The sequence below is a fragment of the Aegilops tauschii genome, chromosome 4, assembly GCF_002575655.3.
Source record: "Aegilops tauschii subsp. strangulata cultivar AL8/78 chromosome 4, Aet v6.0, whole genome shotgun sequence".
In the NCBI taxonomy this organism is placed as follows: domain Eukaryota; kingdom Viridiplantae; phylum Streptophyta; class Magnoliopsida; order Poales; family Poaceae; genus Aegilops; species Aegilops tauschii.
The window spans coordinates 13,818,423-13,890,278 of record NC_053038.3 but is presented as its reverse complement, the minus strand read 5'-3'; the positions used below and the strand labels follow the sequence as shown (position 1 = coordinate 13,890,278).

General features: G+C 46.7%; 3 protein-coding genes across 10 annotated transcripts; 1 reads left to right on the top strand and 2 right to left on the bottom strand.

Annotated features, from left to right (window-relative positions):
* Positions 1 to 22,199: 22,199 nt before the first annotated feature.
* LOC141021603 (uncharacterized) lies at positions 22,200 to 23,727 on the bottom strand. The gene is made up of 3 exons (XM_073497448.1): positions 23,650 to 23,727; positions 23,402 to 23,548; positions 22,200 to 22,880 (listed from the first exon to the last, which is right to left on the bottom strand). The coding sequence occupies exons 1-3, from the start codon at positions 23,725 to 23,727 to the stop codon at positions 22,200 to 22,202; spliced, it is 906 nt and encodes a 301-aa protein (XP_073353549.1).
* Positions 23,728 to 24,237: 510 nt separating this feature from the next.
* Positions 24,238 to 29,378, top strand: LOC141021163 (protein synthesis inhibitor I-like). 4 transcript variants are annotated; one of them, XR_012181198.1, is made up of 5 exons: positions 24,238 to 24,652; positions 27,648 to 27,745; positions 27,859 to 28,653; positions 28,801 to 28,972; positions 29,328 to 29,378. XR_012181198.1 is itself a non-coding variant. In XM_073496092.1 (4 exons), the coding sequence occupies exons 1-3, from the start codon at positions 24,512 to 24,514 to the stop codon at positions 28,643 to 28,645; spliced, it is 1,026 nt and encodes a 341-aa protein (XP_073352193.1). In that variant the 5' UTR covers positions 24,238 to 24,511; the 3' UTR covers positions 28,646 to 28,653; positions 28,801 to 29,378. The 4 variants fall into 4 exon arrangements, 2 of the variants coding, with proteins under 2 accessions (XP_073352193.1, XP_073352192.1); XM_073496092.1 differs by having other exon boundaries at positions 28,801 to 29,378; XR_012181197.1 differs by having other exon boundaries at positions 24,240 to 24,652; positions 27,859 to 28,972.
* Positions 28,960 to 52,310, bottom strand: LOC141021164 (uncharacterized). Of its 5 annotated transcripts, none has more exons than XR_012181200.1 (8): positions 51,886 to 52,310; positions 46,795 to 46,834; positions 33,299 to 34,648; positions 32,892 to 33,118; positions 30,363 to 30,712; positions 30,182 to 30,276; positions 29,826 to 30,107; positions 28,960 to 29,741 (listed from the first exon to the last, which is right to left on the bottom strand). XR_012181200.1 is itself a non-coding variant. In XM_073496093.1 (8 exons), exons 3-5 carry the CDS (start codon positions 33,323 to 33,325, stop codon positions 30,483 to 30,485), a joined length of 474 nt encoding a protein of 157 aa, XP_073352194.1. In that variant the 5' UTR covers positions 33,326 to 34,648; positions 46,795 to 46,834; positions 51,886 to 52,310; the 3' UTR covers positions 28,960 to 29,741; positions 29,826 to 30,107; positions 30,182 to 30,276; positions 30,363 to 30,482. The 5 variants fall into 5 exon arrangements, 2 of the variants coding, with proteins under 2 accessions (XP_073352194.1, XP_073352195.1); XR_012181199.1 differs by having other exon boundaries at positions 29,870 to 30,107; positions 33,309 to 34,648; XR_012181201.1 differs by having other exon boundaries at positions 29,826 to 30,276; positions 30,363 to 30,429; positions 30,516 to 30,712; positions 33,309 to 34,648.
* Positions 52,311 to 71,856: the final 19,546 nt, after the last annotated feature.

Below are 71,856 nucleotides of genomic sequence, written 5' to 3'. Positions count from 1 at the left end.
AGAAGCACTTAGTCTCGGATTTGGGTTCAACCTTAGGATTCTTCACTAGAGCAGCAAATGATTTGTTGTTTCATGAAGTTTCCCTTTTGCCCTTGCCCTTCTAGAAACTAACGGTTTTACTAACCATCAACAATTGATGCTCCTACTTGATTTCTACTTTCGTGGTGTCAAACATCGCGAGTTGCTCAAGGATCATCTATCTATCCCTGATATGTTATAGTTCATCACGAAGCTCTAATAGCTTGGTGGCAGTGACTATGGAGAACCATCACTATCTCATCTGGAAGATTAACTCCCACTCGATTCAAGCGATTGTGGCACTCAGACAATCTGAGCACATGCTCAACGATTGAGCTTTTCTCCCTTAGTCTGCAGGCTTAAGAAACTTGTCAGAGGTCTCATACCTCTTGATGTGGGCACTAGTCTGAAATCCCAATTTCAGTCTTCGGAACATCTCATATGTTCTGTGATGTTTCAAAACCGTCTTTGGTGCCACAATTCTAAACCGTTAGCATTACGCACTGAACTATCACGTAGTCATCAAAACGTGTATGTCAGATGTTTCGTAACATCTACAGACGACGATCGAGGTTCAGCACACTGAGCGGTGCATTAAGGACATAAGCCTTCTGTGCAGCAATGAGGACAATCCTCAGTTCACGGACCCAGTCCGCATAACTACTACCAACTTTCACCTAAATTTTCTCTAGGAACATATCTTAAACAGTAGAACTAAAGCGTAAGATATGACATAATTTGCAAAGACCTTTTGACTATGTTCATGATAATGAAGTTCATCTGATTATTTAATGAACTCCCACTCAGATAGACATCCCTCTAGTCATCGAAGTGATACATGATCCGAGTCAAACTAGGCCGTGTCCGATCATCACGTGAGACGGACTAGTCATCATCGGTGAACATCTCCATGTTGATCGTATCTACTATACGACTCATGTTCGACCTTTCGGTCTCTTGTGTTCCGAGGCCATGTCTGTACATGCTAGGCTCGTCAAGTTAACCTAAGTGTTTCACATGTGTTCCGAGGCCATGTCTGTACATGCTAGGCTCGTCAACACCCGTTGTATTCGAACGTTAGAATCTATCACACCCGATCATCACGTGGTGCTTCGAAACAACGAACCTTCGCAACGGTGCACAGTTAGGGGGAACACGTCTCTTGAAATTTTAGTGAGGGATCATCTTATTTATGCCACCGTCGTTCTAAGCAAATAAGATGTAAACATGACAAACATCACATGCAAATCATAAAGTGACGTGATATGGCCAATATCATCCTGCGCCTTTGATCTCCATCTTCGAGGCGCGGCATGATCACCTTCGTCACGAGCATGACACCATGATCTCCATCATCATGATCTCCATCATCGTGTCTTCATGAAGTTGTCTCGCCAACTATTACTTCTACTACAATGGCTAACGGTTAGCAATAAAGTAAACTAATTACATGGCGTTATTCATTGACACGCAGGTCATACAATAAATTAAGACAACTCCTATGGCTCCTGCCGGTTGTCATACTCATCGACATGCAAGTCGTGATTCCTATTACAAGAACATGATCAATCTCATACATCACATATATCATTCATCACATCCTTTTGGCCATATCACATCACATAGCATACCCTGCAAAAAACAAGTTAGACGTCCTCTAATTGTTGTTGCATGTTTTACGTGGCTGCTATGGGATTCTAGCAAGAACGTTTCTTACCTACGCAAAAGCCACAACGTGATATGCCAATTTCTATTTACCCTTCATAAGGACCCTTTTCATCGAATCCGATCCGACTAAAGTGGGAGAGACAGACACCCGCTAGCCACCTTATGCAACTAGTGCATGTCAGTCGGTGGAACCTGTCTCATGTAAGTGTACGTGTAAGGTCGGTCCGGACCGCTTCATCCCACGATGCCGCCGAATCAAGATAAGACTAGTAACGGCAAGTAAATTGACAAAATCGACGCCCACAACTACTTTGTGTTCTACTCGTGCATAGAAACTACGCATAGACCTAGCTCTGATACCACTGTTGGGTAACGTAGCGGAAATTTAAAATTTTCTACGCATCACCAAGATCAATCTATGGAGTATTCTAGCAACGAGGGGAAGGGGAGTGCATCTACATACCGTTGTAGATCGTGATGCGGAAGCGTTGCAAGAACGCGGATGAAGGAGTCGTACTCATAGCGATTCAGATCGCGGTTGATTCCGATCTAAGCGCCAAACCACGGCGCCTCCGCGTTCAACACACGTGCAGCCCGGTGACGTCTCCCACGCCTTGATCCAGCAAGGAGAGAGGGAGAGGTTGGGGAAGACTCCGTCCAGCAGCAGCACAACGGCATGGTGGTGATGGAGGAGTGTAGGACTCCAGCAGGGCTTCGCCAAGCACCGCAAGAGACGAGGAGGGAGAGGGGTAGGGCTGCGCTATGAGAGAGGAATTCTCATGTCTATGGCAGCCCCAAAACCCCCACTATATATAGGGGAAGGGGAGGGGCTGCGCCCCCATCTAGGGTTCCCCCCCCAAGGGGTGCGGCCAGCCCTAGATGGGACTTGGGGGGCGGCCAAGGGGGGAGAGAGGGGGGCGCACCACTAGGTGGGCCTTAGGCCCATCTGAGCCTAGGGTTTCCCCCTTCCCCCCTTCCTACGCCCTGGGCCCCTTGTGGGAGGCGCACCAGCCCACCTAGGGGCTGGTCCCTTCCCACACTTGGCCCACGCAGCCCTCTGGGGCCGGTGGCCCCACCTGGTGGACCCCCGGGACCCTCCCGGTGGTCCCGGTACGTTACCGATAGCACCCGAAACTTTTCCGGTGACCAAAATAGGACTTCCCATATACAAATCTTTACCTCCGGACCATTCCGGAACTCCTCGTGACGTCCGGGATCTCATCCGGGACTCCGAACAACATTCGGTAACCACGTATATCTATTCCCTATAACCCTAGCGTCATTGAACCTTAAGTGTGTAGACCCTACGGGTTCGGGAACCATGCAGACATGACCGAGACGTTCTCCGGCCAATAACCAACAGCGAGATCTGGATACCCATGTTGGCTCCCACATGTTCCACGATGATCTCATCGGATGAACCACGATGTCGGGGATTCAATCAATCCCGTATACAATTCCCTTTGTCAATCGGTATGTTACTTGCCCGAGATTCGATCGTCGGTATCCCGATACCTTGTTCAATCTCGTTACCGACAAGTCTCTTTACTCGTTCCGTAACACATCATCCCGTGATCAACTCCTTGGTCACATTCTGCACATTATGATGATGTCCTACCGAGTGGGCCCAGAGATACCTCTCCGTTTACACGGAGTGACAAATCCCAGTCTCGATTCGTGCCAACCCAACAGACACTTTCGGAGATACCTGTAGTGCACCTTTATAGCCACCCAGTTACGTTGTGACGTTTGGTACACCCAAAGCATTCCTACGGTATCCGGGAGTTGCACAATCTCATGGTCTAAGGAAATGATACTTGACATTAGAAAAGCTCTTAGCAAACAAACTACACGATCTTGTGCTAGGCTTAGGATTGGGTCTTGTCCATCACATCATTCTCCTAATGATGTGATCCCGTTATCAACGACATCCAATGTCCATGGTCAGGAAACCGTAACCATCTATTGATCAATGAGCTAGTCAACTAGACGCTTACTAGGGACATTGTGTTGTCTATGTATCCATACATGTATCTGAGTTTCCTATCAATACAATTCTAGCATGGATAATAAATGATTATCATGAACAAGGAAATATAATAATAACCAATTTATTATTGCCTCTAGGGCATATTTCCAACACTTTGGTCATCAAATCACATAAGTCATAATACAAATCGTCATCAAACGTTAAGCGTGCGGACCCTACGGGTTCGAGAACTATGTAGACATGACCGAAACACATCTCCGGTCAATAACCAATAGAGGAACCTGGATGCTCATATTGGCTCCTACATATTCTACGAAGATCTTTATCGATCAAACCACATAACAACATACGTTGTTCCCTTTGTCATCGGTATGTTACTTGCCCAAGATTCGATCGTCGGTATCCTCATACCTAGTTCAATCTCGTTACCGGCAAGTCTCTTTACTCGTTCCGTAATGTGTCATCCCGTAACTAACTCATTAGTCACATTGCTTGCAAGGCTTATAGTGATGTGCATTACCGAGAGGGGCCCAGAGATACCTCTCCAATACACGGAGTGACAAATCCTAATCTCGGTCTATGCCAACCCAAAAAACACCTTCGAAGACACCTGTAGAGCATCTTTATAATCACCCAATTACGTTGTGAAGTTTGATAGCACACAAGGTGTTCCTCCGGTATTCGGGAGTTGCATAATCTCATAGTCAGAGGAACATGTATAAGTCATGAAGAAAGCAATAGCAATAAACTAAACGATCATAGTGCTAAGCTAACGGATGGGTCTTGTTCATCACATCATTATTTAATGATGTGATCCCGTTCATTAAATGACAACACATGTCTATGGTCAGGAAACTTAACCATCTTTGATAAACGAGCTAGTCTAGTAGAGGCATACTAGGGACACTTTGTTTTCTCTATGTATTCACACATGTATCAAGTTTCCGGTTAATACAATTCTAGCATGAATAATAAACATTTATCATGATATAAGGAAATAAAATAATAACTTTATTATTGCCTCTAGGGCATATTTCCTTCAGTCTCCCACTTGCTCTAGAGTCAATAATCCAGTTCACATCGCCATGTGATTTAACACCAATAGTTCACATCACCATGTGATTAACACCCATAGTTCACATCGCTATGTGACCAACACCCAAAGGGTTTACTAGAGTCAGTAATCTAGTTCACATCGCCATGTGATTAACACCCAAAGAGTACTAAGGTGTGATCATGTTTTGTTTGTGAGAGAGGTTTAGTCAATGGGTCTGCCACATTCAGATCCGTATGTATTTTGCAAATTTCTATGCCTACAATGCTCTGCACGGAGCTACTCTAGCTAAATGCTCCCACTTTTAATATGTATCCAGATCGAAACTCAGAGTCAGATCAGTGTTAAAGCTTGCATCGACGTAACTCTTTACGACGAACTCTTTATCACCTCCATAACCTAGAAATATTTCCTTAGTCCTCTAAGGATAATTTTGACTGTTGTCCAGTGATCTACTCCTAGATCACTATTGTACTCCCTTGCCAAACTCAGGGCAGGGTATACAGTAGGTCTGGTATATAGCATGACATACTTTATGGAACCTATGGCTGAGGCATAGGGAATGACTTTCATTCTCTCTCTATCTTCTGCCATGGTCGGGCTTTGGGTCTTACTCAACTTCACACCTTGCAACACAGGCAAGAACTCCTTCTTTGATTATTCCATTTTTAACTACTTCAAAAACTTGTCAAGGTATGTACTCATTGAAAAAAACTTATCAAGCGTCTTGATCTATCTCTATAGATCTTGATGCTCAATATGTAAGCAGCTTCAATGAGGTCTTTCTTTGAAAAAACTTCGTTCAAACACTCCTTTATGCTTTCCAGAAAATCCTACATCATTTCTGATCAACAATATTTCATTCACATATACTTATCAGAAAGGCTGTAGTGCTCCCATTCACTTTCTTGTAAATACAGACTTCACCGCAAGTCTGTATAAAACTATATGCTTTGATCAACTCATCAAAGCATATATTCCAACTCCGAGATGCTTGCACCAATCCATAGATGGATCACTGGAGCTTGCACACTTTGTTAGCACCTTTAGGATCGACAAAACCTTCTGGTTGCATCATATACAACTCTTCTTTAAGAAATCCATTAAGGAATGCAGTTTTGACATTCATTTGCCAGATTCCATAAAATGTGGCAATTCCTAACATGATTCGGACAGACTTAAACATCGCTACAAGTGAGAAAATCTCATCGTAGTCAACACCTTGAACTTGTCGAAAACCTTTTGCGACAAGTCGAGCTTTGTAGATAGTAACACTACCATCACCGTCCATCTTCCTCTTGAAGATCCACACTTTGTTCTCATACATGGATCCCATCTCAGATTTCATGGCCTCAAGCCATTTTGCAGAATCTGGGCTCATCATCGCTTCCTCATAGTTCGTAGGTCCGTCATGGTCTAGTAACATGACCTCCAGAATAGGATTACCGTACCACTCTGGTGCGTACCGTACTCTGGTGGACCTACGAGGTTCGGTAGTAACTTGATCTAAAGCTTCATGATCATCATCATTAACTTCCTCACTAATTGGTGTAGGCATCACTGGAACTGATTTCTGTGATGAAGTACTTTCCAATTCGGGAGAAGGTTCAATTACCTCATCAAGTTCTACTTTCCTCCCACTCACTTCTTTCGAGAGAAACTCCTTCTCTAGAAAGGATCCATGCTTAGCAACAAATATCTTGCCTTCGGATCTGTGATAGAAGGTGTACCCAACAGTCTCCTTTGGGTATCCTATGAAGACGCACTTCTCCGATTTGGGTTCGATCTTATCAGGTTGAAACTTTTTCACAAAGCATTGTAACCTCAAACTTTAAGAAACGACAATTTAGGTTTCTTGCCAAAACACAGTTCATACGGTGTCGTCTCAACGGATTTAGATGGTGCCCTATTTGACGTGAATGCAGCTGTCTCTAATGCATAACCCCAAAACGATAGTGGTAAATCGGTAAGAGACATCATAGATCGCACTATATCTAATAAAGTACGGTTATGACGTTCGGACACACCATTACGAAGTGGTGTTCTAGGTGGCGTGAGTTGCGAAACTATTCCACATTGTTTCAAATGAAGACCAAACTCGTAACTCAAATATTCATCTCCACGATCAGATCGTAGAAACTTTATTTTCTTATTACGATGATTTTTCACTTCACTCTGAAATTCTTTAAACTTTTCAAATGTTTCAGACTTGTGTTTCATCAAGTAGATATATCCATATCTGCTCAAATCATCTGTGAAGGTCAGAAAATAACGATACCCGCCGGAGCCTCAATACTCATCGGATCGCATACATCAGTATGTATTATTTCCAATAAGTCAGTTGCTCTCTTCATTGTTCCGGAGAATGGAGTCTTAGTCATCTTGCCCATGAGGCATGGTTTGCAAGCATCAAGTGATTCATAATCAAGTGATTCCAAAAGCCCATCAGCATGGAGTTTCTTCATGCGCTTTATACCAATATGACCTAAACGGCAGTGCCACAAATATGTTGCACTATCATTATCAACTTTGCATCTTTTGGCATCAATATTATGAATATGTGTATTACTACGATCGAGATTCAATAAACCATTTACATTGGGTTTAAGACCATAGAAGGTTTTATTCATGTAAACAGAACAACAATTATTCTTTGACTTAAATGAATAACCATATTGCAATAAACAAGATCCAATCATATTCATGCTCAACACAAACACCAAATAACATTTATTTAGTTCCAATATTAATCCTGAAGGTAAAGGGAGTGTGCGATGGTGATCTTATCGACCTTGGAATCACTTCCAACACACATCATCACCTCGCCCTTAACTAGTCTCTGTTTATTTTGCAACTCCTGTTTTGAGTTACTACTCTTAGCAACTGAACCAGTATCAAATACCGAGGGATTGCTATAAACACTAGTAAAGTACACATCAATAACATGTATATCAAATATACCTTTGTTCACTTTGCCATCCTTCTTATCCGCCAAGTATCTAGGGCAGTTCCACTTCCAGTGACCATTTCCTTTGCAATAGAAGCACTCAATTTCACGCTTGGGTCTGGCTATGGGCTTCTTCATGGGAGTGGCAACTTGCTTGCAATTCTTCTTGAAGTTCCCTTTCTTCCTTGCCCTTTTACCTGAAACTAGTGGTCTTGTTAACCATCAACACTTGATGCTCTTTCTTGATTTCTACCTTCGCCGATTTAGCATCGCAAAGAGCCCGGGAATTACTTTCGTCATCCCTCGCATATTATAGTTCATCACGAAGTTCTAGTAACTTGGTGATAGTGACTAGAGAATTTTGTCAATTACTATATTATCTGGAAGATTAACTCCCACTTGATTCAAGCAATTGTAGTACCCAGACAATCTGAGCACATGCTTACTAGTTGAGCTATTCTCCTCCATCTTGTAGGCAAAGTACTGTTAGAGGTCTCATACCTCTCGACACGGGCATGAGTATGAAATACCAATTTCAACTCTTGGAACATTTATATGCTCTGTGGCGTTCAAAACATTTTTGAAGTCTCGGTTCTAAGCCGTAAAGCATGGTGCACTAAACTATCAAGTAGTCATCGTACCGAGCTTTGTCAAACGTTCATAACGTCTGCATCTGGTCCTGCAATAGGTCTGTCACCTAGCGGTGCATGAAGGACATAATTCTGTGCAGCAATGAGGATAATCCTCAGATCACGGACCAAGTCCGCATCATTGCTACTAACATCTTTCAACTTATTTTTCTCTAGGAACATACAAAAAATAAACGGGGAAGCTATACACGAGCTATTGATCTACAACATAGATATGCAAATACTATCAGGACTAAGTTCATGATAAATTAAAGTTCAATTAATCATATTACTTAAGAACTCCCACTTAGATAGATATCCCTCTAGTCATCTAAATGATCACGTGATCCAAATCAACTAAACCATGTCCGATCATCACGTGAGATGGAGTAGTTTTCAATGGTGAACATCACTATGTCGATCATATCTACTATATGCTTCACGCTCGACCTTTCGGTCTCAGTGTTCCGAGGCCATATCTGCATATGCTAGGCTCGTTAAGTTTAACCCGAGTATTCTTCGTGTGCAAAACTGGCTTGCACCCGTTGTATGTGAACATAGAGCTTATCACACCCGATCATCATGTGGTGTCTCAGCACGACAAATTGTCGCAACGGTGCATACCCAGGAAGAACACTTATACCTTGAAATTTAGTGAGGGATCATCTTATAATGCTACCACCGTACTAAGCAAAATAAGATGTATAAAGGATAAACATCACATGCAACCAATATAAGTGATATGATATGGCCATCATCATCTTGTGCCTTTGATCTCCATCTCCAAAGCACCGTCATGATCACCATCGTCACTGGCTTGACACCTTGATCTCCATCGAAGCATCGTTGTCGTCTCGCCAACTATTGCTTCTACGACCATCGCTACCGCTTAGTGATAAAGTAAAGCAATTACATGACGATTGCATTTCATACAATAAAGCGACAACCATAAGGCTCCTGCCAGTTGCCGATAACTTTTACAGAACATGATCATCTCATACAACAATTTATATGTCATCACGTCTTGACCATATCACGTCACAACATGCCCTACAAAAACAAGTTAGACGTCCTCTACTTTGTTGTCGCAAGTTTTACGTGGCTGCTACGGTCTTAGCAAGAACCGTTCTTACCTACGCATCAAAACCACAACGATTTTTTGGCAAGTGTGATGTTTTAACCTTCAGCAAGGACCGGACGTAGTCACACTCGATTCAACTAAAGTTGGAGAAACTGACACCCGCTAGCCACTTGTGTGCGAAGCACGTCGGTAGAACCAGTCTGATGAACGCGGTCATGTAATGTCGGTCTGGGCCGCTTCATCCAACAATATCGTTGAATCAAAGTATGACATGCTGGTAAGCAGTATGACTATTATCGTCCACAACTCTTTGTGTTCTACTCGTGCATATAACATCTACGCATAGACCTGGCTCGGATGCCATTGTTAGGGAACGTAGTATTTCAAAAAAATTTCTACGATCACGCAAGATCTATCTAGGAGAAGCATACAACGAGCGGGGAGAGTGTGTCCACGTACCCTCGTAGACCGAAAGCGGAAGCGTTTATCAACGCGGTTGATGTAGTCGAACATCTTCACGATCCGACCGATCCTAGCACCGAACGTACGGCACCTCCGTGTTCAGCACACGTTCAGCTCGATAACGTCCCTCGTACTCTTGATCCAGTTGAGGCCGAGGGAGAGTTCCGTCAGCATGACGGCATGGCGACGGTGATGATGAAGTTACCGGCGCAGGGCTTCGCCTAAGCACTACGACGATATGACCGAGGTGTGTAACTGTGGAGGGGGACACCGCACACGGCTAAGAGAAACTTTGATGTGCTATTGGGGTGCCCCTGGCCACTTATATAAAGGAGGGGAGGGAAGAGGTGGCCGGCCCAAGGGGGGCGCCCCAGGTGTGGGGAATCCTACTAGGACTCCCTAGTCCAAGTAGGATTCCCCTCCTCTTTCCTATTCCTAGTAGGAGAAGGAGGGAAGGAGGAAGAGGGGAGAAGGAAGGAGGGGGGCACCACCCCGTCCTAGTCCAATTCAGACCAGCCCATGGGGGGGTGGCCACCCCTTGAGGCCCTTCTCTCCTTTCCCGTATGGCCCATTAAGGCCCACTACTTCCCCCAACGAATTCCCGTAACTCTCCGGTACTCCGAAAAATACCCGAATCACTCGGAACCTTTTCGATGTCCGAATATAGCCTTCCAATATATCAATCTTTACCTCTCGACCATTTCGAGACTCCTCATCATGTCCGTGATCTCATCCGGGACTCCGAACTATCTTCGGTCATCAAATCACATAAGTCATAATACAAATCGTCATCAAACGTTAAGCGTGCGGACCCTACGGGTTCGACAACTATGTAGACATGACCGAGACACATCTCCGGTCAATAAACAATAGCGGAACCTGGATGCTCATATTGGCTCCTATATATTCTACGAAGATCTTTATCGGTCAAACCGCATAACAACATACGTTGTTCCCTTTGTCATCGGTATGTTACTTTCCCGAGATTCGATCGTCGGTATCCTCATACCTAGTTCAATCTCGTTACCGGCAAGTCTCTTTACTCGTTCCGTAATGCATCATCCCGTAACTCACTCATTAGTCACATTGCTTGCAACGCTTATAGTGATGTGCATTACCGAGAGGGGCCCAGAGATACCTCTCCGATACACGGAGTGACGAATCCTAATCTCGATCTATGCCAACCCAACAAACATCTTCGGAGACACCTGTAGAGCATCTTTATAATCACCTAGTTACGTTGTGACGTTTGATAGCACACAAGGTGTTCCTTCGGTATCCGGGAGTTGCATAATCTCATAGTTAGAGGAACATGTATAAGTCATGAAGAACGCAATAGCAATAAACTAAACGATCATAGTGCTAAGCTAACGGATGGGTCTTGTTCATCACATCATTATTTAATGATTTTATCCCGTTCATCAAATGACAACACATGTCTATGGTCAGAAAACTTAACCATCTTTGATTAACGAGCTAGTCTAGTGGAGTCATACTAGGGATACTTTCTTTTGTCTATGTATTCACACATGTATCAAGTTTCCGGTTAATACAATTCTAGCATGAATAATAAACATTTATCATGATATAAGGAAATAAAATAATAATTTTATTATTGCCTCTAGGGCATATTTCCTTCAGTCTTTGCATACTACACATGGACAATACTCACGAACCTTTTATAAGTTATTGTTCTGTTTTGGAGTGTCCATAAGCTATACGGTGCCGTGAGCATAACAATGATTTCTGCCTGTTACTGTGTTCAATGATCAATTGATCATGATCATTATATGCCGCAGATGCACAACACACTGTAGATAGAAATTACATATATCTGGGTTGGATCTTTGGAACATTTGGTTTGATCTAACTTAAATATATTTATTCTTTTACTTTCAGTTATTACTTTTCATCTAATATTATACCGTGTTGCTTCACAACTTCATCTCATCCGATGTTATATTACTGGTCTACTGCAATTCTTTTCTGATACTCTTGTAGGTCATACTTGGACTAATTGGTTTGTTTTACTGACTAAACTCACGTATACCTTCCACCTTCAAGGCTTGGACAAACCACTTAGTTCATCTAGCAGTTGATGTTAGATCATACTGGATGGAATATAAACACATTCATAGCATTTTAAGTTGTTAAAGCTTGTTTGGAATTTTCAGGTACCGGCGGCGGCGGCTACGATGGCGACGACGAACGGGACGCAGAACAATGGCTACAACAACATCTCGGCATCCACAAAGGCAGACTTGGTGAGCTCTGCTTTTTTCTCTTGTTAATTTCCGTTGTCCGTGCTTTGCATTGATTCCTTTTTGAACTGAAAAAACTCTAGTTTGGATTAGTTTGCAAAGTTTTCGTTGTATAAGTGTAGGCAAATTGGAAAGTTTCCATAATGTCGTTGCCTGATCCAAAACTCTGTTTCTGTACTGTAAGAGCTTATAGCCATGGTAATCTAAAAATATAAGAACATGCCACTGAACTGACACGTGTGCCATCTATAAACACAACCCGCTTTATTATGTTAGCTATAAAAAACCATGAAACCGTAAGGGAGGAGAGCAATGTCAACTGACCTATAATCATAAACGAGAAGAACAAATTCTCGGTTACATGTCTTCATGTTGGCTCTGCAACCTTTGGTCACCCGGCACCTGTTGATGTCTCTCCTTCTCTTTATGGTTGATAGCGTTGGTGGACATGGACACGAGAAACCATGGCAACATATGCGGCTTTCCTGATGATGATAATAGTATTCTGATTCTGAGCAACTTCCAAGTGGTGCTTACATGGAAGAGTATGTGTGAATAGATGGTGCTTACATGGAAGAATATGTGTGGATCGAAGGAAGGGTACCATTTTTATTGATTCTTCTCAGAGAAAACTGGTTGATAGATTGTTGATGAATATCTATGTTTTCAACTTCAATTTTTCATATAAGAATTTATAAAGCTCATCATCGTTGTCATGCTGATGGGTAAACAAGAACAGCAGCCTAATTAGCAATGCACCTGACCGCCTCAAGAGGCGCGCCCCAACCACTAGTATAAAGGCAAGTGGGAGAGAGAAAGAACCATCCCCCCCCCCCCCCCCCCCCCAAGAGAGAACGGCCGCGCCTATCTCCACCTTGCGAAAACCGCTCGTAGCTTCGTCCGACATCGCCATTGCCGGTGATCAGACTCGCAAGTTCAAGCAGAAGAAGAAAAAAACGCGTCCATGCCTGCCAAGATCCCAAAACTGTAGTATATACAAAACTAAAAGAAGAAGAAGAACCAACAACAAAAGAAAAAATAATAGAAGAAAACCAGAAGAAAAGCCGAATAAATAACAACATAAAAAGGATCAGAAATAAATAAAAAACTAAAACTAAAACTAAAAAACCAAATAGTTTTTGTTTTTGGTTTTTGTTCTAGTTGTGCTGCCTCTAGAGGGGCGGCCCGGGCGAACCCTAACCACCGCCCCTACCCCCCATCCACCCGCTTTCCTTGCCGCCGCCGGAGGAAGCCGGTGAGCGAAGCTCGTCTAGCAGACGGCGGCGGCGGGCTTGCCTCCTTCCTCCTCGAGAAGGCCTCTGGCTAGCGCGCAGCGGTGCCCCTAGGCACTATGTGGGGGGCGAGTCTGGGTGCTGGGGGGCGGCCCCAGGGATTCTCAGTGGGGTTATGCCACCATGGCTGCGCGGGCAGCATGGGGGTCGGCCGTGGCTTCCGGTGGCGACAGATTTGGGGTTCTCTTGCCCAGATCCGTTTGCTACGGCGGGTGGTGGCTCGGGGCGCTAACCGGCAGCCTCCAATGGCGTGGTTGGAGATGGTCGAAGGTGCGGGAGCGTGCTGGGGCTGGGCATGACCCGGATCAGGTGTCGTTGGCGTCTAGGGTCGGTTCTGTCCGGCGGCCGGCAGGGCTGCGGGCGGCGGCGCGTCACGGGAGCTAAGGATCCACCCCATGCTTGGTCTTCGGGATGTCTCACGTGGCGGTGGTGGTGGCTTGCTGTGGCGCGCGATGGAGGTGGTGCATGGTTGCGGCTTCGATCTGGGTAGGATGCGATGCCCTTCTGGATCTGGTTCGTGTGCTGGTGGCGGATGTTGTGCTATGAGATACGCTCTCCTCCCACTGCGGCGGGCGGCCCGAGAAGCCCCGGGCTTGGGGATTTGTGGTCTGGGGTCGGGAGAAATCCATGCTTTGCAATGTCCGAGGCTGACAATGGCGACGCCTACGGGCGCCGTTCCCTCCGTGGAGGCGTTGTCTTGGCCCCGATCCATCTCCCTCCCTCATGCTCGGGGGAAACCCTTGGTCTGACCTACGGACTAGACGATGGCAACGCCATAGTGTCATTCCCTCCTTGGAGGCATCGTCTTTTTGCTCGAGGTGTCCTAGTGGTGCGGCTCAAGTTGGTGTCGGCCATGGCTCTGAGTGTGAGTCTCCAAGGCGCAATGCACAGCGTCGTCGGCGCTCTCTCGACGATGCCCACCCTAGGTCTACCCAAGCCCTGACGACTTCCTCTTTGGCGCAAATGGATGGGGTACGTTGGTTTGTGCTGTCGTCGGGTGTTGGTCATGTTAGGTCTTTGACTTTGGTCGTGACGCTTCAGGCTTCAGGTGGACACGTGCTACCCACGATGCCCACATAAAAGCCAAAAAACATGTTCGTGGACACCTACGGAATTACCTCATTCTTATGTGGTACATGTAGGCTATTTTTTAGAAATGGAGGATGTACCTCCGGTCTCTGCATCGTTCATCTGAACGATGCATGCTGCCATATTATTAATTATTCACAAAAACCATACAAGGTGATACATCAATAAGCCTGAAGCCACCAACTTGGCAACGTTGTTGCTACTCCTATCCCGTTGATGAAGGTGTGCCGAATGTCCGGACCTAATATCAAAAAGATATCGCACCAAAACCTAACATCTAAGCCGGTTGTCCTATCCAAGCCACTACCTGGATTGGGACACACCGATTTGACACACTCCCAATAAACACCGCACGCTCAAGGGATGGTACATCTGGGCTATCCCAAGAAAACCACATTACCCGCGTAGCCCCGTGGCGCCCGTGAGGACCAGAGTGAGGCGACCAGCAGCCGGAGCGCCGCGGCTAGCTCCGCCCCCATGTGTCCTCCGTGCCGTCGCGAGTCCTAGTAAGAGCTTCGCCGGCGCCGCCTCTAGCGTGTACCTCCACGCGATCACCTGCGCCGATCGTACTGAGGTAGAAGTTCTTGGCGTACTCCTTGCAGATCTCGCCGCAGTGCATAGGCCTTCTAGAGCCCGCCGCTACGCACCTCCAGCTCCCTGACAACGGCGGGCGGCGCTGCCTGCTGTAGTCAGAGCTGCCGCTTGAGCAATGTCTTATGCTTCACCACCACGTTGTACACCTTCGGCTCCAACGAGACGACGGCGACGATGCGTCTTAGGCCGGGATGACTGTCGGGCTCACCTGGTACGCCATGCTACGGCCGCCCGCGCCGCTGGCCTCCCCCGGCTCGGAGTCGCCGAGGCAGGCGTACTTGAGCGAGCAGAGGACCCACTGCTGCCGTTGCGGAGCACAGGACGACGCTGTCCCGGCCGACGTCACCGGCGCCGAGACCGCCGGACGAGGCTGGTCAGAGCAGCACCATGGTAGTGGCCATCGATGCTAGAGCTTGCCGCCGCAGAGCAGATAAGAGGAAACAGAGTTCTCTGTTTCTTCCCCTGCAGGAGCATTCAGCGCAGGCATGTACTGTATGACGAAATGGATTCAGCAGGACCACGTGCTGTGTTCCTCCCGGCCATCCATGTCCTCTTCACCAATCAGTTGCACAGATATGTAAGCACAAAACAGCAGCGCCATGCTTCACTCACATCCGTATTCCATCCACATGAAGTTTTGAACGATTTAGTTGATGGCAATACTGATGTGTGAGAACTATTTGTTGCATCTGCATCTGTAGGTGGGTGATATCCACCATCCTGGGAACATTCACCGGTTTTGGCATGGGCATGATCGGCCCCGGCATCCGGCCAACTGTCAGCCAGCTGCCGATGAGGAACAGCGTAAGGCCGCCGTCGACGTCGAGAATCCGGCGGTGTTCCAGTGTAAACATATGTTGTTTAGAGTTAATTGCAAGAAACTACCACACTTCGGCACGTTGTTACGAGACAGTACCACTAGTCACATTTTTTGCAGTTCAGTACCAACTCAAAGCCTAAGTGTTGCAAAACGGTCTGACAGCCGTATAAGCACGTATTGACCACGTATCTGACCGACCGAGCCCACGTGTCAGGTGCCACGGTGGCCTACCCGCGCGCATCCGCTCGGTCACTCGTCCCAGCCGGCTCAGTCGCACCATGTAGGTGGGTCAGGTCGAACCCGTACGGGACGAACCCTAGTTTCCTCTCCCCTCTCCCTCGTCTCCCTCTCCCCTCTCAGGCGATGGCGGCGTCGACTCCCGGCGGCGGTGACGGTGCGGGCGGGTACGGAGACCTTCCCGGCCTCGGGAGCGATGACCACTTAGGTCTGGACGACGTCGACGGCTCCAGTTCGTACTACTCCAGCGCAGACGACGTGGATTTGGAGGAGGAGGCAGCGCTGTCCATGGAGGACAGGCTGAGGCTGGCAGAGATATGGGTGGCCAACCCTAGCAGTAGCCATCAGTGGACCAGTGGAGCAGCTGGCGGTGTGCTGTAAGTCCCTCTCTTCTCTCCTTCTTTCTGTATATTTCAAAACAGGGGGCTAGTGTTAGTTGCTCATGATGTTGTTTGTACTGTCAATTGTAGTTTGGATGATGCTGTTTGGGATGTTGGGATTCATTTTGATACACAACATAATCTGGATAGGAAGATATGCAACTCAGATGTGAGATTTCTGAACTTATATGCACTGATGCACACACAAGGTTATTCCTTCTCTGATGAACTGTACCACATGAAGAATTTAGGCAGTGGAGAGGAAAGAGAGCATGTGTTAGAATTGATTGACACAAACATCAAACTGCAGCAACTTAAGAAGGAATATGAGCATAGTTTAGTTCTGAATTTGCTAGTGAGGGCAACAACACCTTTTGTACGTCAAATAGAAGAAGATTTAGTGAGATCAAAGTACAGCAATGTCTGTCAGAGGAGAGAAGAAGATTTAGCAACTATATTGTATGAACCACCTTTAGTGTATGATCTCAGTGAGCCTGCAGTTCTTGCTGTTGATAAAGAAGGTGTTGTTTTTCATAGTCAGTGCACACAAGAGAGCAGAAATTTCAGTAAGGGGAAGCTGAAAGCTGTAATGGAGGAAGAGGCACTGCTAGAGGAGGGACATAATAATAGTGATGACTGTGAGGATGCATATGACAGTGATAACAATCCTTTCTGCATGGAGAAGTACAGGATATGTGAAGACACAGAGATAATTGAGGGGAATAAACTAGCAAAGCAAGAAGTTGAAGATCAATATTCAGATGGAAGATTCAGAAGAGGAACAAGTACATTATGAGGGTGACACTGAGGTTGAGGATTTGTTTGAGATGGAGGAGGAGGAGGAGCAGGAGAAGGACGATGAGGTCAATGTTGTTGCAACAGAAGAAGCAGCAATGCAAAAACCTGCAAAAAGGAGAAAGAAGCTGGTAGTTAGGAGAGGCCCTACTACTAGGTCATATTCAAGTGTGTTGGAGGAGGTGAAACCTGATTTCATTCCTTCATCAGATGAAGAAGATGATGGTTTGCTTTTTGAGGATGAAGATGATGGACATGAGCCACTGTCATTTGTTCTACCTAAAGGGAGGAAGAGTAGGGCCAAGAAAAGGAAACCAAGGATCTGGTACAATGACAAACTTGAGCAACCACATCAGCAGTTATGTCTGTACATGTGCTTTAAGGATCAGCAGCAATTCAGAGATGCTTTGTTGAGCTTGCACATCACACAGGCCAGAGACTTCAGGTATCACAGAAATTCAGACCAAAGGATCATTGCCTGTTGTAAGAAAGAGCACTGCCAGTTTTGCATAGTTGCTGCAGTTATCAAAGGGGGGAAGACTTTTGCTATTAAGAAAATAAGGCTGGAGCACACTTGCCCTGGCAGCACTGAGACATCAAGGATTAGTGCCAAGTGGCTTGCAAAGACCTATGAGTCACTGTTCAGGTCTGATCCAACCACAATGATTAACAACTGCAATGAGAAGTATGGTGTTGATGTGCCAAGGCACATGGCCTATAGGACCAAAAACCTTGTTGTAGAAGCTGTGCTAGGAAGCACAAGAAGCAGTATCCCAGACTTAGGGATTTGCTCAGACCATCATGGATACAAACCCTGGTAGTAGAGTTGTAGTTACAACAGTTACTCCAAAACCAACTACAAAAATACCACATCCAGAACCAATCTTTCATGCTATGTTCTTCTGCATAAATGGAGCAAGGGAGGGATTTCTCAATGGATGCAGACCATTCATTGGTTAGTTATGCCATTATCACTGCTGCTCAAATCATTGTTATTTGTACATCACAATCTTTTTAGTTCATTGTTAACTATGCCAATATAGTTTAGTAATGCTTTATAGTTCTTTTTAGTGACTGAAATATATAGTTTAGTAATGCTTTATAGTTATTTTTAGTGACTTAAATATATAGTTTAGTAGTGCTTTATAGAAGTTTAAATTGTTCTTTGGTTGCAACAACAGGTGTTGATGGATGCTTTATTAAGCTCACCACTGGTGCTCAAATCCTGGCTGCCACTAGAAAAGATGGGAATAATAATATTTTCCCACTTGCATTTGCTATTGTTCGACAAGAGGACACAGTTAACTAGTGTTGGTTTCTACACCAACTGAAGATATGTCTAGGAGGAGAAGTTGGGAAATTTGGGCGTTATACTATCATGTCTGATAGACAGAAGGTATGCATGCATCTTCCTGTTATGTTCTTGCTGTTATGTTCTGCATTAGCATGTTATGTTCTAGATGCAGTAGTACATCAGCTAAGTCTAGCATGCTATGTGAACAGGGGCTACTAAATGCAGTAAACCAAGTTTTTCCAAACTGCCATCAAAGATTTTGCCTTAGACACCTCTATGCAAATTTCCAGAATGCTGGGTTTAGGGGGGAAGATCTTAAAAAATGCATGGATAATGCCAGCTATGCTTATAACCAGCACAAGTTTAACATTGCCATGAATGACTTGAAAAATGAGAGTGAGGAAGCTTGGAAGTGGCTAAGTGGAATACCTAAGCACACATGGGCTAGGCATGCTTTTGACACTAACTGCAAGACAGACTTGGTTGTTAACAACCTGTCTGAGGTGTTCCACAAGTACATCCTAGATTTTAGGAAAAAACGTATTAGGACTATGATTGATGGTATTAAGGACAAGCAGATGGTGAGGTGGGATAATAACAGAGAGAGAGGAAAGGCATCTCTGTAGGAGATTACACCACATTATGCTGAGAAGCTTGAGGTGGAAAAGGAAAGGGCCAGATTCGGACACCGAAAGAGTTTCGGGGGTTACCGGATAAATACCGGAGTACCGGGGGTTACCGGAACCCCCTCCCCCCCGGAGCTTAATGGGCCTACATGGGCCTTAGTGGAAATAGAGGGCAGCAAGGGAGGTGTGGGCCCCCCCCCAAGGCCCAAACCGAATTGGTTTAGGGCAAAGGGGGCCGGCCCCCTCTCTCCTCCTCCTCCTCCTCTCCCTTTGCTCCCCCCTCTCCTACTCCTACTAGGAAAGGGAGGAGTCCTACTCCTAGTGGGAGTAGGACTCCCCCCCTTGGGCGCGCCTCTCCCCCTTGGCCGGCCACCTCCTCCCTCCCTCCTTTATATACGGAGGAGGGGGCACCCCATAGACACAACAATTGATCCCTTGGATCTCTTAGCCGTGTGCGGTGCCCCCCTCCACCATAATCCACCTCGATAATATCGTAGCGGTGCTTAGGCGAAGCCCTGCGTCGGTAGAACATCATCATCGTCACCACGCCGTCGTGCTGACGGAACTCTCCCTCATAGCTCGGCTGGATCGGAGTTCGAGGGACGTCATCGAGTTGAACGTGTGCTGAACTCGGAGGTGTCGTGCGTTCGGTACTTGATCGGTCGGATCGTGAAGACGTACGACTACATCAACCGCGTTGCGCTAACGCTTCCGCTTTTTGGTCTACGAGGGTACGTAGACAACACTCTTCCCTCTCGTTGCTATGCATCACCATGATCTGCATGTACGTAGGATTTTTTTTTTGAAATTACTACGTTCCCCAACAGCTACTCCACCTGCAAGATCAAGGAATGAAGCCACTCCACCTGCAAGATCAAGGAATGAAGATACTCCATCAGGATCATAGTAGCCACCAGCAAGGACTGCTACTGCAAGATCTGCTTCTGCAAGATCTGCTACTGCCAGATCTGCTAGAGGGTTAGCTAGTGCAAGATTTGCAAGGCCTTTCACTGCCCCAAGATTTGCTACTGGAGCTTCATCTTCCGGTCCTTCTACTTCTGGTGCTCCTTCAAGTGTCCTAGGGAATTATACTCGCTTGATGTAATTCTTTACTGCCAGTGGTAACCATTGAGTGATAGAATGATTCTGATGGTTGCATGTTGCAACTTTGGTCTGATGTGTACCAGAAAATGCTTATGGATTTTGCTTCTGAACTAAGTTGTTTGTGCTACAAAACCATGTATGTTCTGATGTAGTACTAAGTTGGGTCTGATGTGTACTAAGTCTCATCTGGTCATTTGTGAACATATCATGCTCCTGTCAACATATTATGCCTGCAATATTTGGTCATTTGGCATTATTCAAGAATTCAATGCTTTTTGTGTTATTGCAAAGATGCTCCTGTCAACATATCATGCACATAAATTTGGTCATTTGTCAAGAAACCATGCTCATGTCAATATTATTCAACATTTTAGATGAGTTTAGATCATGCTCAAACTGGATGATAATGCCATAATGGCCACATACTTCATTACTAGGATCAACATACCAAATCTTTTTTACAAAGACACCTAGCTAACACATTACTAGGATCAACATGACTAGGATAAACATTCAGTTCCAGCAACACCTGACCACAACCATTCAGTAAACCAAGGATCAACCTGACCACAACTTGCATCTTCAGTGCCAAAAGATCACTTGAGTCTAAACTACTGACCAGTACCACTAAACCTGACCACAACTACCACTAAACAAGCTTACTGCAGCAGCATCTTAGCTGTCACTAAACCTACCACAAAGACAAGAAAAAGAAAGACAACATTCTGATATTTCCCCTTCAGTGCATCTATCTCTGCATTTTTCTCATTGAGCTGGTCTTCCAAAGACATAGCCACCACCTCTCTTCCTCTTTGAGCTTCAGGCAGAGCCACAACTGCAGTGTCATCTTCAAACACAGCAACACTTGATTCACCTCTCAGCCTACACACTTCATCCCGCAAATCTCCGATCAAATCACTCAAAAACTTGGGCAGATGATCATGATGCCATTCAACAAAGCCACAACTACCATGCTGTACCAACAGAAATCAGGGTTTGAGAGGGGAGAAGATCTAATGAACAGAAAAATAGAACAAAAATGAAGCTCACCATGGCATCCACGCAGGCGTAGTACCTCCGCCTGGGTTCTGATGGCTCCATGAGATCCATCTCGGGGCCTTCCAACGCGGCCTGCACCAGCAGAGCTTCTCCGGCTCGTACGCCATCGGGCTCTCACGGTAGGGCACCGGCGACCTCGATTCGTCCCCTCTCCTTCCAGAGGCTCGACGGAAGCTGGGAGCCTGAGAATGACCCGAAGACCACGACATTGCCTTGGACGCAGCCGCCGCCGCTGCCGCCCCCTGCGAGATCGCCTCCGCCGCCGGCCCGCTCAGGAATCGCCTCCGCCGTCGCCTAACCCTAGTTTTTCCCCCAAATCCCCAATCCGTTTCCTGTTCGCCCCCACGCATTGCTGTTATAACCAGGGCCACCACTCAGAGCGTTTTTTGGCTATAGGACAGTGGCCACGTTAGCGTTTTTTTGGCTAAAACGTCACTAAGGTTTGATTTGGACCAGGATTCGTTAGTTTAGAGGTATAACTTGAGCCATCTAACAGCCATCAAAGCAACATATTTCATCAGAGGTATAACTTGAGCCATCTAAGAAAGCATTAGCTAAATAACGTAGCATAGTGGAGTTCAACATAACCATAGATTCTTACAGCCATAATTAATAGATTCTTACAACATTAGCTAAAGACCATAGCATAGTGGAGTTCAACATTGTTCACAACTACTACATCCATACATTACACTTCACTAAACCACCCTTCACAAAAGATTAGCAAAGCCTTCTATCAAAGCAACATATATCATGATAGGTATGCTCTACTTCATCTACCAGATCATCTTCATCTACCTCATTCCTTCAAGATGTCATGGATCAACTTCAACTTCTCTTTGCTCTTCTCAAGTGAATTGAACTGAACAGCTAGCTGGAGCTTTAACTCATCCCTGCATTTTATCAGATTCTCATGTCCCCTCTTGAGATCATACATGTGAAGGTTCAGCTGCACATTCTCTTCTGTGAGTTTTTTCACAGACTTGGTGAGCTCATCAACCTGAATCTTTAAATTGTTGTTGCCTTCAGTTAGCTTTTCCTTCTCTTTCAAATGATTCGTCTTCAGGTTCCTAATGACACTGCCTTGAGCTTCTAGCAGGTTCATCAGCACTTTATACTTCTCTTTCAGCTTCAAGTTCTCTGCCTCTTTCTTCTCCATCTCATTCTTCATGCCAGCCACAGCTGATGCACTGGCAACCTCAGCTCTCTTCTCCTTAGCTTGCACATAGCTCAAATCCAACACCCTGTCCTCCTGTGCACCGAGAAGTTGATGGACATCTTCAACTAGTTTGTCATAGTTGGCATCCAGATTCCTTTTCTCTTCTTTAAGGTGGTGGATAGTAAGTGAACTTTCCAGGTTATCCTTCCTCCTAGCATGCCTGCTGTCTTCAAACATTTCCCAAAGCTTCAACAATGCATTTTGCATTGTGGGAGGCCACTCTGGGTCAACCCACGCAAGAAAACCACAATTCTCACTTTCCTGTAATATAGTAAACATTTATATTGTTACTCTCTCAAGAATTACAATTATGAAAGGGCACTTTTAAAAAATCAACTAAGAGCATAAGAACTACAACCTATACATGTGGTCAACTAAAAAGTGCTACTTCTACTGCAACCTATACTGCCTCAATTAAAAATTAGCATTTACACTGCTAACTAAGCTGCTGGTCATATATACTACTACAAAAAAGTGGGCAATTTAACTAAACATGAATATACATGAGCACATGCCTACACAACATGTTGCAGTGAGCTTCAGTACTAATAAATAACTAAACTATGAGCATCTCCACTACCAACTAAGCTGCTGCCCATATATATTACTAACATCAGGTGGCATGTTTAACAAAGGTGAGCATCAAAGCTACTAACTTACTAATAAATAACTAAACAATGTGCTTCATCATCAGTAGGAGTACTCCATCAGTAGTACTAACTTACTAAACAGAGGCTACCAACTATATTACAGTGAACATAGAGAGAGAGCATGAATCTTACAGGCTGAGCACAAACTAGAAACCTCCTGCCCGTCTCAAATGATTCAAAAGCTACACGACGCTCAGTTGGCAGCCGATGCTCCACGCAGAGCCCTTCTGATGCCTTCTCCAAGCCATTGTAGTCTTGGTCTTCAATGCTAGCAGGAATCTACAGGAGCAAATCCCCAAATCAGAAAACCAGATCAGCAAATCCCCAAAATCCTTAAATCAGAAACCCTAACCCTAACTCACCCTAGCTCTACCACTGACCTGATAATGCATACCGTCTTCGGAGGAGGAGATCTGCAGGTTGGACAAGTCATCGCTGCTCTCATCCTCGAAGACCATGGCGCGGCGGCGATGGCGGACGCGGCGGTCTGCGCGGTGAGTGGCGGTGGATTGGAGCGACGAGGGCGATGGGGCGAGGAGAGGGACAGAGTGCGGTTGGCTCCGGTCCGACGAGCCCCGACCCAGCTACATGGTGCGAACGAGCCGGGCTGGAACGAGTGACCGAGCGGGTAGGCCACCGTGGCACCTGACACTTGGGCCGGTCGGTCAGATACGTGGTCAATACGGGCTTATACGACTGTCAGACCGTTTCGCAACACTTAGGCTCTGAGCTGGTACTGAACTGCAAAAAAAATGACTGATGGTACTGATTCGTCACGACGTGCCGAAGTGTGGTAGTTCCTTGCAATTAACTATGTTGTTTAGTTTGTAGCTATGTGCCGTTGGTTGATGCTTGGGAGTTTGGCGCTCCAGCGTAAACAACGTAAGCACAGGCTGCACAACACAGCGTAACGGTAGTGGAAGGAAGCGATGCGCTTTAGGCGGGTATCCCATTTGTCTCTCCGTGGATGTAGGATGTAGTATTATCGCTTATCCCACATACTCGTCTAAAACACGATTTGCCCTTTTATTTATTGCTCCACACAAAGGAATCCCCTCCTCACGCTGCTCTTGCTCGCCACCTGCCCGTGAGCACTGGGCCTGCGCCGCCACGATTTTCCCTTTTTATTTATTCCTCCACATTCCCCTCACGCTGCTCTTGCTCGCCACCTGCCCGTGAGCACTGGGCCTGCGCCGCCACTCTCTGCGCACTCCCGAGACGCTGCCGCTGCCCGCTGCTACGATGGACTGGGAAGAAGCGGCGACTTTGCAGGTGGAGGCCGTAGCGGCGGCGGCGGTTGATTTGTCGCCGGTGGAGGCCGTAGCGGCGGCGGAGGAGGTTGAGGCGGACACATCAGTCAACCGCAGCATCGTCAACAATCAGGTACCGATGCCTTCTCCCCCTTTTATGTATATATATATACTCCAGTGGAAGTAGATTCCAGCAGTCTTTTTTAGAATCTGAGCAGTTTTTTACTAGACTAGATCTTAATTAGAGGAGGATATGTCTAATCGATCTGTCGGTTAAGCGGTGACAAACAATAGCGGCGGCTGCTACGGATCAGCTGGATGATTTCCCCAGGAAATCATCCGGCTAGCCAGCCGTACGATTCAGGCGCGGTGGCCGTTCGATTCATGTGATGCAGCCAGTCTTCCTTTCCTTTCCCCGGGTCTACACACAACGCGACACCACATGAGCTTCAACGCTTCCGCCGTGGCACCGGCGCCGGCGGCCACCCAGCAGCGGATGCTGCGACCCCGACGAGACACGAGGCTGCGCACTACCTGTTGCATCTCTCGCCACGCGGCAGCACTCGTGCTGCAAAAAATCAGAGCGACGCCGGCCACCGTCCTTGCCATTGGTGCCTTGCAGCTCCGCCACCCCCACTCTGACCGTGGATGCTTTGCAGCACTGCCGCCGCTCCCGCAGCACTAGTGCCTCCACCACAGCACCGACGCCGCCGATGAGCGCTGCATCGCGCATCACTGGTTCCTCTTCGCAGCGACACACGTGTTGCATAGAACCGCCGACAGCACCGACGAGCGTTTTGCAGCACTGGAAGTTGCCGAGGAGCGCCGTGTCGCTGTGCCCGCTGCCGTCGATGAGCGCCGCATTGCCGGCAACACTGACGGGAGTTGCATCTGAACATTGCAACTACCCCTCTCCACGCTGCATTGAAGCTCCGCCGCCGCGCGTGCACCACCATGCGTGTTGCGTTGTCAGCTTCCGTCGCCGGCGAGATACACGGGTCGCAGCAGCAGGTGGTTTACGCGAGGGAGAACTCCGGCTCGACGCGCCAGCGGTCACACGCTGAAGCTCCATTGCAGCGTCCTCGGCAGCACGCAGTGCTCCATTACAACGCCGGCTGACGTCGATGAACGTTGCATCGCAGCACCGGTGGCCGCCGAGGAGCGCCACATCGCCGGCAGCACTGACGAGAGTAGCATCTGAACATTGCAACCCGCCCACGCTGCATTGAGACTCCGCCGCCGCGTGCACACCACCGTGCGTGTTTCGTTGTCAGATTCCGTTGCCGGCAAGATACGCGGGTCGCAGCACCAGGTGGTTCACGCGAGGGGAACTCCGGCTCGACGCGCCGTCCGTGGCATGCTGAAGCTCTATCGCGTCGCCCTCAGCACCACGCGATGCTCCATTGCAGCGCCGGCACGCGATCCTCTATCACAGCGCCGGCGGTCGCACGCTGAAGCTCTATCGCATCGCCCTCAGCAGCACGCGGTGCTCCATTGCAGCGCCGACACGCGATCCTCTATCGCAGCGCTGGCGGTCGCACGCTGAATCTCCATCGTAGCGCTGGCAGGCGCGCGAGGAAGCTCTATCACAGCAACCCGCGACGCTCGGTGATGCAACCGGCGATGTTGCATCAATTTCGCGGTCGGGATTTGGATGCGCGGGAGGGTGGTCGGCGTCTGAATCCTCTCTATATTCACGGTGGCGGGGAAAGTGGTGGTAGCGGCCGAGAGCTGTCTCCATATCCGGCGAGAGGTAAGGGGGTAAGAGCATCTCCAAAAGCCGCGCAACGCGCGACGCGTTAAAAGTCAGAATACAGCGCCGGGTGAGCCAGGTTTTGCGCGCGGCGGTGCGCTGGCTCCAGCGGTCGCCGCAAAATAAAGCGCGCCCGAGCCGCTCCAGCAGGCGCGCTATATTTTATAGAAATGCGTACATAGTTCAGTCTTCTCCTACAATACATAGTCCATAGTACATAGTTCTACTATACATAAATAAAACGAAAAACTACTACTACTCGTCATTCTCCGACTCGGACTCTGCCTCGGTGATGTCCTCCTCAGACGTTGGAGCGTAGGCGTCAAGGAACCGCTCGTCGCGGGAGTCCCAGGACTACGCATCTTCTAGCGCGATGTTGTATTTAGCGACCGCCTTTCGCGTTCGCTTGTCCTCGTGATAGGCGGCTCGCTCCTTCCTCCTCTCCTCCCTCCCCGCCCTCCTCTCGGTGAAGAACTGTTCCTCATTGATAATATCTTGCGGGAAGCGTTGCCTCCACAACGCCATGGCTTCCTCGTCCATCTCGGCCAGGCTAAGACAGCGCTCCCGCCTCCGGTTTTTGCGCCGATCCTCGTCGGTGATAAGCCGCGGGAAAGGAGCCAACTCATGTGCCCGCTCCGGCGTCGCCACGTCAGTGAAGTTCATGTCCCAACGGGACCGTCGGAGGCGCCACGCCGCAGCGTCGTACGCGCGGGCACCGTCCTGGGCGGTGTCGAAGGTTCCGAGGCCGAGGCGCACGCCACCGCCCAACCGGATCGAGGCGGAGTATGTGCCGGACGGACGCACGCGGACGCCGCGGTAACCCGAACCTCCCCGGCGGCGAGGCGGCATGATGGCGCGGTGGTGTCGTGTCGGCGGCGAGGAGAGAAAGCGCTAGAGGGAGCGAGAGAGAGTGGCAGAGGGCGCCGCAATTTATAGGCGCGCCGAACGCGGTGCGCCAAATCTAGCGTGCGGGCTGCCGCCTTTTCCCGCGCGCGCGCAATCGTTTCCCGCCACCGCTGGAGCGCGCGAAAACGTCCCGCACGTGCTAAAAGCCCAGTTTACCGCGAGCGCGTCTTTTGGCGCGGCTGTTGAAGATGCTTTAAATGGAGGAGAAAGATAAGTTGCGGGCGAGAAAAGTCGCGGAGAAAAGATATGACTGGGAGAGATATGGATGCGGTGTGTGTGGGACCGAGCAAATGACTCGGTAGATAATACTAAGAGTTTTCCTAAACAATAAATAGGCTTGTATCTCATGAGATTTACGACACTCAGTTTTAGTATCAACCCCGGCAGCGGCAAAAAATAAATATAAAAATATAAGTACGTACCAAAAGACAAGTACTCATAATCATCTTTGTCTTCATTTTTTGTGCAGAGACTCACTCCTATTGCAAAGCTTCTCATTACATTGGTAGGAGTTGTAATTGCATTTCAACCTGCTAGTGCTATCAAGATTCCTGAGAGTATTAATGGGTATGAACCTCTTTTTTTTGTTTTTATTTTCCTTATACTAAATGCATAAATACAAGTATACAGTATGCGAATATTTCATGGCCTTTAGTAATTAGTTCTTTTTTAATTGGCAGAGTGCCACTTATTGGGATGGAAGCGGATCTAGAGGACTATGCTAGGTTGGCTCGGGAAGGACGTCGAGTAGCCAAAATGCGCTCGCCATTTACCATGTCAAGGGAAGGTCTGCCTGTGCTTGAAAATCAGACTGGAGTTGCAAAACCACCGCCGGCCTGGTTATATAACAAGATTGTAAATGGCCATGATCAGGTGGTATTTCTGATTAGAAGCGATAACCTGTATATCGGTGGATACATAAATCCCCAAGGAATTATCCATTCATTCGCCGAATATTCAAGTATGCTCCCCGGATCCATTTCTCTAGGAATCGGTGGAAGTTATAGAGACCTAGTTGGTCGTAGGTCAAACCTTGCAAACCTTGATCTAGGCAAAAGGGCAATGAAGAGAGCTTTGAAGATTCTTTCTCGGTACAAACATGGAGTCAGCGACTTCTTTCAGATGACAACTTCACTGGCAAGGTACTCTGTAGTATTATGTGAGGCACAGAGGTTCACGGAGATTCATGAATCTTTACTTGATAAATGGAACTCAAGGACTGGATACTATATTCAGCGGCCTAAGGAGCTCTTAGTTAGCTGGGCTTCACTGTCGTGTGGTGTGCTGGAGAAGTGGAAACCCACCCTCAAATATGGTAAAACCTATTATTATGAGACATTGTGGAACTATGACAATGTACGGTTCAAACTTAGAACATCAAAAACAGGAGCTCCATATCTCTTGAGACTGCTGATAAAGGGCAAAAGATGCCAGGATAGCATAATGGGCTGGGGCCACCGCCCTTAGGTATGCAGGCAAGTATTTTTCTTTCGTTTTATTCATACCATGCAATTTACAATGCTGAATTGGATACTCTGCCCACCATTAGTACCATGAACTTTCCTGGGGTTTTAGATCCATGACAGCAGCCTTGAGCTGAATGTGCTTTTGTTGAACTACAGGTGTGGAGAAGGGCAAGATGGAGTGCAGTGATGGAGTGCTACCCCTCCTCTGGATCTGAAGCCTAATAAGGAATAAATAAAAAGCTACAACACATGGAGTTGACTTGGTTCCTAACTCCATGCTGAATAAATATTCTTCTGGGATGTTACCCTGCCAAGTTGTGTTGAACATGTATTAAAGCATAGGGGCACTTATATCTCCCCTAATAATAATAATTAAACCGGGTACTTGTCTCCCCAAACTCTGGTTTTTCAGTTGGTTCGGTTGGCATGGCACGGCTCGCCGATTTTTCATTCTGTCGATATATCCGATTACCTCTGTCATGTCCGATTACCTCTCATCCCATCGTCCGTATCAATAGGTTGCTGCACTTTGCTTCCTTCATCTGCGTTTTAGGAGCGTCTCCTTGCTGCGGGCATGTTGTTCTCTTACGACCCTGCGTTTTGCAGATGCTACAGAATCTACTCCTCTTTGCTCAGGCCTTCATACAGCGTCTTGTCCCTCGTGTTCATAGGCCTCCCTGCAGTCCTCATCTTCAGGGGTGCTCCCAATCACGAAGGAGGTTGCTGTGCCCTGACATCCTGTCGTGTGCGCTGTCAACAGTTACTGCCTGCTCAGCTACCTTGGTGGCTTGCTTATTGGTAGCACGGTCCTCGAGCCCAAGCCCATCCCTGGCATGCTCAAATGGCGTCATCACAACAATGGCTTGCTCGAACAGACTCATCAGTCTTTCATACGCTTCCACACTCACATCTTCGAGCTTAACCAGCTCTAGTGCCTTGACGTACATTCTTGTATGCCTGAATGTTAGCGCGGTGGCACAGAGCTGGTCTCCCTGGTAATGCTGAAGGTGATCTGGCAAAACATCCCTCACATCCCTTGTCCACCTTTTTACAATGTGCCTTTCTGGTATCTCTGTCATGCCACGATAGTCCATAATCTGTCTCATGCAAAACAAATAGTATAGGTTAGCTCCCAGGATTGGGCTAATGATCAGCTTCACAATTTCTGTACTTGTGCACACCTTAAGAACATGACAGCATAACATGCCCATATGTTCGAACATACCACATTCACATTCAGATTCTGCTCAATTGTCAATCATCTTCACCAGGAAAACAACCCTGCTCCATTTCTCCCTTCTTTTCAGGCCGAGTGTGTGTTGCCCTGTATAATTCATTGTTCTCAGCCTGTTCGACCCGATACCCACCCAACTAGTACAAAATTTGGCCGAATTGCTCGCCCGAGTGTACACCTTGCTGGCATGTATTTCAATTGACGAGTTCGTTTTGAGGACGTCGCCACCCTGAATGTGAAACGGTTTTTGTCAGCTCACTCATTCAAGACTAGACTCTTCGTCACAGAACAGTTTTAACTTACAATCTTGGTTCTTTTCTCCTCGTAGCTCTCATCGGACTGGCGATCAAACTACAACCTCATGTACACCCGCACCTGTTCTCATGCAAAGGTTTCCCCTAGACAAACCAACGAGAATATTTGTCAGCACGGTACATCTTAAATTCAGCTCAGCAACTTACATATCTTAGGCTGAACTCCCTACCGAGCGTCCACAAACAATTTCCTGCATTGTCTTCCACTTCTCAGGATTGAGCCGGCTCTTTCCATATCTGATACTCCATCCATCCCAAAATGTAAGATCATTTTTAACACTTTTACACTATCATATGACAAAAATGATAAAAAATGATCTTACATTTTGGGACGGAGTGAGTATCAATCTGTGCTCCCAGGAATACAAATTGTAGCAGTGGTATGCCTTTGTCAGTGAGTTGAAGGTGTTGCCCAGCTCCAGCTTGATCACTTCTTCGCCATCCCTCTCTGCAAATCCTCTTATCATTTTCTCCAGAGCACCCATTCTGCTAGCGCATGGCGCTCGCAACCACGCTAACTCTGTCCAGCAAAATAGAAAGAAGATTCAGTGCATAGACGGCGGACTCAGAAGTCAGAACCCTACACTTCTACTTCTCTGCTACCAGAACAACAAAAAAATCAGAGCACACAACACCTAATCACAGCATGCGAGCATTAGAGCATATCCACTCGATTTGGCCCCCCCAGGGGCGCTCAAATAGCGCCGCCTGGGGGCGCGCCGGCGAAAATCTCGGCGTCGGGGCGAGATGTTTCCCAACCGCCGACCCAAGGCCGGCCCCAGACGCCGTTTTTTTGTTTTTTTTCAAAAACAAAACTCGGCCACAGTTCAGCCAAACACGACGCAAATTCGAGCAAACTTGGCGAGTTCATTGACATATTTACAGGAACTTGTGAAAAACAAACTAATAAAGGAAACCTTCATGGCGAGGAGCACCGGCTCGACGACGCACGGCTCCTTCTTCGGCCTAACGAGCCGGGCAGAGGTGGGGAGGGCTCGTTGATGGCGATGCCGCCGCCGCGGGTGCGCCGACCGAGCGGCGTGTCTTGGGGCTCCGGCTTGACAGGGCGGAGAGCGGGTGAGCCGGAGGAGCGGGAGCGGGAGCCAGACAAGGAGGACTCCGGCTCCATGCGCCTCGGCGTCCACGAGCTGCCACACCGGAGGGAGAAGGTGGGGGCCGACGGGTACTCCAGCCGCGGCGTGTTGCCGCCCTCGATGTATTAGAGGACGGCCTCCAACGTGTGGCCTGGCACGCCCACCATCGGCGGCACCCTTCCGAGTTTTGGAGGCCGCGGGGTTCGATGCCGTTGGTGGCCTCGAGTTGCTCGGCGTGACGCCGCCTGAAGTACGGCTCCCACAGCGTGCTGTCAGAGGTGAACCTCGGCCCGTCCCTCGCCGACTGCGGCAGTGAGGCGTGGATGCGGGCGATCTCCACCCACGGGTCCGCCCCAGAGGGAGGCGGCGGCACTGGACCCTGCCGGCGCTCCTCCACGACACCCGCATGTCCGGCGGGGCCGGGTAGCCGGCCTCGTAGAGGAGGCGGGCCTCGTCCTCGCGCAGGGGTAGCGCTCGGCAATGGGGAAAAAGGAGGGACGCCAAGGAGAGAGGAGAGACGGGAGCGTCGGTGGTAGAGAGAGTGCAAGTGTGCGTCTCACCGGTGTGGGAGAGGTGGCTTTTATAGCCGCGGGCGGGCGGCGAGCGTGTGTCCGCCGTGTGTATGCGTGGCGGGAGAGGGCCGGACACGCATCGCCATGCCTTCGCTGCGGCACCCGTGAGGCATCAATGGAAGGCTGACCAGCGCGCCAGCCTCCCCGCGGGAAACCGAGGCGATGAGGACGATGCGGGCGCGGGGTCGCTGACTCGGCGGGCCCGCCGTTCTTTCGCCCCAAAACCGATTGCCCTGGCGCCCCCGGGCGCCCCCAGCGCGCTGGGTTCGGCCTGGGTCTGCCGACGCCAAATTCGGCCCTAACTGGCGAAAAATGGGCTTTTGGGGGGGGGGGGGGGCGCGGCTGCGCTTTCAGCGCCAACGATAAGAAAGGGCCTTGGGGGGCTTGCTGGGGGCGCCGCTGGAAATGCTCAGTATTTCGATACATCCCAAGCACACGACCCCATCAACAACAACACCCCTCCCCCCGGCTCTATTCCGTACGATGGTCATCCTTAAATCAATCTATATAATTCCTTACGGGGGCACAAGACAGGCATGACCGCATGAGCTTATTACTTTGTTTTCCAATCCCCACAAGCACAACAATAGGATAGCGGGTGCAGCAAAATCACTGAACTTTTTTTGGGCCATGCCTGCGCATTTGGTAATATTTGGGAAGGGGTATGGGAGTTTAGAGTAGGGAGTTGTATTAAGATTAAACATGGGATGAGACGTCTTATTCTTAATCCTCTGTTTGGCACACAATACAAATTATGTGTGAGATTTAAAGAGAAACAGTATTCCCTTATTTGTTTCATGGGAATTGATGAGTAACTAGACATGGGAAGTTAACGTAATTTATGATGAAGGGCTAAGATTGACTCACTAAAACAATTCCTTTCCAACTCCCACCCCCTCCCGTGTTAATAAAATGGTGGGAGTTGAAGCCTAAAGTCCCATGCCTATTCCCTTCTGAATTTCCAATCCCTCGATTCAAACAGTAGATTTGAAGTCTCGTACCCTTTCAATTTCCATTCCCTAAATGTAATTACCTCCAACCAAACACGCTGAAGATTCAGCCGGGTGGTCGCGGATATGGTTTGATCGCAGACTCGCCTGACTGACTAGACTGTTCGCATCGTTCCGGGCGGGGTCGCCGCCATTGAAGTACGCAGCCACAGACGACTCCCGCACGCCTACTGGACCGCCACTACCGGCCTCGCTCCCGTCGTTCAGATCCGAGCCAGCGGGGACAACCCCATCGATGAAGATTGGCAACCTGCCACAATGGGTCAGAGAAATCAGCGAGGCGGCGCCGAAGCTAACAAATCAAACACTACAAAACGCCGCCGGCACAGCCACACAGCAAGGGCCGGCACGGCCAGCCCGCAGCGCAAATACCATATAGGATTGGGGAGGGGAGGGGCGAGAGGAAGGGGCAAGGGGATGGGGTGCACACCGCCGCTCACCTGCACACCGGATCCATGGGTAATCGCCACCGGCGCTGCTAAGCATCGCCGTCCTCTCGATCTCCTTCTCCAGCCGCCGCCCTCCTCTCTGTTTTCTGCACTCGGAAACGCAAAAGCAGCCCGCTGTTGCGTGTTGTGGCCGAAAAATTTCTGGACCGTGGTACATGTATAAAGCGTTATTTTTTTTTGAGTAACGTATAAAGCGTACCTGTACCAGCGGTCCATGCGCACAGCCCCCTCCCTCCCCATTATCTCATCTTGGCTACCTTTACATACGGCTACTGCATTGCAAAACCAGAAGCTCATACTATAATGATGATGATTAGTTAACTAAAATCTGAAACTCTCTGGCCATTTTCTCTAGCTGATAGCAAGAATAATGAACAGCAAGCACTATACCCGATTAGTGTAGCGAATGCCTAATCAAGGTCCATCTGAATATAATTTAATTGTGTTTGATTTGGGCATGCATATAAGTTTGATATCCTGTTGCGGACAGTTGTTTCTCATTTGTTGTTGACCTGATCTAGATCCCTGAACTCTTGTGCTTTGAACCTGAACCTGAAGATTTTATAGCTGTTCAAAGCACTATAAGAAACCTGTTAATACATGACAGTTCATGTCCGTCACAGACCAGGCGAAAACTGTCATGCGTGGCCATGCATGACAGATTTGAATTCCGTCATGTATATCGCGTCATAATTTGACATCAAGTCGTCCATGACGGTTCTCGGCCGTCAAGGATTAGCCCGAGGCCCGCGCAGCCCAAACCAGGCCCTAACCTTCGTGACGGACGATGCCACGTAGGATTTCTGAATCATAAATTGGAATGACGTGGCTGCCTACATGGAAATTATTTTCGTCACGAAAATCATCATGGATTTAGGCACAATTTCAATTTAGTCCCATTATCTCTTTCTTTCCACCCAAGTTTCACCAACACATTTTTTAGCATAACTTGTTACACAGATCATAATGGCAACTTTCACCAAAGACAAGCATTTCCAAAATCGCGTACATACATATATCAATTAATATGCGTCCGCCCGCAGGTATCTACAACATTTGCAATTCACAATATTCTCCATGAAATAATAATTTACAACATATACAAAATATATCACACAACAAGATTAGGAAATAGTAGAATCCAGGTTACATAGACATAACATACAAACTATTAAGGTTTTTATTATAGGTCTTGCCGTCAGCCCTCCAAATGGCAATTATCACGTCATGACAGATTGTGATGGGCTGCACCGAGTAGTCCGCTACCCAATCATACCAAACATATTTACAAAACAACAGATATTGGTCGATACGGATAGATAACAAGAGAACTGCAAGAAAGTGAAAAATGGATTACATGCTGTCAAAAAATCGTAAATCTTATAGTGCCTACAAATGAGGATAACATAGTATCTACAACATATATGTTTCATTTATATCCAAATTAATTAAAACAGCCAAGTTACAGGTAAAAAATGAAGTGTTATGTACTTGTGCATACCATCCAAACAAGAAACAATTTATTTTTTTGCGCACTAGGCATGGGATTGATAGAAGAAGAGTACAAGCATGGGATTACAACGCTTACAAGGCCATGTGCGCACTAGGCATGGTGTACAAGCGAAGGAGCACAACAGATGGGGGTATGCTCAGCCCCGCGACCGAAAACTAGAGACTAAGCACCGGGGATAATGTTTTGCATTCCGGTGGCGCCCGCCTTGGTCCATAGTCGCGCCTCGTCCTTGATGGTGTCGGAGGTGAGGTTGATCGATGGTGTCGCTCCGTCAAAAATGCAAGCGTTGTGGTGCTTCCAAATCCACCAAGCTGAGAGGATGATGAGGGAGGATAGACCCTTGCGCATGGAAGCGGGCGCGAGGTCGAGAGAGGATTGCCACCATAACTGGAATGGTGTGCTGGGGTCAGGGAGGTTGATGGGCACACACGCCCAGCCGAGGATCTCGTGCCAAATTTGGCGAGAGAAAGAGCATCCGGCAAGAAGGTGGTGCATGGTCTCCTCCTCTTGGTCACACAGGGCGCAAGTGTCGTCGTGGGGCAATCCGCGGCGAGCCAGGCGTTCCGCGGTCCAGCAGCGGTCTTGCATGGCCAGCCAAAGGAAGAACTTGACGCGGAGAGGAGCCCAAGGTCGCCAGGTGAGCCGCCAGAAAGGGTCTTCACAAGCTTCGAAGAATAAGGCCTTGTAACAGGAACTTGCAGTATATGTAGCAGAAGAGGTCCATCGCCAGCGTAGCGTGTCCGGCTCGCTGGAGAGATTAGTGTGCCGCACCAAACACCATAGCTCGACGTGCTGCACCATGGCCGCCGGCCCAAGCGCGCCTCGGATATCCTGCACCCAAGAGCGCTGGTGTAGACCATCACACATGTAGCGCTCCTTCCGAAGGCGCCTTGGGACGAGAGCGAGAACGAGAGGGGCGATCTCGGCCACAGACCTGCCAGCGATCCAGTGGTCGGTCCAGAATCTGCAAGTATCTCCAGCTCCAAGCTGCCAAGTCGTGGAGGCTTTGAAAATTGCACTCGCGTTCGCGTCGTGGGGGATGTGAAGGTGGCTCCAGGGGCGAGTAGCGTCGGTACGTTGCAGCCATAGCCAACGAACACGAAGAGAGATGCCCGTACGCTGTATGCCTCGGATGCCGAGGCCACCGAGGGAGATAGGCCGGCATACACACTGCCAGTTGACGAGGCACTGACCACCGTTGGCCTTGTCTGATCCTGCCCATAAAAATCCGCGGATGATCCGGTTCACCTTCTTGATGGCAGTGCTGTTGAAGGCAATGGCCATGAGGAAGTGCGTGGGGATGGCACTTAGGACATGGTGCACAAGGGATAGGCGGTCTCCCTTGGATAGCATAGATGCCCGCCATGTGGAGAGCTTGCGCCCAAGCTTGTCAATGATCGGTTGCAAGCTCGTCGAAGAGGCCTTGCGGACTGAGAGGGGCAGCCCGAGGTAGGTGATGGGAATGTGAGTGACGGGACACTGCATCTCCGTGGCTATAGCAACAATGTGATCCTTGGTGCATTAGATAGGAGCGGCCGAACACTTGTCAAAGTTGGTTTGCAGCTGTGACGCCCGGATAATTAGGCTACAGTAATTCCCTGCTAATGGGGCCACATCACCACGATCACTGTTGTTATTCTCCCGATGATTCAATCCCGTTCAAATTCAAAATTCAAAATCAAGGCAAACGATAAAAGTTTTCAAACATTAAAACTAAAATGTTCAAATTGGAACAAATAAATCCTAAGTAATAATGGAGGAGAAACCACACTTTTATAAAATGTGTAAATACTCTAAAATGAGCAAAACAGCAGCTACATATAATTAAATGCTTTTTATAATATATAAAATATTAAACTAATTTATTTGGGAGCCCAAGTTATTGTGACATTAGAATAAGTAGTAACACTATTTTAGGAACTAATTTAGCATTTTATAAAACTATAGTAAATAGAAAGTGAGATAAAACAGTAAAAAGGAAATAGATAAAAGAAAACCAAACCAATAAAAAAAAAAGGACCCCCGGGCCAACCGACCCAACAGGTCGGCCCAGTCAGCCACCAGGCCAGCCCACCCCGTCGCCTTATCCCCGCACCCCCCCTGTGACCTAAAGCCACGTCCCCCACTCCCCCACCCACGACTCTTCCTCCCTCGCACGCTCCCTCCCCTTGTTTCCAGATCGGGCGCCCCTGGCACCGATCGATGCCGCCGCCTGCGCCCGACGTCCTCCCCGCCACCTCAGACTACGCCGGGAGCACCGCCTCCGCCGTCTTCGTCAACTACAAGGACGTATCGGAGCTCGGGACCTCTGCCTCGCGCCGATCGAGCCGTTCCCTTCCCCGGATCGCCGTCACCCGCCGCCGGACCTCGTCGCCTCGCCGCACGTCGTCCCCGTCGTCCTCACCACGCCCCGCTGCCTAAGACCCTACAACCCCGGTGAGGCCCCCCGGCCTCTCCTTCTCTCCCCGCGTCGTCGCCCGTTACCGCCCCATCTCCGTCGTGGCCGCCCCTGCCGCGCTGGCCGCTGCTGCTGCTCTCCAACGCCTCGCCCGTGCGGCCCCGCTTCGCCCTGCCGCCCGCTTCCCCCACTGCTGCCCACCTCGCTCGCCGCTGCCTCCCGCCGGAGCTCCACGCCGGCCGCCGCTGCTGCCGCTCCCCACGCTCGCCCGCGCCTCTGCTCGCGTTGATCTTACGAGGCCGGGCATGACCCAGAAAAGTGTGTCCGGCCAAATGGGATCGAGCGTGTTGGGTTATGTGGTGCACCCCTGCAGGGAAGTTTATCTATTCGAATAGCCGTGTCCCTCGGTAAAAGGACGACCCGGAGTTGTACCTTGACCTTATGACAACTAGAACCGGATACTGAATAAAATACACCCTTCCAAGTGCCAGATACAACCCGGTGATCGCTCTCTAACAGGGCGACGAGGAGGGGATCGCCGGGTAGGATTATGCTATGCGATGCTACTTGGAGGATTTCAATCTACTCTCTTCTACATGCTGCAAGACGGAGATGACCAGAAGCGTAGTCATCGACAGGACTAGCTACCCCCCTTTTATTCTGGCATTCTGCAGTTCAGTCCACTGATATGCCCCTTTACACATATACCCATGCATATGTAGTGTAGCTCCTTGCTTGCGAGTACTTTGGATGAGTACTCACGGTTGCTTCTCTCCCTCTTTTCCCCCTTTCCTTGCTATCTGGTTGTCGCAACCAGATGCTGGAGTCCAGGAGCCAGACGCCACCGTCGACGACGACACCTACGACACTGGAGGTGCCTACTACTACGTGCAGGCCGCTGACGATGACCAGGAGTAGTTAGGAGGATCCCAGGCAGGAGGCCTGCGCCTCGTTCGATCTGTATCCCAGTTTGTGCTAGCCTTCTTAAGGCAAACTTGTTTAACTTATGTCTGTACTCAGATATTGTTGCTTCCGCTGACTCGTCTATGATCGAGCACTTGTATTCGAGCCCTCGAGGCCCCTGGCTTGTATTATGATGCTTGTATGACTTATTTATGTTGTAGAGTTGTGTTGTGATATCCTCCCGTGAGTCCCTGATCTTGATCGTACACATTTGCGTGCATGATTAGTGTACGGTCAAATCGGGGGCGTCACAAGTTGGTATCAGAGCCGACTGCCTGTAGGAATCCCCCTTTCCAACTCCTTGGCCGAAGTCGAGTCTAGACATTGCAAAAACTTTTACTAACATGGCTGTGTGTCTTACGGGCCCACGTCGCCATTGGGTGGTATTAGGATCTTTTACTCCTTGTCTCTGGGACTCTGATCTCTCTTCTATTCGGGTTAAGTGAGTTTTGCTAAATCTAACATTAGGATCTCGTTATCGCTTTCACCCGGAGAGCCCCTTATTACTAATGATCGTCTGCTGCACGTGAAGACCCTGAAGATACTCTCCGCTGATAACCCAAGAACTTGTGTTCATCGCTTTTACAATTCCCTTTCATCGATGAACTCCTATGGATAACCACGTATACTCGCAATTCATACAATGTTTCCCAGTTGATCTTGTTACTACAAGATACCCCGTAATGCTCTCTGTTGTTCAAAGAATCCTTTGAGCTTACTGCTATGCTGTTCTTTGACACCTGAATACCCCTACGGATAATTCTCGCACTTACCGAGTATCCGCTCATCCCCAGTTGAATTCAAGTATATCACAAAAGTGTTCAGAATACCATTCGATCTTCCGAAAATCCTCAGGAGCCTATTGCTCTTGAAATTCTTGCTTGCTTGCATTATGGATAATCCCATAAGTCTCGTAATCTTATAGTCATTCCTTGTCATTATCATTTTGAGTCTGTTGATTCAAAATATTGCGAATGCTCACAATCCTCAATCAGATCCTAGAATTCTTCCTTCTGGCTCAAACGTCATTTTTAACATGAGCTGGATCTCGACCTATCAAATTGCCATCGATTGTACCCCTAAGCCTACTCACTTATCCATCCTTGATCAGAGCGTTGCTTCTGACCCCCTGATTTGGAAATCATAATTCTTTTTGCATTCGAACTTTGAGTTAGTCAGTTGTTTCTATAATCAGATCTCCTTGCATTCTTCTTCCTCTGGTTGAGTACCGATGCTCACATCAGATCCCTTGTGGACCATCGGTTCCTTTGTTGGATTTTATCCGACAGTGTCCTTCCTATTGAATAACCTTGTGAGTCTTTCCATGGGTATATAATGCCTTTGGTAAATTGTATCCTCTGTTTTCTCAACCATGCTCCGTTTTCGAGCTGGTGGTATTTACTGTTGAAGCTGGTGGTATATGATTCCACGATACCCTGACGGGTTGAACCTATGCCTTCCTTAATATGTGTGAACTCAGAAGTTTTCACGAGTCATACTCATCTGGTATTTCACGAGGTAAAACTTTCAACACTATGCCTTTATCAAAGCGAGGAGTGAATGGAAGGTTATACAGTGAAGAAGTGGGAGTCGACCTTGAACCTTTGTGTTCATGCCCATGGACACGATGTAGATCCTATCATGGAAGCTTCTTATAATAATAACTATTTCCCTGGTATAATATCATCTGGTATCGGTGAATTGATCCTTTGCGATCGTGGTTCCGACCATGTTCTCCTTTAAATACCATTTCCTATGCAAGTTTAAGTAATTGTCTTCTATAGAGCAATACCCCAATCCACCCTCTACTTTGATTTGTCGTCGAGTATTGCCCCCTGGTATCTCGAGACTATCACGGAACCGCATAACTTCTTATGAGTTCTTCATCAAGTACTACATTCTCACGGATTACTATTTTTCCTGGGTTTTGAGTGGTTAATCACTCGAGTACCCCGACAATTGAATCGAGTCCGCACTACGGTTCAACAACTTTTAGTAATGTTCCTTACTTACGAGTTTGTACCCGATCGCGTCATTCCTAGCCTGTTTGGCTATATCATTATCTTGATGATTTTAACTGTGCTACCTGGTCCTTATTCCCGGAGCACCACTTCGACGATGAGCTAAGCTTACGTCGATTTTCCTCGTCATATCGTTTCACCTCGAACAACAAACTTGACCCCGAGTTTGTGTGCTACCCGTGGTTCCAATAACCTTTCGCTTTCATCATTCCTTTGACTTGATGTCATCGTCGATCGATTACATCTCCATGAAACCTCTCGACAAAATTTGTCATGATCATCATCAACATTCTGAGTTCCTCCAGGATATCAATTGAATTCATGATGAGAAATACCATCCTTGCCCCTCGATGATTTGTGTTATCATCGGCAACATTCTTGCTTTCCCTTCAATACAAACTTGTTCATGTTTTGTGTTGTACCTTGAGATCCTTATTATCCAACTTATGTTATGTTCTACCTTGGAGTATTGCTATCTCTTATGTCAAGGATATTGTGAGAATTTCTCCACCTCTTGAGAATTCTTGATATAGTAATACTTCTCGCCATCTCCATTTGCTTTCTGATCCCCGTGTTGTTTCTAACCTGAATACCGACAATTGAACTAGGATGCGTGAATTCAAAACTTCTAGCAATCCTATTGCTTTGGAGCTAATGGTCGATAGTTCATGCTTAGACTATTGGTTAATGAATCATCATTCGAACATTGATCGTGCTACCTAGCCCATATTTCGGGTGCACCGTCAACCAATGTTCAATCGTGTATGTTTCCTCGAGCATACCTCATTATATCATTTGAACTGACAAAAGTTATCTCCTTGTTCACATAAGTGTGGAAATCCCTCTTTTTGGAAATCTCGAGGAATTGTCGCTGAGTCAATCAGTCACCTCCTCACCTCCCCTTGATTTAATGATGAACTCTTGTTTCGGAACTTGGTTTCATAGTTCATTTCCCGAGAATCTTACAATGTCATCTCGACAATTCGTGTTGCACCTTTCTTCTCAGGCATCCCGAGTCTGAGTTATCCTGACACCAATCAGATCTGAATCTCGGTCAGATATGATGGTTGGAACATATTTCCAAGAGTTGTCACATTGGTCTATTCATGACCCGGTAAGGTGATGTCATGCCTAACACACCTGGCCAGAGGACCTATTGTTATAGGTTTTCCCTTTTAGCAAGGTTAGCTGTTCTTCCATGAGGAAATTGTAAGACTTATTCTATAAGTTGTTCCTGATGGGTCCTTTTTGTTTCCTAAGTCTGATCCTCACCTGTTGACCATGTCAATGCTACCTCGAAGCATGTCTATGGTACTCCGATTTTCAACAGGAACATTTGAAGCCCAATGCTAAATGTTTCCTGCTCAATTATCCAAACACCGTTGTATGGGTAATGTCATGAAATTTCTCTCCCCTACCTAAAGAGTTTTCTACATTATATCCTGTCATGAATATCATGCTCAGCTTGTCCTTGGGAAGGATATACCCTTGAAATATGTGTTTAAACACATTTTCCTTTCCATTCTTCTGTTTAATCTGATAATCATATTTTCCTTTCCATTGTTTGGTTTAACCTTTCTGGTGATCTATATGATCTAAGCAGTAATATTCTCCTGCTTATGTAAACACCTCGGTGTACAACTCTGTCAGTAAGACCCTGTTACTATTGTTGGTGACATTTCGGTAACCACCGATGGATGAGAATTTTGCCTAATGGTCCGCCTCATTTCAACGGGCAGGGAAATGGTTCTCTTCGTCCCTCGCCCTTGGTACCGACGATGTTGCTGACATATAACTGACAGGTTAACCTCTGACATGCCTTGCTATCATGATCGTGCAAGATGTCACCGCCCTTCCTACTTTTAACCCACATGGTGGGCCCATAACCCACAGTTCCACAGGATCGAAACCTGACTCTCCTGAAAACACCCCTGTTCCCATGGTTGTTCCTCGCGCGTGGCCTTGTATGTAATTCATGAGCCACCTTCCGAGAGATCATCAATTCTGGCATCAGACAAAATACTTATTTCCGTTGCTTTGAACCCCTTTCACGCCCTGTAACAGGCATAGAATGATTGCCTGCCCGCTCGAAACTTTCCATGACACCTCCTCACGTTGCTCTTGATATTTTCTTAAGTTTCAGTTCGAGAGTTACTTACCGCCACCTTCCCCGATGTTAGCTACCAGATAGTCAACCTTGCAGAGGTCCGTTCTCCCGGAATACCCACCCTTTATTCTTTCGTAAGTACGATGGAAATCCCGAAGGAATGATGACGACTTCATCATGATGACCTGAAGCGGAGAAATGAAGACCTCAACGTAATGGATCGACCTCTTCGAGAAGAGCAACCAAGACCGAGAAGAATCGTTAGAATTTCGTAACCAGGACTTTCCCCCTTACACCCCTCTTAAATCTCGGGACGAGATTTCATGTAGTGGAGGAGAATTGTGACGCCCGGATAATTAGGCTACAGTAATTCCCTGCTAATGGGGCCACATCACCACGATCACTGTTGTTATTCTCCCGATGATTCAATCCCGTTCAAATTCAAAATTCAAAATCAAGGCAAACGATAAAAGTTTTCAAACATTAAAACTAAAATGTTCAAATTGGAACAAATAAATCCTAAGTAATAATGGAGGAGAAACCACACTTTTATAAAATGTGTAAATACTCTAAAATGAGCAAAACAGCAGCTAAAACCAATAATTAAATGCTTTTTATAATATATAAATATTAAACTAATTTATTTGGGAGCCCAAGTTATTGTGACATTAGAATAAGTAGTAACACTATTTTAGGAACTAATTTAGCATTTTATAAAACTATAGTAAATAGAAAGTGAGATAAAACAGTAAAAAGGAAATAGATAAAAGAAAACCAAACCAATAAATAAATAAAAAGAAAGACCCCCGGGCCAACCGACCCAACAGGTCGGCCCAGTCAGCCACCAGGCCAGCCCACCCCGTCGCCTTATCCCCGCACCCCCCCTGTGACCTAAAGCCACGTCCCCCACTCCCCCCCCCACGACTCTTCCTCCCTCGCACGCTCCCTCCCCTTGTTTCCAGATCGGGCGCCCCTGGCACCGATCGATGCCGCCGCCCGCGCCCGACGTCCTCCCCGCCACCTCAGACTACGCCGGGAGCACCGCCTCCGCCGTCTTCGTCAACTACAAGGACGCATCGGAGCTCGAGACCTCTGCCTCACGCCGATCGAGCCGTTCCCTTCCCCGGATCGCCGTCACCCGCCGCCGGACCTCGTCGCCTCGCCGCACGTCGTCCCCGTCGTCCTCACCACGCCCCGCTGCCTAAGACCCTACAACCCCGGTGAGGCCCCCCGGCCTCTCCTTCTCTCCCCGCGTCGTCGCCCGTTACCGCCCCATCTCCGTCGTGGCCGCCCCTGCCGCGCTGCCCGCTGCTGCTGCTCTCCAACGCCTCGCCCGTGCGGCCCCGCTTCGCCCTACCGCCCGCTTCCCCCACTGCTGCCCACCTCGCTCGCCTCTGCCTCCCGCCGCTGCTGCCGCTCCCCACGTTCTCCCGCGCCTCTGCTCGCGCCCCCCCGTCGCCCGGGCAAGCTACGGCCTCGGGCACGCGCACCACACCCGGGCGCCCGCTAACGCCGAACCCACTTCCCCCCTGGCCCCATGACATGTGGGGACCAGCCCCTGGAACATTAAAAAATAAAAATAAAAATATTAATTAATTAAAGACTTAATTAACTTAATTCAGCCTAATTAACCTAATCACTTAATTAAATTAACTAATCATGTTTAGTTAACCTAAGTCAATGACAACCGGGACCCACGCGTCAGTTTGACCAAGTCAACTGACTGTTGACTGCTGACATCACCCTGATGTCATGCTGACGTCATAATGACATTTCCTAATTAATTTAAGTCTGTTAATTCTAAAATGAATTAAAAACTTTGAAAATTAATATAAAATAATCCGTAACTCGGATGAAAATACTTTCTACATGAAAGTTGCTCAGAACGACGAGACGAATCCGGATACGCAGCCCGTTCGTCCGCCACACATCCCTAGCATAGCAAACTCGCAACTTTCCGCCTCCGTTTCATCTGTCCGAAAATGCGAAACATCGGGAATACTTTCCCGGATGTTTCCCCCCTTCGTCGGTATCACCGCCTACCGCGTTAGGGCACACCTAGCACCGCGCATTGTCTTGTCATGCACCGCCATGCTTATGTTTGCATTGTATTTACTGCTTCTTCCCCCTCTTCCCTCCGGTAGACTACAAGACCGACGCTGCTGCTGCCCAGTTCGACTACGGAGTTGACGATCCCTCCTACTTGCCAGAGCAACCAGGCAAGCCCCCCCCTTGATCACCAGATATCGCCTAGTCTTCTCTATACTGCTTGCATTAGAGTAGTGTAGCATGTTACTGCTTTCCGTTAATCCTATCCTGATGCATAGCCTGACATTGTTGCTACAGTTGTTACCCTTACCTGCTATCCTACTGCTTAGTATAGGATGCTAGTGTTCCATCAGTGGCCCTACACTCTTGTCCGTCTGCCATGCTATACTACTGGGCCGTGATCACTTCGGGAGGTGATCACGGGTATATACTATATACATTATATACATGACACATGTGGTGATTAAAGTCGGGTCGGCTCGGTGAGTACCCGCAAGTGATTCTGATGAGGGGGCTGAAAGGACAGGTGGCTCCACCCCGGTAGAGGTGGGCCTGGGTTCCTGACGGCCCCCGACTGTTACTTGTGGCGGAGCAACAGGGCAGGTTGAGACCGCCTAGGTGAGAGGTGGGCCTGGCCCTGGTCGGCGTTCGCGGATACTTAACACGCTTAACAAGATCTTGGTATTTGATCTGAGTCTGGCCATTTGGTCTATACGCACTAACCATCTACGCGGGAGTAGTTATGGGTATCCCGGCGTCGTGGTATCAGCCGAAGCCTTCGTGACGTCAGCGACTGAGTGGCGCGCGCCGGATTGGACTGGAACGCCACTAGGCTAGGTCTGCTTCCGGTCGCGTACGCAACGTGCAGGTGTGCATAGGGCGATGGGCCCAGACCCCTGCGCGCATAGGGTTAGACCGGCGTGCTGACCTCTCTGTTGTGCTTAGGTGGGGCTGCGACGCGTTGATCTTACGAGGCCGGGCATGACCCAGAAAAGTGTGTCCGGCCAAATGGGATCGAGCGTGTTGGGTTATGTGGTGCACCCCTGCAGGGAAGTTTATCTATTCGAATAGCCGTGTCCCTCGGTAAAAGGACGACCCGGAGTTGTACCTTGACCTTATGACAACTAGAACCGGATACTGAATAAAATACACCCTTCCAAGTGCCAGATACAACCCGGTGATCGCTCTCTAACAGGGCGACGAGGAGGGGATCGCCGGGTAGGATTATGCTATGCGATGCTACTTGGAGGATTTCAATCTACTCTCTTCTACATGCTGCAAGACGGAGATGACCAGAAGCGTAGTCATCGACAGGACTAGCTACCCCCCTTTTATTCTGGCATTCTGCAGTTCAGTCCACTGATATGCCCCTTTACACATATACCCATGCATATGTAGTGTAGCTCCTTGCTTGCGAGTACTTGGATGAGTACTCACGGTTGCTTCTCTTTCCCCCTTTCCTTGCTATCTGGTTGTCGCAACCAGATGCTGGAGTCCAGGAGCCAGACGCCACCGTCGACGACGACACCTACGACACTGGAGGTGCCTACTACTACGTGCAGGCCGCTGACGACGACCAGAAGTAGTTAGGAGGATCCCAGGCAGGAGGCCTGCGCCTCGTTCGATCTGTATCCCAGTTTGTGCTAGCCTTCTTAAGGCAAACTTGTTTAACTTATGTCTGTACTCAGATATTGTTGCTTCCACTGACTCGTCTATGATCGAGCACTTGTATTCGAGCCCTCGAGGCCCCTGGCTTGTATTATGATGCTTGTATGACTTATTTATGTTGTAGAGTTGTGTTGTGATATCCTCCCGTGAGTCCCTGATCTTGATCGTACACATTTGCGTGCATGATTAGTGTACGGTCAAATCGGGGGCGTCACAGCAGCCCAGAAGCGAGGGCAAAGACGTGGAGGAGCCTGCGAACCGTGGCGAGGTCGTGAGAGTCCGGATGGCAGAAGATGACCACATCGTCGGCATAAAGGGATATGCTCGAAGCTGCGTGACGGGTGGTCAAGCGATGAAGGAGGCCCAGCTGAACCGCACGTAGCAGCATGGAGTTCAGCACGTCGATGACCAAGGTGAAGAGCATGGGTGAGACCGGATCGCCTTGACGGAGGCCGTGAGCGTGGTCGATCGGAGGCCCTGGGTGGCCATTGATGAGAACTCTCGTGGAGGCCGTGGAAAGGAGCATGGAGATCCACTCGCGCCAACGAACAAGAAACAAAAATGAAGTGTTGATACTTGACAGTTAAAGCTTAGATAAAAAAAAGTGAAAATAAATCAAAAAGCTACGAAGGAGACAGTACTGGACCTATATAAGAATGTAAAATTTTAGCCCAAGGATACAGTTATCAAGAATCCAGCTGAAGAATTAGTATTTGAAAGGAACAATAATATATTCACAAATGGAGATGCAAAATTACCAGCAGCGGTGAGTTGACACGTTTCTCAGCAACCAGGACACTGCAATCCATAGCAGAAGGATTACATGCAGACCAGAATAAGAACACCAACTTTTCAACATTAAAGGTTACAAAAAGTAAGACATCAAGTTTCATCAGGAATACCACTAGGGGAAAACTCATATGACTGGAAATTATGAATTAGTTCTCCAACAAGAGATTATGTTTGGAATATCTGTCATTTGGTGCAGAAAAAATAAAACTACATTATGTGTGTGTACATCTAAATCCCAAAGATGCAGATTGTTACAATATTTCATTATTTTATTGTTTCAATCATGTCTAATGGAGCAGCTTGTTCAATGGTAATCTTGTGCCTCTCCCTCTCACTCAGGGAGCAGCTTATTCAGTGGGGTAAACTCGTATGCTTAGCTTTCTTCCATCTACAAAAGCTGAAAGGGAGAAGGAGAATCACACAAGTTAACCACCGAAAAAGCTGCTCCGTGAGTGAGAGGGAGAGGCACAAGATTTACCACTGAATAAGCTGCTCCATCAGGTTTATGCACTTGGTCCCCATCAGGTTTCAAAAATATATATAATTGTAGTTTATGCACCGGTCCTTCCATTAACTTAAAACTATTTTTTTTCATGCATCCTTTTCTAATGCATAACTCCGCCTATGTTGTCTCAACATAGCCGGTCCCAAGCCCGGGTAAAGGAGGAGGGTTGTGATAGGCTTGGCGAGCCAACGTAAAAACTCAGCCACTCTTATGGAGATGAAACCCAATAGATTTTCGTTGGGGCGTAACCCTCTCAGCGACGCGCCACATCGGAACCCGGGTGTGGTGGAAAATGGGCAAGGGCCGGGCCGTTACCCCCCAGGTGGCGCGCCGTATCTTGATCTGGATACGGTGGCAAGTGAGTGAGGATCGGGTCGTCGCATCCTTAGTGGCGCGCTACATCGGCGCCCGGATGTAGTGGAAAATGAGCAAGGGTCTTCGCATTTGACTCGACGAGTGCAAAGGGTAAGGAAGCTAGCCGAGCCTAGGAGGATTCGCTTAGGTAGCTGGAATGTAGGGTCTCTGATAGGGAAGCTCCGGGAGCTAGTTGATGCAGCGGTGAGGAGAGGTGTTGATATCCTTTGCGTCCAAGAAACCAAATGGAGAGGACAGAAGGCGAAGGAGGTGGAGGATACCGGCTTCAAGCTATGGTACACGGGGACGGCTGCAAACAGAAGTGGCGTAGGCATCTTGATCAACAAGAGCCTCAAGTATGGAGTGGTAGACGTCAAGAGACGTGGGGACCGGATTATCTTGGTCAAGCTGGTAGTTGAGGACTTGCTTCTCAATGTTATCAGCGCGTATGCCCCGCAAGTAGGCCACAATGAAAACACCAAGAGGGAGTTCTGGGAAGGCCTGGAAGACATGGTTAGGAGTGTACCGATTGGTGAGAAGCTCTTCATAGGAGGAGACCTCAATGGCCACGTGGGTACATCTAACACAGGTTTTGAAGGGGCGCATGGGGGCTTTGGCTATGGCATCAGGAATCAAGAAGGGGAAGATGTCTTAAGTTTTGCTCTAGCCTACAACATGATTGTAGCTAACACCCTCTTTAAAAAGAGAGAATCACATCTGGTGACTTTTAGTAGTGGCCAACACTCTAGCCAGATTGATTTCATCCTCTCGAGAAGAGAAGATAGGCGTGCGTGCCTAGACTGTAAGGTGATACCTGGAGAGAGTGTTGTACCCCAGTATAAGCTGGTGGTTGCTGACTTCCGCTTTCGGATTCGTGTCCAGCGGGATAAGCGTGCCAAAGTCGCTAGAACGAAGTGGTGGAAGCTCAAGGGGGAGGTAGCTCAGGCGTTCAAGGAGAGGGTCATTAAGGAGGGCCCTTGGGAGGAAGGAGGGGATGCGGACAATGTGTGGATGAAGATGGCGACTTGCATTCGTAAGGTGGCCTCAGAGGAGTTTGCAGTGTCTAGGGGAAGGAGAAGCGAAGATAAGGATACCTGGTGGTGGAATGATGATGTCCAGAAGGCGATTAAAGAGAAGAAAGATTGCTTCAGACGCTTATACCTGGATAGGAGTGCAGACAACATAGAGAAGTACAAGATGGCGAAGAAGGCCGCAAAGCGAGCTGTTGGTGAAGCAAGGGGTCGGGCGTATGAGGACCTCTACCAACGGTTAGGCACGAAGGAAGGCGAAAGAGACACCTATAAGATGGCCAAGATCCGAGAGAGGAAGACGAGGGATATTGGCCAAGTCAAATGCATCAAGGACGGAGCAGGCCAACTCTTGGTGAAGGACGAGGAGATTAAGCATAGATGGCGTGAGTACTTCGACAAGCTGTTCAATGGGGAGAATGAGAGTTCTACCATTGAATTGGACGGCTCCTTTGATGAGACCAGCATGCGTTTTGTGCGGCGAATCCAGGAGTCTGAGGTCAAGGAGGCCTTAAAAAGGATGAAGGGAGGCAAGGCGATGGGCCCGGATTGTATCCCCATTGAGGAGTGGAAAGGTCTCGGGGACATAGCGATAGTATGGCTAACCAAGCTTTTCAACCTCATCTTTCGGGCAAACAAGATGCCAGAAGAATGGAGACGGACTATATTAGTACCAATCTTCAAGAACAAGGGGGATGTTCAGAGTTGTTCTAATTACCGTGGAATTAAGCTGATGAGCCATACAATGAAGCTATGGGAGAGAGTCATTGAGCACCGCTTAAGAAGAATGACAAGCGTGACCAAAAATCAGTTTGGTTTCATGCCTAGGAGGTCGACCATGGAAGCCATTTTCTTGGTACGACAACTTATGGAGAGAGATAGGGAGCAAACGAAGGACTTGCATATGGTGTTCATTGACTTGGAGAAGGCCTATGATAAGATACCGCGGAATGTCATGTGGTGGGCCTTGGAGAAACACAAAGTCCCAACAAAGTACATTACCCTCATCAAGGACATGTACGATAATGTTGTGACAAGTGTTCGAACAAGTGATGTCGACACTGATGACTTCCCGATTAAGATAGGACTGCATCAGGGGTCAGCTTTGAGCCCTTATCTTTTTTGCATTGGTGATGGATGAGGTCACAAGGGATATACAAGGAGATATCGCATGGTGTATGCTCTTTGCGGATGATGTGGTGCTAGTTGACAATAGTCGGACGGGGGTAAATAGGAAGTTAGAGTTATGGAGACAAACCTTGGAATCGAAAGGGTTTAGGCTTAGGACTAAAACCGAGTACATGATGTGCGGTTTCAGTACTACTAGGTCTGAGGAGGAGGAGGTTAGCATTGATGGCCAGGTGATACCTCAGAAGGACACCTTTCGGTATTTGGGGTCAATGTTGCAGGAGGATGGGGGTATTGATGAAGATGTGAACCATCATATCAAAGCCGGATGGATTAAGTGGCGCCAAGCTTCTGGCATTCTCTGTGACAAGAGAGTGCCACAAAAGCTAAAAGGCAAGTTCTACAGGACGGCGGTTCGACCCGCAATGTTGTATGACGCTGAGTGTTGGCCGACTAAAAGGCGACATGTTCAACAGTTAGGTGTGGCGGAGATGCGTATGTTGAGATGGATGTGTGGCCACACGAGAAGGATCGAGTCTGGAATGAGGATATACAAGATAGAGTTGGGGTAGCACCAATTGAAGAGAAGCTTGTCCAACATCGTCTGAGATGGTTTGGGCATATTCAGCGTAGGCCTTCAGAAGCTCCAGTGCATAACGGGCGGCTAAGGCGTGCGGAGAATGTCAAGAGAGGGCGGGGTAGACCGAATTTGACATGGGAGGAGTCCGTTAAGAGAGACCTGAAGGATTGGAGTATCACCAAAAGAGCTAGCTATGGACAGGGGTGCGTGGAAGCTTGCTATCCATGTGCCAGAGCCATGAGTTGGTTGCGAGATCTTATGGGTTTCACCTCTAGCCTACCCAACTTGTTTGGGACTAAAGGCTTTGTTGTTATTGTTGTCCTTTTCTAATGCATACATATAGAGACAAACTTAACTGAACTCGTCTCTCTCTCTGAACAAACTGAAATTCTCAAGTACACGTACATTCCGTGAGATACTGAAATTCTCAAGTACACATACATTCAGTGAGATACTGAAATTCTCTATTACACGTACATTCAGGACATGGTCTAGTTCATTGATTAGAAAGCAAGAAGACTTGCACACATAGTAGAAGTTCATAAGTTCAGCCAACTAACTTGTACATACTTAGTTCAAGCAGGACATGGTCTGATTCATTACATTACAAAGCAATAACCTATGCAAAAAAGAAGTAAACAAAGTAAAATTAGGTACTGCAAGCCTCACCATTTAAAAAGATGTTCATCACAGAAATGCATTACATATTTTGTTTAAAACCAGTCTATGAATGCAGAATAAATGCAGGGGATTGGTTTCTCAATAGAGAGGCAAGATTGAATTGGCAGCAGTACCTAATTTTGTTTCTAGTTAATAATTAGCAGCAATAAGCTCATTAAGATCTATGATAAGCCAAACAACCAGCACTAGTTGGAATAAAAAAACAAAGATCTTACCCTGCTATTGAGAAACTGATAAAAACAAACAAGCCAGCTAGAAATTTCCGCAAAAAAAAGCCAGCTAGAAATGGAGCAATCATGTAGATTCAATCTGGAGCAAAATATTCACTTCCACGCAAGAACTAGCACTTCAAAAGCTTCAGCAATAATCACACATCGATAGGAGGACATTAATCTCTTGCTGTTCCGAGGACTAAGATATAAGATAGCTAAAGAAAATGAAGATGGAAAATCTGTCTATTCTTTTAGATTCGTAAGAAAACTTTGTAGCAATGTAAATTCTAGTAACATGCAACTGGCTGCCCTGGTCAAAATCTTCACACCTAGTCATAGCAATATTATTTTCTTTCTTCCAACTGAAAAATAATTCATGATCTGAAAAATCGAACATAGAAGAGGCTATCTCAAGATATGAAGTGCTAAGCAACATCATGGACAAAAATTACAGAGAGGACAACCTAGTTGAGACAAGGTCCCTCGTGTACGACCTAGTTGGGACAACCTCGTCGGCATGCACAAAAAAATTTGTGGAACAGAGGGGATGGGGAGAAGCAAAGCCTCACCAGATCTTGAGGAGGAGCATGAGGAAGAGGTGTCGGCGAGATCCAGGAGGACGCCATTGGCACACGGGCATCGCCAAGATCCCAAGGTCAGCTCGCCGTAGGACGTCGCCATCCTCCCGCATCTGCTACCGCTCGGGGCCCTTCTCTTGTGCCGCACGTTTCGTCCTCCCCTGACCGGCCAAGGACGTGGTGGTCATCGTCGTGGTAGTTGACGATGCAGTGGTTTTCCAGATCTAGAAAGAGGTAATAGATGTCAGGGAATAGAGTGGCGGCAGTTGACGGTGCGGTGGTCATCGTCCTGCCTCTAGGAGAGAAGAGGGAGGGCCGGCGGTGAACTTTGGGAAGAGGGAGGCGATGAGATCTTGGGTGGCGGCGCTGTGTGGGGAACGATGGGGAAGCAGGAGGGGGCTGTGCAGGAGGGAGAGAGGAGGGGGCGGGGAGGAGGGTTAGGGTTAGGCTTTTATACGGGCAAATGTCAGGCGGGCTGTAGCGGGCTTTGGCGGGCTTGCGGGACAGTGCACTTGGCCTGTCCATGACAATTTCTGAAAACGTCACCCGAAATGTCAGGCGGGCTGTAGCGGGCTTTGGCGGGCTGTAGCTTGGAGGACTTTGTGAGCATTTGAACATGTTCATTCGGAAGTTTTGGTGGGGGAGTAAAAACGGACAACGCAAACCCCATTGGGTGTCTTGGAAGGCTATGACGCAGCCTAAAGCAATGGGAGGTTTGGGCTTCAAAGATTTCGAGCTATTTAACTTAGCAATGTTGGCACGGCCTGGCGCCTGTTACAAGAGCCGGAGTCTTTGAGTGCTCGTATTCTGAAAATTGTTTACCACCCCAATACTACCATTCTTCAAGCCAACCTGGGGAACCATCCTAGCCCAGTCTGGAGGGCTATCATTGAAGGGCGTGACACTTTGAAACAAGGGCTGATCAGACGCATTGGCGACGGTGCAACGACCAACATTTGGGAAGATAACTGGCTCCCACGGGAGGAGATGATGAGGCCTTATGGCTGCATTGCAGCAATTCCACCTGCGGTTGTGTCTGACCTAATCGATCCGACCTCAGCCACTTGGAATAAGGAGTTGCTAGAAGCCACGTTTATGCAATTTGATGTGAAGGTTATCTTGAGCATCCCCCTATGCACAATGAACATGCAAGATTTTTGGTGCTGGGCTCACGAGAAGAGTGGCAGTTTTTCGGTCAGATCGGCGTACCGAATGCTAGTGTCAACACGGCAAAGGCGAGAGGCATGGCTGGATGGTACATCGGGGTCGTCGACTACCCACTTAGAGGAGGGAGCATGGAAAACTTTATGGAGGACAGAGGTACTAGCTAAATTTCGTATGTTCTTATGGAGACTCTCAAAGCACTCGCTACCAACAGAGGACGTCCGTGCTCATCGACACATGTCGACTTCGAGTTCATGCGGGATATGTGGCGCGCCGGATTCATGGCGGCACTCCCCCCTTGAGTGTACAGTATCCAGATGTACTTGGGCTCTCATCGATGAGGATCTGGGAAGCAAGCTAGCAGTGAACACTGAACCGAGTGCAAAGAATTGGCTTTTCTCGCTACTAGAAACACTATCGCATGATCAGTTTGTGCTAACTGCAGTTACCCTTTGGGCAATCTGGACTTCTAGGAGGAAAGCCATCCACGAAGCTATATTCCAATCTCCACATGCAATACAATCTTTCATCTCTCGATTTATTGCAGACTTGAACATCGTGCGGTCGAAACAACCAACACAGCGGAGATTGGCCAATGTGCAACCAGGAACCACTAATCGACCAAGAGCTCCTGCGGCAAATTATGCTATGATTCACGTGGACGCGGGCGTACGCGCCCAAAGAGGTGGGTCGGCAGCAGCGGTCTGCAGGGATAGCCACGACAACTTTTTGGGAAGCTCAGCGCTAGTTGTGTATGGAGTCAGTGACCCAGCGACGTTGGAGGCGATAGCCTGCCGGGAAGCTTTATTTCTTGCTGAAGATCTTCATCTCCAAAGATTCATCATCTCTTTCGACTGCAAGCAGGTGGTGGAAGACATCATGAAGGGCAGCAATGGTCACCACGGAGCAATCATTCATGAGATAAAATCTAGATCAACCCCCTTTCTTTGTAACTTTATTTTTGAAAGTCGTAGTGTTAATGTCGAAGCTCATAGGTTAGCAAAATTTGCTAGAAACCTAGCTCCGGGTCGTCATGTTTGGCTTGGCCAGCCACATGATCCAGTTTGTATCCCACCTTCTGTGGAATTTGATCAATAAAGTGGCTTCATTCCTAAAAAAACAGATTTCTTGTAGTGAAGGAAGAGATGCTGAAATGGAACCTCCATCAGTGTACTTGGCCTGTGACTACTGTAGTGTGGGTGCTTGTGTATTTAGTGTCCTTTGAATGTCCAGTGCTGGGTCCTTTCAATGTCCACTGATGGGATGCACACACTTCTATGAGTAGCGAACTCATAATTTGTAGTATCGCTGATGGTTCAAATAACAGAAAATTAAGATTATGGCAATACAAAGGAAACATAAAAATCTGTTTTATTATCATCCCAGGTTTCACAAAATTCAAACATACATCATTTCCATGCGAGGTTACATATTTTAGGTGCTAGCGAACTGTTGAAAGAAACTCGAATGTTTGAGAAACACTACTCATATCAAGCTCTATCACTTGCATATCCATGTGCTACCCACACTGCATTTTGTTTTTTGAAATGGTCGCCTCCTACCTAGCACCGCCTAGGAACTTCTCAGGCGGCAGAGTTCGGCTGCCAACAAGGTCGTCTCACACCCCCTCTTCTTCTCTCATTGGTTCGATTCAATTTTGATGCTCCGTGTCTAATTTGTTTCCTCACACATGTCGTCATCTTCGTCAAGTTGCATATCTCTTATGTATAGTTTCAACTACATTGAAGTTTTGCATCCATTTTCATTGCATCACTTATCACAAGATCTACCCAATAAATCCTTGTATAGTGACGAGCATCTACAAAACAATGATGTTCGTAAGGATTTGGTCTACGAACAGGGATGTATACAAGCAGTGCTTATCTTGGAACAACCAAAAGACAAACATTTAGGAATGTTTGACAACGGTGAAGCACAGAAAAATACCTAGCAAAAACAAGCAAGAGGGCTAATGGAGATTATTTACAAGGGCCACATGAGCTATTTTCTAATGCTTAATTTGCAACTCGGTATCAGGTGAGCGTCGAATAACATCAATGCATCACTGCAATTTTCTATGTCATCTTAATTTAGCCACATGAATCTACCTTATGTTTATCTTTGCATAGTGCGTATATATTTTAGGCTAGTGCATCCCGTTTAAATGAAGTAAGCTAGGTAAGTAGGATTGAGTATTTGTAGATCTCAGGCACCAGACTACCAAACACTTGATTATTCAAGCACAACATTACTACCTAAAAGATTAGTAGTCAGTTCAGTGGTGAAGAATTACCAAGTAGTTAGAGTTTTTCTTGTTTGAGTACAACAAAAGTAGTTTATTCTTTCGAGGAAAGAGGTTAATACTGGCTCCAAATAATTAATATGGTCCATGTTGTATAAAGGAGTTTTTTATTTTTTGAGGAAGATGTACTACACTAATTTAATGTATATTATTCGATACATGAGTATTTTCCATATTGGTAATAAAATAATTGTTCACATATGCTTGTCACTGTCACATTTTCTTGGCATGTTTTCCAACACCACCCCTATTGAGTGTATGCCTATACCCATCAAACTAACTCTTTACTTTCATGGCTTTGTTGTTTTTTCAAGTATTCTAGCTATCAGATGTTCCATTAGTCAAATCATCATCTTGTGCAGTGATGTTCCATTAGCTACTAATTGATGATACAACAATGATTTTGAGGTATACTGTGGGTAAATCGCCCATGTACCTTTGTGTGAAGTTTGTTGAAATGATTTTGGGACTACGGCGCAGATAATACTTCCCTATTAAGGCTCGCAGTATACCCCTCCACACTGCTCTGTCAAGTTTTCTTCTTGAAAGACTATTGTCATATGATCTCCCGATACGTCTCTTTCCAATTTGCAAACTGTACAATAATTTATAATTACTACTGTACTCTTATTATTCCCTCTGATTGGATTTTAATATTGTGGCTCACTTATCCATAGTTGAATATTAGGGTTTTGCAAAGTTATGATTGGCGTTAGCTTCTTGTCTTTGTTGGTATTTTCCTTGCACCAGTTGTTGTCCTTATTCCTTACCGCTTTGTTCTGTAATGGCTGATCTTTTACCCCAACTTATGCTTTCAGCTCTCCTTTACTTTCTCTCGGAAGGAAATATGCCCTAGAGGCAATAATAAAGTTATTATTTTCTATTTCCTTATTTCATGATAAATGTTTATTATTCATGATAGAATTGTATTAACCGGAAACTTGATACATGTGTGGATACGTAGAAAAAATACCATGTCCCTAGTAAGACACTACTAGACTAGCTCGTTGATCAAAGATGGTTAAGTTTGCTAATCATAGACATGTGTTGTCATTTGATAAATGGGATCACATCATTAGGAGAATGATGTGATGGACAAGACCCATTCGTTAGCTTACATTATGATCGTTCAGTTTTATTGCTATTGCTCTCTTCATGTCAAATACATATTCCTTCGACTATGAAATTATGCAACTCCCGGATACCAGAGGAATGCCTTGTGTGCTATCAAACGTCACAACATAACTGGGTGATTATAAAGATGCTCTACAGGTATCTCTGAAGGTGTTTGTTGGGTTGCCATAGATCAAGATTAGGATTTGTCACTCCGAGTATCGGAGAGGTATCTCTGGGCCCTCTCGGTAATACACATCATAAGAAGCCTTGCAAGCAAAGTGATTAATGAGTTAGTTGCAAGATGATGTATTACGGAACGAGTAAAGAGACTTGCCGGTAATGAGATTGAACTAGGTATGAAGATACTGACGATCGAATCTCGGGCAAGTAACATACCGATGACAAAGGGAATAACGTATGTTGTCATAACGGTTCGACCGATAAAGATCTTCATAGAATATGTGGGAGACAATATGAGCATCCAGGTTCCGCTACTGGTTATTGACCGGAGAGGTGTCTCGGGCATGTCTACATAGTTCTCGAACCCGTAGGGTCTGCACGCTGAACGTTCGATGATGATATAGTATTATATGAGTTATGTGATTTGGTGACCGAATGTTGTTCGAAGTCCCGGATGAGATCACGGACATGACGAGGAGTCTCAAAATGGTCGAGAGGTAAAGATTGATATATAAGACGATGATATTCGGACACCGGAAGTGTTCCGGAGGGTACCGGGTACATATCGGATCACCGGAAGGGGTTCCGGGCACCCCCCCAACAAAAGATATGGGCCTTATGGGCCAAGAGGGGAAACACACCAGCCACAAGGGGCTGGTGCCCCCCCATATGGGCCGGCCAAAGAGGAGAAGGAAAGAGGGGAAGGGAAAACGGAAAAGTAGGAAGTACTACTTCCTTCTTCCCCCTTTCCTTCCCCCTTTGGCAATTTATGGAAGGGGGGGGGGCACTTGGGAAAATCCAAGTAGGATTCAAATCCTACTTGGGGTGCCCCATGGCTGCCTTCCCTCTCCCTCCCACCTATATGATGAGGAGGGGTGATAGATCTCCGTCGTATCTATAATTTTTTATTGTTCCGTGCCAATATTCTACAACTTTCATATACTTTTGGCAACTTTTTATACTATTTTTGGGACTAACATATTGATCCAGTGCCCAGTGCCAGTTCCTGTTTGTTGCATGTTTTTTGTTTTGCAGAAAATCCATATCAAATAGAGTCCAAACGGGATAAAAATTGACGGAGATTTTTTTGGAATATTTATGAATTTTGGGAAGTGGAATCAACGTGAGACGATGCCCGAGGGGGCCACGAGGCAGGGGGCGCGCCCCAGGGGGCAGGCGCGCCCCTGACCCTCATGGACACCCCGTAAGGCGGTTGTTGCCCTTCTTTCGCCGCAAGAAAGCTAATATCCGGATAAAAATCGTGTTCAAATTTCAATCCAATCGGAGTTACGGATCTCCGGGAATATAAGAAATAGTGAAAGGCCAGATCTGGGAGCGCAGAAACAGAGAGAGACAGAGAGACAGATCCAATCTTGGAGGGGCTCTCGCCCCTCGCATGCCATGGAGACCAAGGACCAGAGGGAGAACCCTTCTCCCACCTAGGGATAAGGACAAGGAAGAAGGAGAAGGAGGGGGGCTCTCTCCCCCTCGCTTCCGGTGGCGCCGGAGTGCCATCGGGGCCATCATCGTCACCACAATCTAGACCAACAACTTCACCGCCTTCATCACCAATTCTTCCCCCCTCTATGCAGCGGTGTAACCCCTCTTTTACCCGTTGTAATCTCTACTTAAACATGGTGCCCAATGATACGTCTCCAACGTATCTATAATTTTTGATTGTTCCATGCTATTATATTATCTGTTTTGGATGTTTAATGTGCTTTATCGTACACTTTTATATTATTTTTGGGACTAACCTATTAACCGGAGGCCCAACCCAAATTTCTGTTTTTTTGCCTATTTCAGTGTTTCGCAGAAAAGGAATATCAAATGGAGTCCAAATGGAATGAAACCTTCGGGAACGTGATTTTTTGAACAAACGTGATCCAAAGGACTTGGAGTGGACGTCAAGCAATCAACGAGGAGGCCACGAGGCAGGGAGGCGCGCCTGCCCCCTGGGCGCGCCCCCACCCTCGTGGGCCCCTCGTAGCTCCACCGACCTACTTCTTCCTCCTATATATACCTACGTACCCCGAAAACATCCAGGAGCACCATGAAACCCTATTTCCACCGCCGCAACCTTCTGTACCCATGAGATCCCATATTGGGGCCTTTTCCGGCGTTCCGCCGGAGAGGGCATTGATCACGAAGGGCTTCTACATAAACACCATAGCCTCTCCGATGATGTGTGAGTAGTTTACCTCAGACCTTCGGGTCCATAGTTATTAGCTAGATGGCTTCTTCTCTTTCTTTGGATCTCAATACAAAGTTCTCCTCGATTCTCTTGGAGATCTATTCGATGTAATCTTCTTTTGCGATGTGTTTGTCGAGATCCGATGAATTGTGGGTTTATGATCAAGATTATCTATGAACAATACTTGAATCTTCCCTGAATTCTTTTATGTGTTGAAAAGAATTCTACATAAAAGAATTCAGGGAAGATTCAAATATTGTTCATAGATAACCTTGATCATAAACCCACAATTCATCGGATCTCGACAAACACACCGCAAAAGAAGATTACATCGAATAGATCTCCAATAGAATCGAGGAGAACTTTGTATTGAGACCCAAAGAGAGAGAAGAAGCCATCTAGCTAATAACTATGGACCCGAAGGTCTGAGGTAAACTACTCACACATCATCGAAGAGGCTATGGTGTTGATGTAGAAGCCCTCCGTGATCAATGGCCCCTCCGGCGGAGCGCCAGAAAAGGACCCAAGATGGGATCTCACGGGTATAGAAGGTTACGGCGGTGGAAATAGGGTTTCGTGGTGCTCCTGGATGTTTTCGTGGTACGTAGGTATATATAGGAGGAAGAAGTAGGTCGGTGGAGCTACGAGGAGCCCACGAGGGTGGGGGGCGCGCCCAGGGGGCAGGCGCGCCTCACTGCCTCGTGGCCTCCTTGTTGATTGCTTGACGTCCACTCCAAGTCCTCTGGATCACGTTTGTTCCAAAAATCACATTCCCGAAGGTTTCATTCCGTTTGGACTCCGTTTGATATTCCTTTTCTGTGAAACACTAAAATAGGCAAAAAAAACAACAATTTGGGCTAGGCCTCCGGTTAATAGGTTAGTCCCAAAAATAATTTAAAAGTGTATGATAAAGCACATTAAACATCCAAAACAAATAATATAATAGCATGGAACAATAAAAACTTATAGATACGTTGGAGACGTATCACCTACTAGATTGATCTTTCTTGCAATGGGAGAAGTGCTTAGCTTTGGGTTCAATCTTGCGTTGCTCGATCCCAGTGACAGAAAGGGAAACGACATGTATTGTATTGTTGCCATTGTAACATCCCAAAATTCTAAATTTTGGAATGTTATATTAAATTGATAGTTTTGATTGTTTGCTTGACTGTGATGAGTGAATTTGAGTGAAATTCAAAAACTTTTGAAAGTTAAATGAGAGGGAATGAAATGACTTTCCCAAACTTTCACCTTTGCTTTCTAATCTCCGTGAATTCAAGTTCTTTTCAGATACAAAATCCTAGAGAGAAGATGACATGACTTCTTCCATTTAAATAAAACGAAAAGGGTTTTGAAAAGATTTGAATTTCATTTGGAAATATTTCAAATTCAGAAACTTCAGGCAACTCAATGATTTTCATGAGAGAAGATAAAATGACTTCTTCAAAACATATGAAATATGAGTTGGAAGTTTAAAAGGATCAAATTTAAAATCCTTTTAGAAATTATTTTCAATTTGGAGTTATTTGGGTTTTATTCAAATTATTTTTCTCCAAAAATAAAATATATGGAAATTAGGGTAAAATGAATCCCTACATTAGAAAATTGGAGAGAAATAAATTTGAAATCATTTTGGTATTTTTAAAATGATTTTTATTGGATTTTATTGCAACAGTAGCACATTTTGCTTTATTTGAATTTGTGTGGATTTTATCTGACGTTTGCAAGTGATGAGATGGGCCATAACCCACAGGCCCCATGACCTGCCAAGAAGCAAGCACACTCTTGCTGAAGGAAAAACCCTGGAGGAAGTTACGACTTTATCAACAGACGATCTTATAGGAGTTTACGCAAAACCAGAGAGATGTGAAGGAACGATAGATGTTTTTGTTCAGCTTGCAGAATCAATGGATTTATCCGAACCCAGTTCGTTGACAAGAGAAATTCTACAATTCTGGCATGGATGACCGAGCGTTAGAATGCGAGATTCACTAAACCTTATACAAGGTAATGATTTGGGTGCGGGATGGATTGATCAGCATACCGACTTACTCTTATTGTTCGCCTTGCTATACGGGATGGTAAATCTGAGTGACTTGCCTATAGTAGAGAGACGACGATATTAAACCTTTTTTGATCCTTAGAATGGTATAAGTATTTTCCCTTGTACAAGGTAGCTGCTGCCAATCGTAGGATATACGGTGAGGTTCAACCCAGACCCATTTCCTGCAGGAGAAACCATAAATTGTTGACCACCATGAGATATCGATAGTCGTTTAGTATTGGCGCCAGACCCGTCAGCTAAGAAGACCCAGTCTCGGAATAACCTTACCAAGATGGAAGGACAGAAGAATTGAGAAAAATGTTATGCCACTACCGGAAGAGCCCAGAGAAGGAATTATCCTGAAGATCTGAGAAGATAGACACCGTCAACAATAAGGATGGAGTATATGAGTTTTGATGGAACCGTATCAATGCTTCAAAGGGTGGTAGCACCCCTGACCCCCCTGTGATGATCGATGGATTTTGAGAAGACCCCGAACCTAACCTATTTCTTTCTAGCCTCTCCGAATCTCGAGGACGAGATTCATTTTAAGGGTGCGAGGTTTGTAACATCCCAAAATTCTAAATTTAGGAATGTTATATTAAATAGATAGTTTTGTAAAACAACTTAAACATATTTTTGAAAGTTTAAAATTTGATTTCAAACAGATTTGTATTTGAACTTCGTTTGATCATAACTCAAGTTTTATAACTCCGATTTGAGTGGTTCTTTTTGCAAATCGAAGCTCTTGACCTAAACTTTCTGATAAGGCCAAATTCACATAATTTTCGTACTGTTAGAAATTGTTTTACGATGCAAGAGTTATTTGCTTGGTTCTGATGTTTTCTGAATTGTCTTCTTCATTCTTTCTGATCCTTTGAGTGATTGCTTATGTGTGGTTACTATTGCTTGCTCACGATAGATTGACCAGAGTGTGACGAGTAAAACTATCAGGAGTTATGAGTGCGAATCATCTTCATCATCAGTACAAGGCAAGTTCACACTTTGATCATATCCCTTACATACCCAGTTTTTATGCATTAGTTTCACCCTCAAACATTGCATGAGTACATATTGATAACATGTGGGTATTGGGAAGTAGTTGATGAGGTAGGAACCTATTGTCCTGCATTCAAACCTTGGGAGTTACTACTACGTTATGCTTTTACTGCTATGCTATGCTCATAGACGTGGATTGGGATTGAGTGTATCCATGACAGATGTGAGATTATTATTTAATGGTTAACTTAAGGTGGCTACTTTAATACACATCTGGGTGGAATGGTAGGGGCACCCTGGAGCACCCAGTGGTCTGCCCGGGCACCTGGAGAACCCAGTGCTTGCCCAAGGGGATCCCGGAGGACCCGTGTGATCACCTATGGAATGCCACTCAGGCTCAAAGGGATCATAAGATTATTCATGCTAGAAACTTCCATGTGCAGCCACAAGCTATTATGGGCTCTAGCATAGTTGAGTATGTTGCATGACCTCTTCCAGTGGTAGGTTAGCAGATGTAGGGGATGTAGGTTGGTACTGTCTACCCGGGGTTAGAGTTAATGCTTCTGAAAGACTGTGTCTCGGTCATCCGTTTCTCAAACACCATGTAGTGCGAGAAATCCAACGGAGGAGATCGAGTCTTGTGGGGAAAGTGTGCAAACCTCTGCGGAGTGTACAAACTAATCATGATTAGTCGTGTCCCCGGTTATGGACATCTTGAGTATCTGGTTCTTGAATTATCGATTTGATCTCATCACTTTACTTAATTAATTTGTTGGGTTGATAATTATTAATTTGGGATTGAGTTGGAGGAACCTTCTCAATGTTTTCAACAAACTTTGTAGTTAAATAAAATGTATTCCTTTTGCAGTAGGGAAAAATTGGCTTTATGCAAAAATAAACTTAGAGCTTTCCACCAGCCAAATATGCATGTAGTGATAGCTATTATTCATCATTATCCTATGGTGTGAATTTGCCAGTACATTCAATGTACTGACCTACATGGCTGCAACGTCTCATGTTGCAGGATCTTACGACGAGTAAGTGATATATTAGGGTTACGATTTCTACCCTCAACTTTGCCATTGGTGTTGATGGGAATCCACAACCTTGTTACTTCCGCTATTTGGATTGAGGTAATAGTATTTACGTTACTTTATACATGTGATTTACCTCTGTTATAAATCCTCGAGTACTGTGTGTGTCAGCATACCGATCGAAGGATGACACTTAAGCACAGAGACTTGACCGTCTGAGGTCGGGTCGCTACAAGATGGTATTAGAGCACATGTTGACTGTAGGACGTGACCCTAGAAACTGGCAAGCCCATAGGAAAGATTTTTATCTACAACTTTCTTTTCAAAAGGATCTTTTACCTCTCTTCTCTTCTGAGCTTATTCAAATATTCCCTTTTAGTGAGACTGTCAGGACCGGTTTTCGGGATATTAATTTCCCAGAAAATGGCCCTTGTGCTCACCAGCCCCAGGATTACTGTTAGCTGATGAGGCACCGTCTTGATACAGAAATTCCAAGCAAAGAACAAAATATGTAGTACAAGACCATTGTGGCCTCTGAGTACAACAATTGGTTTCTAGTGGTTGATGGCGGAAGCGGTTTGTGGTACATCTGCGTCTATGGGACTCCATTTCCCACAGGAACAGCTGACCAGGATAACTCCTTTCTTCGCGAGGCTGCTATCATCATTGCGTAGGTTCCGGGGCTGTCATCGCAACGCTCCTCTCCAAGCAAGCAATCTGGCCAAGACAATAGCCAGGGACAAGCCAGTGAGTACTTTTGAATGTACTCGCAAACATTATGAACACGGGTATAATATAACGAGGGATAATCATGCTCCGAAATATTCTATGATCATAACGTCTGTCACAAAATAAACGAAATCCATGATGCACGCATGCTGGTAAAACATGAATATGTACTACAAGAGTAGAAATAGAATACACCGATCAAGTGTCTGAAGCGACGCCTCGAAAGGATAATAAGATAAATCATGCCTCAGTCGGGCATCTGAGCGACACCACGTAAAGGGCTTATAAATAAAAGAAATAACCAGCATGCCACAGTCGGGCGTCTATGCGACACCACATAAAGGGCTTATAAAGAATTTAAATAACAAGCATGCCACAGTCGGGCGTCCGAGCGACACCACATAAAGGGCTTATATAAGAATAATCACAGTGAATATCCAGGAGGTAGAACCGTCCCAGGGATACTCAATAATTCAAATAATGTAAATGGTTAGTCCATAATAATAATAATCATAATCCTCATATGTCACAGGTCATAATCAATGTCCTGGTTTAACAGTGTCTCCTCGAAGACCGACACTAAGACCGACTCTTGACCCATCTCAGACTGTAGTCCTTACCCATGGACACGACTATTCGAATAGGTTTAACCTCTGCAGAGGGTGTACTCTTTACCCAAGAGTAACGGATTTCTTTAGTCCATCGGGACTAATTCCGCCGACGGTCTTTTAATTGAAAACACACCTGCCCGCACACACCATCCTAACTTACCGGTGTCTGGAATCACCCACGACACCTGTCAAGCAAAACTCTAAGTGGGGAGGCTACAACCTCGATTAGCATGGGATCACGCGCGCAAACTAGGGAAGCCACTCCCCTCGGCTACAACCGGAAACACCCATGCCCCCGGACCAGGTGGCATGCCTACCAGATGCCTCCGGTATCTTCCACCATGGCCTCTCTGTACGGTGTGTGCTTGGAGGGGTTGACAACTTACTGAACCGTTCCCTACCTACGGCAGGGACAAGTGGTAGTACGAAACAAGTAATGGGGTTACTGGAACGAGACTCGATCTACGGTTGACTCAGGAGGTTCAAGTATTCCCTGTATGATTAGCATAACAATTATATTTCAACTAACAGACAGAATCACCACTCATCATACCTCATCATGCCATACTGGACACACTCGTCTCGACGAGGAACTAGGGACAAGCTCGTGTCTACCCAAGACCGCGACTTTCCCGGCTTCCTTCCGGTATGCATGAAAAGCTCACGAGGATGATTACCATCACCAGCATATCCATTTCTAACAGCAAAGAATCTCATTATGCACTCACGCGTATGATCGTATCGTCACATAAAATAACGAATGCTGCATGTCAAGGTGGTGTTGTAACCGTACCAAACAACACACAAAAATATTATGCCAGGGTTCAGAATGCTTGCCTTCAAGAGTATGCAAGAGGGAGTGCACTTTTTGAAAGTTGCCTTCTTCTTCAAAATCCTATTTTATGAAAGTTTAGATTAACCCATAGTTTTAAAACAGTACAAAAAAGTTGTTTGGAAAAATTTCAAATAAATACTAAAATAAACTAGACAGAATTTGAGAAAGGTAGGAAAAGGAATCAACTCATTTGGAGTTATATATAAAAAGATATAGCCAGTCAAAGTTTAGTCAAAGTCTGTTTTTAATAAAAACCAGAAAAAGAAAACGTTTCGGGGGAAAATACGTTTTCGAAGCAGAGGAGACGTACTTCAGGGGTTTACGCGTCCACTTAAACACGTGGTGGCGGGGCTGGGTCACTGACAGTGGGTCCAGTGGGCCCACTGGTCAGGTTTGACTAGTCCCCCGCCTTCTTCCTCCTCTGTCCGAGCCGAGGCGGGGGCTCCGTCGATCGACGCCGGCGAACGACGGCTCCTAGGAGCCATCCAAGGGTGGGGAAGGATCCACCGCTCCAGGACGATCCTTCCGGTAGTCGAAAGGGCCCCGGGGACGGAGGGGATCATCGGCGGCGAGCTTCGCGGCGGCGGAGGCTTCGGGCATGATTGGGGAATTGGGCTGTGGTGGCTCCTGATCGAAGCTTAGAGGCTGGGCGACTCCGCACAGTCGAGGGGAGTCGGACGGCGGCGTTGGATGGGTGGGGGAGGCCCTGGTTGCGTCGCACTGCACTGGATTGTGGCGGCGACCGAACTGATCGGAGACGGGGAAGAAAGCTTCCCGACGTCGATTGCTGGGTGTTGGGGGCACTAGGGGAATAGAACGAGGTTGCCTGAGTGCTTGGTCGAGCTCGGGGTCCCCTTATATAGGCGCAACGAGGTTGGTTCCGCGGTGGTGGATAAGAACGACGGCGAACCGCCGTTCTGTAGTGGCCAGGGCGACGTGGCGGCGACGAGCACTAGCAGACGGGCTTGAGGATAGGCTGGGGCTGTACAAAGGGGGCAGCTGGCGCGTTGCTGCGGCTCGGGCGGCGCCGTCCACGGCAGGAGCCCACTGTGGCCGACCGCTAGCCACCGTGGCCGACCTGACGGCGGCGCTGTAGGGCGCCAGGGGCGGCTCTGCGGCGAGGGAGGGGTCGGGGCATGTCGGCTGCGAGCGGGAAGGGTCAGCACGAGCGCGGGGGTGGGCGGCAGCGAGACGCGGCGGCTCGGTGCACGCACGTGCAAAACGTGCGCTCTGGGCGCACCCAGAGCGTGCACGCCAACTGTTCGGCAAAATGCCAATGCGTGCCACAGGGCTTGGGTGAGGCTGGCAATTAGCAGACCTGGGTTAGGAGTAGCTAGGATCTTAGTGGACAAGGTTGCTGGGCCAGTGGATTAAGTACACAGTGCAAGCTAAAAATCATGTCAAAACTGACTATGCACACCAAGTGTTTGACAAAATGACAAGGGCTTCTAGACAACTCTTGGAGTGGCCAAAATCTCCAGATCAGGGTCTCCCTAGATTTAGGTGATGATGGCAAGATCATTTGGGCAAAACCAGAAACTTGCTAGTGCAAGTTTTGCAAACCTTCAGTTTTGGACAGAAAGAAAAAGGCCTTATTGCATGCACTTAAAACCCTCCAATGGGTACACTCTCCTGGACTTAAGGGTTTTGCAGGGTGGTCTATAAGTAGGAAAAAGCTCATGGTTACTAGAGTAAGATAATCTAGGGTTGCAGTACAAATCACTAAGCTGGACCAGAATGAAGATGAGGATGATTTTCTCAAATTTTTCAAAGAACACCAATGGGTTTTTGCATAAAGTTGAATTATATGCATCTACTGACATCTCCAAACACTTGGAAGAATTTTTAGAGGAATATTTAAATAGGTTGTAGTGCAAAAATACCTACTGGACCAGATTTGAAAAGTTGATGTAGAGCTCAAAATCTCCAATAAACAAAGGATATTTTTGCATAAAGGTGATGTGGAAACATCACATGACATCCCCAAATTTTGGTGAAAATTTTAAATGCATTTATCAAATGGTTGCAGTGCAAAAGAGGCTCCAAATTTATGAAAAATCATTTTAAAAGAAAAAAGCTCAGGAAAAACAATTATGCAAATAAATCCACTGATAAAGGATTGTTTTATTAAGAGAGTATACAAGTCCAATAACATTTTTGGAAAGTTTCCACTTGAGGTAAAAACCCACAATATTAAAGAGAAGAGGGGTTCTGAAATCAAAAGATAAATCCAGAAAAATGGAAAATTTAATTTCCTGGCAAAATTTTAATTAATAAAACAAGGCCAAAATTTTGGGGTGTTATAGAGACCATACCCCTTTCCATTTTTACCACACGAAGATTCGACTGATGAGGCTATTCCAAGAAGTACAAGATATCGGACAACTAAGACCACTTCGAAATGAAGAGGATTTTTCTATGCAATTGAAACTACAACGGTTGGAGAATCCGAAGACTAGGAGAATTCGAAGGCCCTGTAGAATTTCCAGATTTGTATGACCTAGGAAGGCTACCCTTATGGAATTTGTCAGACTATGGAAGCTGGCAATACCCGAGATCAAGATGTGTCGAAGAAAGACCAGAACATGGAGCGTTAAAACTTGAAGTTTTGTCAAGATAACCCTAATGGAGGAGATATCAACTATGGAATGATAGCTCATGGTAATGACAAGGGCAGAAACACGGCTAATCATGATGTTATCACCCGCTTATGCTATTGTCACCATGCTGAGTTAAGCATGCATTTCTTCGGAAGGATTGGATTGTAGAAGGCTGATGGAGCATTTGTCAGCAAAGGATGCAGTTTTAACCTTAGCTGGGTATCACCAGGATCTGGAGTAGAAGTTAGGGTGGACCTACAGGAAGCCGTATTTGACGAGAAAATATTCCTTGAAGAACAAGGGACCTAGAAGCTGAAAGTAGCCAAGCTGGAGGAGCAAACCTCGAGATAATGGAGAATTCGTCAGGAACTGAAGGACAGTAGGACCATGGTTCATGCTAAGGGTGTTAAAACCTAGAAGTTTGGAATGCAACTCTAGAATATTAAAGGACATCATGAGAGACTTCGCGTCAACAAAGATGATCTGGCAAAAGAACTTGAGAAGGACTAGCACGATCGAAAGAAGCCAGCGGAGACATGAACAAGACCTGAAGAGTTTGACGACCTTGAAGATTTATTGACCTTTAGAAGACCAAACCCCTGTTATATACCTATGTTAGATGCGTCGATTATGAGCTGTCATTTGTTTGATGTTTTTCCGACAGCCACAAAATAAAATCTGTCTTTTCAAAACTATTGTTTGTATTGTGTGTATCCCTCTCTATCTCTCTTATCTCACCCCCAATACCCTTGAAACCAATAGAGGATGAATGGAGATGAAACCATATTTTCTGGACCGATGAGTCAATTGGAGACGAATCGATGGATTCAGAACATGGAGGATCATATGGGGAATAACACTATAGCTAGAAATGGTACGGCCCAACATGCTCTTCAGTGCTTTGAAAGAGGTGATGCTACTTGGTGGAGGATGTACCAAACCATCAATGGATGGCAAGGAGTAACCACTTGGGAAGAATTTAAGATGCCTCTGCTAAAGTCACGGCTTGTGTTCCAGAAGTTGAAGCCTTATGGAAGTGGTATGGAGAAAACTTGTGCATGCAAGCTTTGTGAAGAAATAGGACACAACCATAAAGAACACAAGGATGAATGCCCTAATTGTGAAGGAAGTCACCCAGCTGAAGAATGCCCAACTAGGTAGATCACTTGTTTCTTGTGTGAAGGGAGTACCCACTACCCTGCTTAGTGTCACATTTACCCCATGGTACAAACAAACATCCAGCAGAAGAAAGAAGTAATGAAAGGAGCCCTCATGGAAATTTTAGAAGAACATGTGATGAAGGAAGAGGTGGAGGACACACCCAAAGAAGACCCAATTAAACCATGCACTAAGTCATGTTATTCATGTGGAGAAGAAGGAGACATCTCCCAAAATTGTATGAATGGGGATCTAGTAGAATTCCCGACAGAGGAAGTAGAGTATGACCCACAGGAAATAGAAGCCCTGATTGGAATGGAAAAGTCCAGGAAGAAAAGTAGATTGGATACCAGGAAGGACCTGAGTCATATCACATGTTTCAGGTGCAAATAGTCAGGGCACTACTTCAGTAGTTGCCCAAAAAGGAAGCCGAGGACCCAAGGAGGCTATATAATCACAAGGAAACCTCGAGACTTGTCAGAAGTAATATGTTTCTGCTGTAATGAAGCAGGGCACTTTGCCAGGGATTGTCCCAAGGAGAAGGAGACTTGTGATAATTAGTTGTGTCTGTGAGAAGTAATGTAGTAGTAGTAGAAGTTGTGGGAACAACTCTTTTGCATTGAGGTGTTGAGTTGAGGCATGTAATGGAAATGCAGGAGATTGAAGTAATTCGAGAATCAATAAAGTTAGCACCGTTGGTACTGATTTGAATTTTTATGAGTTGCAACTCTATGAAGAAAGATTTTGACCATTTTCGAGGATATGAGAAATATGGTGTATGGATGAATTTGTGCATTTCAAGGGTGGTAGGACCCTGTGAGGACACTGGACCCCTGGAAATGATAATGATATTCCATGGAGTGGACTTCGGACAAAATAAGTACGAGTTTTATCTCGATATGTGGGGTATCCCAAGAATATGAAGGGATGAAGTACTATTGGATATAAAGGAGGTATAATGTTGGTAATGTGGAGCAATTGTAACTCCATGATGAGTCGGAGTAATCACTTCTTAGCTTGGTTCCAGTAGAAGGAAGAAGGACAGTATAATTGGAAGGATTTAAGAATGCTAGGAAGCTGGATGTTGGAATAATGATCAGTTGCCCCGATGATGAGCTCAAGGTTTGCAAGTGATGAGATGGGCCATAACCCACAGGCGCCAGGACCTGCCAAGAAGCAAGCACACTCTTGCTGAAGGAAAAACCCTGGAGGAAGTTACGGCTTTATCAACAGACGATCTTATAGGAGTTTACGCAAAACCAGAGAGATGTGAAGGAACGATAGATGTTTTTGTTCAGCTTGCAGAATCAATGGATTTATCCGAACCCAGTTTGTCGACAAGAGAAATTCTACAATGCTGGTGAGGATGACCGAGCGTTAGAATGCGAGATTCACTAAACCTTATACAAGGTAATGATTTGGGTGTGGGATGGATTGATCAGCATACCCACTTACTATTATTGTTCGCCTTGCTATACGGGATGGTAAATCTAAGTGACTTGCCTATAGTAGAGAGACGACGATATTAAACCTTTTTTGATCCTTAGAATGGTATAAGTATTTTCCCTTGTATAAGGCAGCTGCTGCCAATCGTAGGATATACGGTGAGGTTCAACCCAGACCCATTTCCTGCAGGAGAAACCATAAATTGTTGACCACCATGAGATATCGATAGTCGTTTAGTATTGGCGCCAGACCCGTCAGCTAAGAAGACCCAGTCTCGGAATAACCTTACCAAGATGGAAGGACAGAAGAATTGAGAAAAATGTTATGCCACTACCGGAAGAGCCCAGAGAAGGAATTATCCCGAAGATCTGAGAAGATAGACACCGTCAACAATAAGGATGGACTATATGAGTTTTGATGGAACCGTAGCAATGCTTCTAAGGGTGGTAGCACCCCTGACCCCCCTGTGATGATCGATGGATTTTGAGAAGACCCCGAACCTAACCTATTTCTTTCTAGCCTCTCCGAATCTCGAGGACGAGATTCATTTTAAGGGTGCTAGGTTTGTAACATCCCAAAATTCTAAATTTTGGAATGTTGTATTAAATAGATAGTTTTGTAAAACAACTTAAACATATTTTTGAAAGTTTAAAGTTTGATTTCAAACAGATTTGTATTTGAACTTCGTTTGATCATAACTTGAGTTTTATAACTCCGATTTGAGTGGTTCTTTTTGGAAATCGAAGCTCTTGACCTAAACTTTCTGATAAGGCCAAATTCACATAATTTTCGTACTGTTAGAAATTGTTTTACGTTGCGAGAGTTATTTGCTTGGTTTTGATGTTTTCTGAATTGTCTTCTTCATTCTTTCTGATCCTTTGAGTGATTACTTATGTGTGGTTACTATTGCTTGCTCACGATAGATTGACCAGAGTGTGACGAGTAGAACTATTAGGAGTTATGAGTGTGAATCATCTTGATCATCAGTACAAGGCAAGTTCACACTTTGATCATATCCCTTACATACCCAGTTTTTATGCATTAGTTTCACCCTCAAACATTGCATGAGTACATATTGATAACATGTGGGTATTGGGAAGTAGTTGATGAGGTAGGAACCTATTGTCCTACATTCAAACCTTGGGAGTTACTACTACGTTATGCTTTTACTGCTATGCTATGCTCGTAGACGTGGATTGGGATTGAGTGTATCCATGACAGATGTGAGATTATTTTTAATGGTTAACTTAAGGTGGCTACTTTAATACACATCTGGGTGGAATGGTAGGGGCACCCTGGAGCACCCAGTGGTCTGCCCGGGCACCTGGGGAACCCAGTGCTTGCCCAAGGGGATCCCGGAGGACCCGTGTGATCACCTATGGAATGCCACCCAGGCTCAAAGGGATCATAAGATTATTCATGCTAGAAACTTCCATGTGCAGCCGCAAGCTATTATGGGCTCTAGCATAGTTGAGTATGTTGCATGACCTCTTCCAATGGTAGGCTAGCAGATGTAGGGGATGTAGGTTGGTACTGTCTACCCGGGGTTA

Coding starts and splice junctions, on each gene's coding strand:
- LOC141021603 (XM_073497448.1), bottom strand. CDS start 23,727: ATGGTCTTCGAGGATGAGAGCAGCGATGACTTGTCCAACCTGCAGATC. Junction 23,549..23,649: donor AAGACGGTATGCATTATCAG/GTCAGTGGTAGA, acceptor TTGCTCCTGTAG/ATTCCTGCTAGCATTGAAGA. Junction 22,881..23,401: donor TTCTAGTTTGTGCTCAGCCT/GTAAGATTCATG, acceptor ACTATATTACAG/GAAAGTGAGAATTGTGGTTT.
- LOC141021163 (XM_073496092.1), top strand. CDS start 24,512: ATGGACTGGGAAGAAGCGGCGACTTTGCAGGTGGAGGCCGTAGCGGCG. Junction 24,653..27,647: donor GCAGCATCGTCAACAATCAG/GTACCGATGCCT, acceptor TTTTTTGTGCAG/AGACTCACTCCTATTGCAAA. Junction 27,746..27,858: donor ATTCCTGAGAGTATTAATGG/GTATGAACCTCT, acceptor TTTAATTGGCAG/AGTGCCACTTATTGGGATGG.
- LOC141021164 (XM_073496093.1), bottom strand. Junction 30,713..32,891: donor TTCAGCGTGTTTGGTTGGAG/GTAATTACATTT, acceptor TTTGCTGGACAG/AGTTAGCGTGGTTGCGAGCG.